The 72089-nt window shown below is 36.7% G+C and overlaps 2 protein-coding genes across 3 annotated transcripts; both read right to left on the bottom strand.

The window, feature by feature from the left end:
* Positions 1-21270: 21270 nt before the first annotated feature.
* On the bottom strand, positions 21271-59811 carry LOC111145114 (ubiquitin conjugating enzyme E2 D1). Of its 2 annotated transcripts, none has more exons than XM_022499766.1 (7): positions 59548-59643; positions 31126-31189; positions 31001-31032; positions 28182-28259; positions 27015-27120; positions 24050-24143; positions 21271-23292 (listed from the first exon to the last, which is right to left on the bottom strand). In XM_022499766.1, the coding sequence occupies exons 1-7, from the start codon at positions 59641-59643 to the stop codon at positions 23247-23249; spliced, it is 516 nt and encodes a 171-aa protein (XP_022355474.1). In that variant the 3' UTR covers positions 21271-23246. The 2 variants fall into 2 exon arrangements, with proteins under 2 accessions (XP_022355474.1, XP_022355475.1); XM_022499767.1 differs by lacking the exon at positions 59548-59643 and adding an exon at positions 59712-59811 and having other exon boundaries at positions 21278-23292.
* A 3271-nt stretch (positions 59812-63082) lies between these two features.
* Positions 63083-65310, bottom strand: LOC111144767 (serine/threonine-protein phosphatase PP1-gamma catalytic subunit-like). The gene is given in 5 exon segments (XM_022499208.1): positions 63083-63318; positions 63321-63634; positions 63636-63853; positions 63985-64107; positions 65257-65310. Coding segments are annotated over 5 exon segments (945 nt in total).
* Between the last annotated feature and the right edge of the window lie 6779 nt (positions 65311-72089).

The following is a 72089-nucleotide window of genomic DNA, read 5'->3' as shown; positions in this document are numbered from 1 at the left end:
AACCATACTGCAATTTTTTGCAGTCCTGTACTGTGGAGAGACAGAGAAAAGGGGGAGCTTTAAAAAAGTGGATCTGCGGTCCTTTTTCTCCGTGGAGTACGTGTTAATTTGGTTGTGGTGAAAGGCTGAGAATTCAGGTTGGATCTCTGGCAAAGGGCAACTGCTTACAACAGAAAAACCAATTGTACTTTTGGTGGTTTCCAGCAGATCTGGAAGTCTTCAAAAATACGATTATTTCCCCTCTCAAAATGTCTGCCAAATTCTGCAGCTCTAAGAAGCAAAATGCTGAAACTGGGAATCAAAAATATTGAAAAGCAGAGTGGAATTTGCCGCAGTCTCTGCTCTGAAGAAACAAAGACAGTCCTAGAACATTTTGCACTCCAAACAAAAGTAAGTTAGACATAGATTGAATTAGATAAAACTGCAAACCAGCCTCAACTAAGTGCAGACCTCGACTGCCTCAAGATGATCATCTTCACATGCTACTTGTCTGGCAGAGGAATGGGTGAGCCCTTTTTCATACACTGTACATCACTTATATAAGATAACATCATCTAGAGTCTCTAACAGTTTTTATACACAATTTCTGGATTTTGATAAAAGCACAGCTACAGGTGATTCAGTTAATTGAAATTAGCAGACAGACTTTAAAATAACTGTGATTAAGGACTTAAAAATAGGGGAAAACATGGAGAAAATAATTTAGGGACTCAATAGAAAATTGAAATATATTAAAAAAAGATAGTTCTAGAACTGAAAAATAAAATCTGAAATTAGTTACAATATTTGAAATTGAGTAGGTGGGTTTAAGAACAGATTACACACTCAGAACATAGGATTAGTGAACTGGAAAAAAAGATGAATACAAAATTTCCAAACTAAAGCACAAAAGAAAACACAGAAGACACGCTGGGGAACATGTGAGTTATAGTAAAAAATTCTAATATACTTTATACTGGAGTCTTATAGGGGAGAAATAAAAACAGGTAGAGGCAATATTTGATGAATATTTGAGATTTTTCCAAAACTGATGAAATGTATCAACCTACAATTCAAGAAGTTCTATAAACCTCAAGCAAGACAAAGCTACTCTTTGTAACGCTGTAGCAAACCTGCTAAAGATTAAAAAAAATAATAATAATCTTAAAAGCTGTCATAGAAAAAAGACATCTTATTTTTCAAGAAGCAACAGTAAAACTAACAGTTCATTTATCAATAGAACTGTGGAATCAAAAGACAATGGAATATCTTTAAGAGCTGAAAGAAAATAATAAGATAGAATTCTATTCCCAGTAAAAATATCCTATAAAAATGATAGCAAAATAAAAACATTTCAGGAAAAAAGTTGTATTTGTCACAAGCATATTTGCATTTAAAGAAATACTAGGGATGCCTGGGTGGCTCAGTTGGTTGAGTGTCTGAATCTCGATTTTGGCTCAGGTCATGATTTCTGGGTGGTGGGATGAAAACCTTCATGAGGTTCTGTGCTTAGTGAAGAATCTGCTTGAGATTCTTTCCTTATCCTTCTGTCCCTCCCCCTGTTTGCACTCTCTCTTTCTCTCTCTCAAATAAATATCTTTTTTAAAATGAGCAATATCAAAAGGAGTTCTTTGGTCAGAAGGTAAATGATCTTAGATGGAAACATGAAAATGTAAGAAGCAATGAAGAGCACTGGAAAAAGTAACTATGGAGGCAAGTATACTGGCAATGACATAAAAATAAGAATATTAATGTCTTGTGGAATTTTACTTATATAAAGAATTGAAATACACGAGAATAATAATGCAAAAGATGGGAAATGGGTAACACAGTTCAAGTAATGTAAGGTTTTTACATTACTAGGAAAATGGTAAAAATAATAATATATATTCAACTTTAGTAAGACAAAGATTCATCTCTTAATTCAGGGTAATCTCAAACTTGAAAGAATAAAAAACAATCTACAAAGTTATCAGAGGGAAAAACAGGACTATTACAAAAATTGATTAATCCAAAGAAGGCAAGATAAGAGGAAGAAAAGAAAACATGTTTAAGAAAAGTCCCAGGACCGTAGAAATCCAACTACATCAGTAATTCCATTAAGTGTAAAGTTAAAAGCTAAAACTGTCATATTGGATAAAAACCAAATCAAATGAAACCCAATATATATTAAGTACAGGAGACATACATTTTTAAAAAGATACAGAAAGGTCCAAAGTGAAAAAACAGAAAAAGATATACACTGTAAATATTAGTGAAAAGGAAATCTATCTTAATATTAGATAAAGTAGACTTGAAGTCAAAAGCATTACTCTACTAGTAAGAAATCACAATTTTATGTGTGTATATGTTGTGTGTATATATCCAATAATTTGATTTTGAAATCTTTAAAAAAAAATAAACCAATAAATAGACAATCCCATAATCATAAAGGGGAAACTTTAACATATTACCCTTAATGTCTATGAGAACAAGCAAATACACACTGAATACAATTAATAAACTTGACCTAATTAACACATAAACACTGTATCTAATAACAACAAATGCATGTTCTTTTCAAATATAAATGGAATCTTTATCAAAATTTACAAGCTTCAAAAACTTCTGAAAATTAAAATCATTCTGACTATGTTTTCTGACCATGGAGAAATTAAATAGAAATCAATTGCAAAAGCATAACTAAAAAAAAAATCCAGGGGCGCCTGGGTGGCTCAGTGGGTTAAAGCCTCTGCCTTCGGCTCAGGTCATGATCCCAGGGACCTGGGATCGAGCCCCGCATCGGGCTCTCTGCTCGGCAGGGAGCCTGCTTCCTCCTCTCTCTCTGCCTGCCTCTCTGCCTACTTGTGATCTCTGTCAAATAAATAAATAAAATCTTTAAAAAAAAAATAAAATAAAATAAAAAAATTTAAAAAAATCCAACTGCTGAGAAATTAAATAATACATTTCTATAACTCAAGACTAAATGGAAAAATCAAAACGACTTTGAAAATATTTTTAATTTAATGATAAATGAAGATACAATATTTCAAAATTGGTAGGATGAAGCTTAAGTGGGACTTAGGAGGAGATTTTATATATATATATGTATATATATATATATAGAGAGAGAGAGAGTCTTAAATGCATATATTATGAAAGAAGAAAGGTTAAAATCTGATTCCATCTCAAGAACCTAAAATAATTTAAAAATCAAACTAAAGGAAGAAAAAGAAAATAGTAAACATAAATGAAATGGAGAACAAATGTCTAAGAGAAATATTTTAAAGTCAAATGTGAATTCCTTGGAAGATTAAAAAACTGGTAATCCTCTAACAATAATCATTAGGAAAAGAAGAATTATAAAATTTAAGAGATATGACTATGAAAAAGAATACCATGGGGGCAACTAGTTGGCTCAGTTGGTTAAGCCCTTGCCTTTGGCTTGGGTCTTGATCCCAGGATACTGGGATTGAGCTCTGAGTCAGGCTTCCTACTCAGCAGGAAGTCTGCTTGTTCCTCTCCCTTTGCCCCTCCCGCACTCGTTCTCTCTCTCTCTCTCTTAAATAAATAAAAATCTTAAAAAAATAGAGGATACCGTGAACGACTCCATGCCAACTAGATTGAAAATTTAGATAAAATGCAGAAATTCCTTGAAAACCACAACTTAATAAAACCTAGAGTAACAAATAGAATGTGTCTATTAAATAGTAAAGATAATGAATGTTATTAAAATCTTCCCACAGATGAAAGTCTATGCACAGATGGCTTCTAAATATTCTCCAAAATATTTGAGGAAGTAGTAGCACAAATCTTACATGAATTCTTCAAGAGGAATAAAGAAGGAATACTGCCCAAATCTTTTTTGGAGGCTAGCAAAATTTACAATAGCAAATTTGACAAATATATTCAAAAAGTAAATTATGGCCATAAATATAGATGCAAAATCCTCAACAAAATATTAGTAAATAGAAGTCAGTGATTTTTTTCTTCAATATTTATTTAAATTCCAGTTAGTTAACATACACTATAATATTAGTTTCAAGTGTATAATTTAGTGATTCATCACTTACACATAACAATCAGTGCTCATCACTACAAGTGCCCTCTTTAAACTATTACCCATCTAACCCATCCCCACTGCCCACCTCTCCTCCAGAACCCTCAGGCTTTTCCTGGTTGCAAGACTGTTTCCTGGCTTACCAATCTCTGTTTTTAACTCCATATGTTCATTTCTTTTGTTAAATATCATGTATGAGTTAAATTGTATGGTATTTGCCTTTCTCTAACTGACTTATTTCACTCAGCATTATACATTTTACCTCCACTATATCATTGCAAATGGCAAGATTTCATTATTTTTTTATGGCTGACTAAAATTCTGTTCTATATATATATTATATATGTGTGTGTGTGTGTGTGTGTGTGTGTGTGTGTGTATCTCACCTCTTTTTTTTATCCATTCCTCAGTCAATGGACATTTGGCCTCTCCATAATTTGACTATTACTAATAATGTTACTATAAATATCAGGGTGCATGTATCCAATCGAATCCTTTGGATAAATACCTGGTGGTACAATTGCTGGATTGTAGGTAGTTCTGTTTTTAACTTTTTGAGGAATCTCCACAGTTTCCCAAAGTGGCTGCACCAGTTTGCATTCCCATCAACACTATAAAAGGGTTCCCCTTTCTCCACATCCTTAACAACACCTGTTGTTTTCTGTGTTATAAGTTTTAGCCATTCTGACTGGTATGAGGTGATAGCTCATTGTGGTTTTGATTTGTATTTCCCTTATGGTGAGTGACGTTGAGCATCTTTTCAAATACCAGTTGAAAATTTGTATGTCTTCTTTGGAAAAATGTCTATTCATAGCTTCTGCCCATTTCTTAAATGGATTAGAGGTTTCTTGGGTGTTGAGTTTGATAAGTTCCTTATAGATTCTGGATACTAACCTTTTATCAGATAAGTCATTTGCACATATCTTTTCCCATTCTGAAGGTTGCCTTTTAGTTTTGATTGTTTCCTTCACTGTGCAGAAACTTTTCATCTTGATGAAGTCCCAATCATTTATTTTTTTGTTGTTGTTTCCCTTGCCTCAGGAGACACATCTAGTAAGAAGTTGCTATGGCCAATGTCAACAAGCTTATTGACTGTGTTTTCCTCCAGGATTTTGATGGTTTCCTGCCTCACATTTAGGTCTTTCATCCATTTGAATTTATTTTCAGTGTATGGTGTGAGAAAGTGGTCCAGTTTCATTGTTCTGCATATTTCTCTCCAGTTTCCCTAGCACCATTTGCTGAAGAGACTGTCTTTTCTCAATTAGATAGTCTTTCCTGCTTTGTCAAAGATTAGTTGAACATTTAGTTATGGGTTCATTTATGGGTTTTCTCTTCTGTTCCACTGACCTATATTTTTGTTTATGTGCCAGTATCAGACTGTTTTAATTGCTATGGCTTTGTAATGTAACTTGAAGTCCAGAAATGTGATGCCTCCAGCTTTGTTTTTCACGATTGCTTTGGCTATCCAGGGAATTTTGTGGTTCCATACAAATTTTAGGATTTTTTGTTCTACCTCTGTGAAAAACACTATTGGTATTTGGGCAGGGATTGCATTGAATGTGGAAATTGCTTTGGGTGGTATAGACATTTTAACAATATTTGTTTTTCTAATCCATGAGCATGGAATGTTTTTTCATTTCTTTTGTCCTCTTCAATTTCTTTTACCAGTGTTTTATAGTTTTTAGAGTACAGATCTTTGACTTCTTTGGTTAGGCTTATTCCTAGGGATCTTACAGTTTTTGGAGCAGTTGAAAATGGGATCGAGTCCTTGATTTCTCTTTCTGCTGCTTCATTATTGGTGTATAGAAATGCAACAGATGTCTGGACATTGATTTTGTATCCTGCAACATTATTGAATTTGTGTATCAGTTCTAGCAATGTTTTCTTGGATTCTTTTGGATTTTCTACATAAAGTATCATGTCATCAGCAAATACTGAAAGTTTTCCTTCTTCCTTGCCTGTTTGGATGTTTTTATTTATTTTTGTTGTCTGCTTGCCGAGGCTAGGACTTCCAGTACTATGTTAAATAAGAGTGTTGAGAGTAGATATCCCTGTCCTGTTTCTGACCGAAATACTGAAGAAAGCTCTCAGTATTTCCCTATTGAGGATGATATTAGCTGTGGGTTTTTTGCATATGGCTTTTATTGTGTTGAGGTATGTTCCCTGTAAATCTTCTTTGTTGAGGATTTTTATCATAAATGGATGTTATTCTTTGTCAAATGCTTTTCCAGCATCCATTGAGAGGATCCTATGGTTCTTATCCTTTCTTTTATTTTTTTTAATTTTTTAATTTTTTTTAAAGATTTTATTTATTTATTTGACAGAGACAGAGAGATCACAAGTAGTCAGAGAGGCAGGCAGAGAGAGAGGAGGAAGCAGGCCCCCTGCTGAGCAGAGAGCCCGATGCGGGGCTCGATCCCAGGACCCTGAGATCATGACCTGAGCTGAAGGCAGAGGCTTTAACCCACTGAGCCACCCAGGTGCCCCTTATCCTTTCTTTTATTAATGTGGTATATCACACTGATTAATTTGCAAATATTGAATCACCTTGCAGCCCAGGAATGCAACCCACTTGGTTGTGGTGAATGATTCTTTTAATGATTTGCTAGTATTTTGTTGAGAATTTTTGTATCCATGTTCCTCAGGGATGTTGGACTATTGTTCTTTTTTTAGTAGAGTCTTTGTTTCATTTTTGGAATCAGAGGAAAGTTGGCCTCATAGAAAGAGTTTGAAAGTTTTCTTTCAATTTCTATTTTTTGAAATAGTTTGAGAAGATTTGGTATTAAATCTTCTTTATATGTTTGATAGAATTCCCCTGTGAAGTCCTCTGGACCTGGACTTTTGATTGTTGGGAGAAAAAAAATTTATTTTTATTTATTCTTTATTAGATAGAAAGAGAGTGGAGGGTAAGAGAGAGAGAGGAAGAGGGAGAGAAGCAGATTCCCTGCTGAGCACAGAGCCCAAGACGGGGCTCAATCCCATGACCCCAAGATTATGACCTGAGCCAAAATCAAGAGTCAGACACTTAACCAACTGAGCCACACAGCGGCTTTTGGGACACTTTTGATTATTGATTCAGTTTCTTTGCTGGTTATTTCTTTGCTGTAAAAGTTCTCTATTTCTTCCTGTTTCAGTTTGGTAGTTTATATGTTTCTGGAAATTTATCCATTTCTCCCAGATTGTCCAATTTGTTGGCATACAATTTTTCATAGTATTCTCTTATCATTGTATTTCTTGCAGTTTTGGCTATCATTTTCCTCCTCTAATTTGTGATTTTATCTATTTAGGTCTTTTCTCTTTTCTTTTTGATAAGTGTGGCTAAAGGTCAATCAATTTTATTAATTTTTTCAAAGAATCATCTCCTGGTTTCATTGATCTGTTCTAAAATTTTTTAAGTCTCTATATCATTTATTTCTGCTCTACTCTTTATTATTTCCCTTCTTCTGCTGGCTTTTGGATTCACTTATTGTTTTTTTCTAGCTCTTGTAGGCACAAGGTTAAGTTTTTTTACTTAAGATTTTTTTCTTGCTTCTTGAGTTCGGCCTGTATTGCTATATATTTCCTTCTTATGACCACTTTTGCTGCATCCCAAAGGTTTTGGACCATCATGTCTTCATTTTCTTTGGTGCACATGTATTTTTTTAATTTCTTCTTTGACTTCCTGGCTAGCCAATCTTTAGTAGCATGTTATTTAACCTCCATGTATTTGTGGTCTTTCCAAATTTTTTCTTATGGTTTAGTTCAAGTTTCTATCATTGTGGTCAGAAAATACACTTGGTATGATCTCAATCTTTTGGTACTTGTTGAGGCCTGATTTGTGATCTGGTACATGATCTATTCTGGAGAATGTCCCATATGCACCTCAAAAGAATGTGTATTCTGTTGCTTTATGATGAAATGTTTTTAATTTATCTGTTAAATCCATCTGTTTCAGTATGTCATTCAAAACCATTTCTTCCTTATTGATTTTCTGCTTAGAAGATCTGTCGATTGTTGAAAGTAGAGTGTTAAAGTCCCCTACTATTATTGTGTTATTATCAATGAGTTCCTTTATGTTTGTTGATTCTTTTATATGTTTGGGTGTTCCCAAGTTAGGAGCCTCAATATTTACAATTGTTAAATCTTGTTCCATTGTCCTCTTTATGATGATATCATGTCTTTCTTCATCTCTCATTACAGTCTTTGGTTTAAAATCTAGTTTGTCTGATACAAGTACTGCTACTTTGACTTTCTTTTGATGTCCATTAGCATCATAGATGGTTCTCCATACCCTCATTTTCAATCTGCAGATGTCTTCAGGTCTAAAACAAGTCTCTTGTAGGCAGCATATAGATGCATCTTGTTTTTAACCAATCCTATGTGTTTTGATTTGAGCAGTTAGTCCATTTACATTTAAGGTAATTATGGATAGATGGATAGATGTATTTATTGCCATTTTATTGCTTGTTTTTCCATTGTTTCTGGAGATTTTCTCCAGAAAAATAGTGTTTGTGACTTTTGGTCTTTCCTTCCCATCCAAAGAGTCCCCTTTAATATCTCTTGCAGGACTGGCTTATTGGTCATGAACGCCTTCAGTTTTGTTTTGTTTTAAAGATTTTACTTATTTAATTAAGAGAGAGTGAAAGAGAGAGCATGAGATGGGGGTGTGGGCAGAGAGGGAAAAGCAGACCCCATGGAGCAGGGATCCTGACACGGGGCTCAATCCCAGGACCCTGGGATCATGACCTGAGGTGAAGGGAGATGCTTAACCAACTGAGCCACCCAGACACTTCATGTCTGGGAACTCTTTATCTCTATTTGTATTGTGCATGATAGCCTTGCTGGGTAGGATATTCATGACTGCAGATTTTGCCCATTCAGCGTGAATATATCTATATATTCAGTATATATTCAATACATATAAGAATATATATATATATAGCCCCCTCTCCTCTGGCTTGCCTACTTTCTGTGAATAGATCTGCAATTAGCCTTATGGTCTTCCCTTGCAAGTTAGGGACTCCCTTTGTCTTGCTACTTTTAGGATTTTTTTCTTTATCACTATATTTTGCAAATTTAACTGCAATATGTCTTGGTGTCAGCCTGCTTTTATTGATTTTGTTGGGAGTTCTTTGTGCCTCCTGGATTTGAATATGTTTTCTTCCCCAGGTTAGTGAAGTTTTCAACTATTATTTCTTCAAATAAACCTTCTGCATCCTTTTCTCTCTTTTCTCCTTCTGGGACTCCTATGATACTAATGTTTTTACATTTGATGGAGTCAGAGTCCCCTTTGTCTCTTCTCATGATCCATCATTCTCCTTTCTCTCTTGTTCAGCTTTGTTATTTTCCATAATTCTATATTCTATATCACTTACTCGCTCCTCTCTGCTTCTTCCATGTTTGTGGTCATTACATCCAGTCTATTTCAAATCTCAGTTTTTGCATTTTTCGTTTCTCCTTGATTGTTGTTTAACTCTTTTATCTTTGTGGTAAGGGTCTCCTGATGTCTTCTGGGCTTTTCTCAAGCCCAGCAAGTATCCTTCTTTAAATTCTCTATCAGGCATATTACTTATATCTGTTTTGGTTAGATCTCTGGCCAAGACCTTTTCTTGTTCTATCTTTTGGAATTAATTCCTCTATTTCAGCATTTTGTATAGGTCTCTGTCTTCTTCTGTCTGTTAGAAAATCCTGTTATGTTTCCTGCTTCTGAATGTAATGGCTTTATGAAGAAGAGGTCATATAGTGTCCAGACCCTGGTGCATCAGGGAATGTCTCTGGTGTGTGCTTGGTGCACTCAGTTGTGCACTACCATCAGGTCAGTCATCTGCAGAAATTCTCTTTGCCTGCAGTGGGCAGTGTTGGGTTCTTGGCTAGAGTGTGGTGAGTTTTAACTAGGTGTGCTCTGGTTTGCTTATTAAATAAGACCTGATGCTACTTTCACTAGAACTGAAGTCTTGCAGAGGTCTATGGTTAGTAGATGAAGTTCATAGAAGGGTTTGTGCTGGTTTTCTGGAGAAGAGGTCCAGTGCTGGTCCTTAGATACACTTAGATACACTTGCCTGAGAAAAGCAGTATCAGGAGAGCACAGGGGGGCAGGAGTTGGTGTAAGCAGATTAGGCAACCATTGTTGATGCTATACTGTTTATTGAAGCTGGTTTATACTGATGGTCAGGGGAGGGAAACGGCATCAGCTAACTCCTTTATCCCAGAGGAAGGACCTCATGCTTGCTGTCTCAGGGAAGAGCAAGTAATTTCCCCTTGGGCATGTCCTAAGTATTTTCAGTCACAATTTTCACATTATCTCTTGGTTATTTGTTTGCCTGGATTAGCAGAGTGCACTTTGGGCTCTATCCCAGCAAAGACTTCTTTGAAAACTTCAGGCTTTAGGGACCTGGTGTGGCAGAGGGACCTGTACTAGTCTTTTGGGGGAGGGTCTCACTGCACTTGGACTGATGCAGGTTTGACCAATTGAAGGCAGTGGCACCAGAGTACAGGATCATGGTATTTGAAGCAAAGCAGGCTGAACAGCCAGCATCTGGGTTAGCAACCCTCAGCAGTTGTCTCTGCACCTATGCTGAGGGGGCAGGGGAGAGAAATGGTGCCTGATGGCTCTTTTGTCCCAGGAGAAGCATTTCTTTCTCTCTTTCTTTCTTTTTTTCTTTCTTCCTTCCTTCCTTTTTTTCACTTAAAGATTTTATTTATTTATTTGTCAGAGAGAGAGAGCATAAGCAGGGGGAGCCACAGGCAGAAGGAAAAACAGGCTCCCCGTTGAGGAAGGAGCTCAATGTGGGACTCGATCCCAGGACGCTGGGATCATGATCTGAGCTGAAGGCAGACGCTTAACTGACTGAGCCACCCAGGCATCCCAGGAGAAGCATTTCTGTGAATACCACTTCACAGATCCACTCCAAGAAGAGTGAACATTCCCTCTGCACCATAGGGTATCCTTAGATCATGCCATCTGCCCTGGGGTTGTTTGCACACCTTCTCTTCAGAAACAGGGCAGCACCCTCAGGGCTCTATCTCAGCTAAGCCTACTGACCTCTGAAACTCCAGTCTTTTGAGTCCCACTGGTAGCAAAAACTCATGAAAATCAGCCAGTCATTTTCCCAGCCAATGACTTTGGGGAAGTGCTCTCTCTGTGCATATCCCTGTGCACTCCACTCTCTCTCTCTCTCACCTTTCTCCTTGACCAGGGCTCCCTCACCTCTGCAGAACCCTCAATCCATTTCTACTCCAAATCATATCTCTGCACTTCTTACCTTTCTCCATGTGGCCTCTTCTTTTTCTCTAGTTGTGAAGTTTGTTCTGTCAGTCCTCAGGTCAATATCTTGGGTATTCAGAATGATTTGATACTTATCTAGTTGTTTGAGGATGAGTCAAGCCTAGCATCCTTCTCCTATGCCACAATCTTAGCTCTCCCTGAGAAGTTAGTGATTGTGAAAGAGGATAGTGCATCTGAAAGGGGGTTTAGTCCAGAAATATAGATAATTTAACACTTGAATATCAGTTAATGTAATTCATACTCCATTAATGGAAAAAAAGGATTAAAACACAATAATAATCTTGACTGATGTAGAAAAAGTATTCAATGAAATTTAACATGTAATGCAACAGTGAAAAAAATGCTCAACCAATTAGGAATAGAAGGAAATGTGATAATAAACAAACACCATACTTAAGATTGAAATAATGAAAGCATTCCCTCAGAAATCAAGAAAGGATGGTTGCTATCACTATTTTTATTCAGCATGATACTGGAGGTCATAGCTAATGCAACAAGGAAAGAAAAGGAAATAATAGGCATATATTTACTGGAAATGAGGAAGTTATCATTATTCACAGTTTACATGATTATGATTATAGAAGACCTTAAAACTCTACAAGCCATTAAAAAGTCAATTCAGCAAAGCTGCAGGATACAAGGCAAATATTATAAATTGATTTCTATACAGTAAGAACAGAAAATGAGATGAAAAAACTTTTTTTTTTAATTCGAGAGAGAAACAGAGTCAGAGAGCATGAGAGGAGACAGAGGGAGAAGCAGACTCCCCATGGAGCTGGGAACCCGATGTGGGACTCGATCCCAGGACTCTGGGATCATGACCTGAGCTGAAGGCAGTCGCTCAACCAACTGAGCCACCCAGGTGCCCAAAACTTTTTAATACATTAAAAAAATTAGATACTTAGGAATAAATCCAATGCAAAATATGCAAGACCTCTACACAGAACACTATGAAACAGTATATATCTACTGATATATCTATCTATATCTATCTATCTATCATCTATCTATGAAATGGAGGAAATCATGAATGAATTCATAAGATGAATTTGGTGGTGACCCCAAATTTTCTCATGGAAAGGTGGGAGTCTATGTCCCCTTCCCTTTGAAACAGCTTATGACTGCTTCAACCAGTAAACTACAAGAAGTGACACTTTGTAACTTAAGGTGAGATCATAAAAGGTCGTGGAGCTTTCTCCATCTTAGAATACTTGTCCCCAGATGCTCTCTCTTAGAACTGAGCTACCACGTTGTGAGAAGCTCAAGTCATATAGACTTTTAATAAGTGCAGAAAAAATGGAAAAGCTGGTCCTGAGATGCATTTGGAATCACAAGGGACAAAACAAGATCAAAACAAGATCACAAACTAATGAATCTGGAAGACCCATACTTCCTGATTTCAGAAGTTACTACAAAGCTACAGTGATCAATATAGTATGGTATTAACATAAAACATGTAGATCAATAGAACATAGAGCCCAGAAATAAGCCTCTATGTTGAGCTGATTTTCAAGGATACCATGACCATTCCAAGGGAAAAGAATCATCTTTTCAACAAGTGATGTGGCCTAATCTTTAGAAGGGCTTGCTTACAAGTTTGGTCCTCAGTGGGCATCTAAAAACTTGGCTTTTGAAATTTTCTCTATTTGATATGGTTGTATTGGCTGTGCTAGCTTGATCAGACTGTTTTAAAGACCATGTGATTTATGGTGAACACTTGCTTTTCTTCTTGGAAATTAGAATTTTGGTGGGCAAAATGGACCTATATGATTTAGCACCCAATAAAAACCCTGGGCTTTTTAAATAGGCTTCCCTGGGCAGAAATACTGTGCCCATGTTAATGCATTTCACTGTTGGAGGGAGTACGCTCTGTGTAGCCCCATCAAGGACAGCACAGGAAGCTTGCATATGGGTTCTTCTAGACTCTAGACTAATTCCTGTAGTTTTTTCCTCTTTCTGATCCAGCTATGTATCTTTGCTGTGTCACTATAATAAGTCTTACGTATGTGTATGACCATATGCTTAGTCTTATAAATCATCTTCATACACTGAATATGTGGGTGGTTGTGGGCTGTTAAAACAAGTGGTTCAGGGGGCACCTGGGTATCTCAGTGGATTGAACATCCAACTCTTGGTTTTGGCTCAGATCATGATCTCAGGGTCATGGGATCAAGCCCCACATTGGGCTCCATGATCAGCACAGTCTGCTTGAGGTTCTCTCCTTGTCCCTCCCCCCCTCCCCATTCACACTCTGTCTTTCTAAAAGAAAATAAAATCTTACAAAAAATAAGGGAGGGGGGCCAAGATGGCAGAGGAGTAGAGGACCCTATTTCAACTAGTCCCCTGAATTGAGCTGGATATCTGCCAGACCACTCTGAACATCCATGAAATCAGTCTGAAATGTAAGAAGATATATCAGGATCTATACCAACAGAATATCTCCAGTGGCTTGTTTCAAGGTATGAAGTGGGGAGCAATGATTCTGGAGCAGATATCAGAAGATAAACAGAAAGGGGAGGGAGCCACCATAAGCACTGGCCCCAGGAAGGTGAAATAACACAGGAGTGCAAAAGTGTCCCCCTCTGGGGACCAGGCACAGACTTGTACACCTGTAGCCATGGGGAAAGGGCTTTAAGGCAGCCCCTGGACTGGAACCTGGAGCTGCAGGGGCATGCATGTGAACTGGGGGCAGCTGGCAGTTTTAGAAGCACAAAAGGCAGAGATGTGCCTGAATCTGGAAGCAAGAGTTGGGAGTGCTCCTGTGGGGTGCACAACTGTGGTTCTTAGCAGCACAGACAAAAACAGAGTCAGTCTGGCCTGGAGGGCTTTCTGGAAAACAGACTGCAATCTCTCTGTTCTAAGACAGGATTGGATACCATCACTTCTGCTCTGACTCTCAAAAGAGACACAGAAAGCCACCAGGGAAAACCACCAGAGAACAAAATCCTCCCCCACCCCCCAGTTTTCACTGGGCCCATCCTGCCCCCCAACAGGGGGAAGGGCAATTCTGTCCAGACAGTGTTGCCTGAGTAATAGCACAGCAGGACACTCCCCCAGAAGACAAGCTGAAAGAACAAGAGGCCAACAACCCTAAGGTCCCTATAAAACAGGTGCATCTTGCTTGGGTTGTGGTCAATAGTTTGGACTTTGTACATTCCTTCAACCACCTCTCAGCAGAATGACCAGGAGGAGGAACTCCCAACACAGGAAAAATTCAGAGACTGTGACCTCTGCCACAGAACTAATGGGTATGGATATAAGCAAGATGTCAGAAAGATTTCAGGGTAACACTTATGCAGACAATAGCTAGGATGGAGAAAACCATTAATGGCAACATAATTCTCTAAGGGTAGAAATGAGAGTTGATCTGGCAGAACTTAAAAATGCTGTCAGTGAGATCCAATCTAATCTATATACTCTAACAGCTAGGGTAAATGAGGCAGAAGATTAAATTAGTGATCTAGAAGACAAAATGATAGAAAAGAAGGATCAGGAGGAGGCCTGGAGCAACAGCTCAGAATCCATGAAAACAGAATTAGTGAAATAAATGACACCATGAAACATTCCAATGTCAGAATTATTGGGATCCTTGGGTCGGAGGGGGGCTAGAGAGAGAGGACTAGAAGATATAGTTGAACAAATCCTAGCTGAGAATTTCCCTAACCTGGGGAATGAAACAAGCACTCATGTCCTAGAGGCAGAGAGTACACCCCCAAGATCAAGGAGGGGAGAACGACCACAAGCATGTGATAGTGAAACTCAGAAATCTTAAAACCAGGGAAAACATCTTAAGGGCAGCTAGGGGGAAGAGATTCCTTATGTACAGAGGGAGGAACATCAGAAAAATGTCAGACTTGTGCACAGGAAACTAGCAAGACAAAAGAACATGCAGCCAAGAATACTTTATCCAGCAAGGCTGTCATTTAGAATAGATGCAGAGATAAAGAGCTTCCAAGACAGGCAAAAACTGAAAGAATATGTGGCCACTAAGTTGGCACCTGCAAGAAATACTAAAGGGGGTTCTATAAAAAAAGAAAGACCCCAAGAGAGATATAGAACAGAAATTTACAGAGACAATCTATAGAAACAAGGACCTCACAGGCAACAATGATGCCAATAAGAACATATTTTTGAGCTACCCTATGACCCTGTAGTTGCACTACTAGGTATTTACCCCAAAGGTACAGATGTAGTGAAAAGAAGGGCCATCTCTACCCCAATGTTCATAGTGGCAATGTCTACAATTGCCAAACTGTGGAAAGAGCCAAGATACCCTTCAACAGATGAATGGATAAAGAAAATATGGTACATATATACAATGTAATATTATGCCTCCAACAGAAAGGATGAATGCCCAACTTTTGTATCAGCATGGATGGGACTGGAGGAGATTATGCTGAGTGAAATAAGTCAAGCAGAGAAAGTCAATTATCATATGGTCACACTTACTTTTGGAACATAAGGAATAACACAGAGGACATTAGGAGAAGGAAAGGAAATGTGAATTGGGGTAAATCGGAGGGGGAGATGAAGCATGAGAGACTGTGGACACTGAGAAGCAAACTGAAGGTTTTGGAGGGGCGGGGGTTGGGGGGATGGGTGATTCTGATGATGGGTATTAAGGAGTGCATGTATTGCATGGAGCGGTGGTTGTGGTGCATAAACAATGAGTCTTGAAACACAGAAAAAAAATAAAATAAAATCTTAAAAAAATGAAATTCAAACACTTGGAAGCTAAAGACCATCCTGCTCAAGAATGTATGGCTCAACCAGGAAATCAAAGAAGAACTTAAACAATTCATGGAAAACAATGAGAATGAAAACACATCAGTCCAAAATCTATGGGATACAACAAAGGCAGTCCTAAGGGGCCATACGTAGCCATCCAAACCTCACTGGAAAAAAAAAAAGAAAAAGAAAAGAAAGAAAGAAAATTGCTGAATACACAAACTCTCTTTTTACCTTAAAGAACTGGAGAATCAACAACAAATTAGCCAACTCCATGCACAAGAAGGGAAATAATTAAGATTAGAGCAGAGATCAATGAGATAGAAACTAGAGATACAGTAGATCACATCAATGAAACTAGAAGGTGGTTTTCTGAAAGAATCAATAAGATTGATAAACCATTGGCCAAACTAATCCAAAAGAAAAGAGAGAGGACCCAAATGAATAAAATTATGAAGGGGAGAGGTCACAACTAACACCAAGGAAATAGAAACAATAATCAGAAATTATTATCAAGTTATATGCCAATAACTTAAGGAACCTAGAAAAAATGGATGCATTCCTAGAAACCTATAAATTTCCAAGACTGAAATAGGAAGAAATTGACAACCTGAATAGACCAATAACTAATAAGATTGAAGCAGTGATCAAAAATCTCCCAAAAACCAAGAGTCCAGGACCTGACGGATTCTCTGAGGAATTCAACCAAACATTCAAAGAAATAATATCTACTCTTCTGAAATAGTTTCAAAAAATAGAAACAGAAGGAAAACTTCCAGACTCTTTCTATGAGGCCAGAATTACCCTGATCCCCAAACCGGGCAAAAAGGAGAATTTCAGACCAATATCTCTGATGAATATGGATGCCATGATTCTCAACAAAATCCTAGCCAACAGGATCCAACAGTACATTAAAAAGATTACCACCTCAACAAGGTGGCATTTATCCCTGGGATGCAAGGTGGTTCAACATCTGCAAATAAATCGTTATTGATTCTTTTAGTAAGAGAAGAGAGAACCACATGGTCCTCTCAATTGATGCAGAAAAAGCATTTGATAAAATACAGGATCCTTTCTTAATTAAAACTTCAGATTATAGGGATAGAGGGAACATTCCTCAATTCCATAATATCCATCCATGAAAACTCATAACGAATATCATTCTCAATGGGGAAAAGCTGACAGCCTTTCATTTAAGATCAGGAACATGACAAGGATGCCCACTCTCACCACTATTGTTCGACATAGTACTAGAAGTCCTAGCAACAGCAAATCAGACAACAACAACAACAACAACAACAAAAATAAAAGGTATTCAAATTGGCAAAAAAGAAGTCAAACTCCCTCTCTTTGCAGATGACATGATACTTAATGTGGAAAACCCAAGACTCTAGCCCCAAATTACTAGAACTCATACGGCAATTCAGTAATGTGGAAGGAGACAAAAATCAATGCACAGAAATCAGTGGCTTTCTTATACACTAAAAACGAAACTGCAGAATGAGAAATTAGAGAATCAATTCCCTTTACAATAGCACCAAAAACTATAAGATACTTCGAAATAAACCTAACCAAAGTGGTAAAGGATCTATACTCTAGGAACTACAGAACACTCATGAAGGAAATTGAAGACACAAAAAGATAGAAAAAACATTCCATGCTCATGGGTCAGAAGAATAAATATTGTTAAAAAGTCTATGCTGCCCAGAGCAATCTATACTTTCAACACCATCCCAATCAAAATGCCATTGGCATTTTTCAAAGTGCTGGAACAAACAATCCTAAAATTTGCATGGAACCAGGAAAGACCCTGAATCACCAAGGAAATGTTGAAAAAGAACAACAAAACTGGGGGCATCACGTTGCCTGATTTCAAGGTTTATTACAGAGCAGTGATCACCAAGACAGCATGTTACTGACACAGAAACAGACACCACAGACCAGTGGTAACAGAGCAGAGAACCCATATATGGACCCTCAATGCTATGGTCAAATAATCTTCAACAAAGCAGGGGAAAATATCCAAGAGAAAAAAGTCTCTTCAATAAATTGTGCAATGAAAACTGGACAGCTACATACAGAAGAATGAAACTCAACCATTCTCTTACACCATAAAGATAAACTCTAAATGGATGAAAGACCTCAATGTGAGACATGAATCCATCAAAATCCTAGAGGAGAACATAGGCAGTAACCTCAACCACAGCAACTTCTTTCAAGACACGTCTCCAAAGGCAATGGAAACAAAAGCAAAAATGAACTTTTGGGACTTCATCAAGATCAAAATCTTCTGCACAGCAAAGGAAACAGTCAACAAAACAAAGAGGCAACACACGGAATGGGAGAAGATATTCGCAAATGACACTACAGACAAAGGGCTGATAGACAAGATCTACAAAGAACTTCTCAAACTCAACACCCAAAAAACAAATAATTAAGTCAAAACATGAGCAGAAGACATGAACAGACACTTCTCCAATGAAGACATACAAATGACACATGAAAAAGACACATGAAAAAATTTTCATCATCACCAGCCATGAGGGAGATTCAAATCAAAATCACAATGAGATAGCACCTTATACCAGTTACAATGGCAGAAAACAAGGCAAGAAACAACAAATGTTGGAGAGGATGTGGAGAAAGGGGAATGCTCTTATAGTGTTGATAGGATGCAAGTTGGTGTAGCCACTTTGGAAAAGAGTGTTGAGGTTCCTCAAAAACTTAAAAATAGAGCTACCTTATGACCTGGCGATTGCACTACTGGGTATTTAACCCAAAGATACAGATGTAGTGAAAAGAAGGGCCATATGCGTCCCAAAGTTGGTAGCAGCAATGTCCACAATAGCCAAACTGGAAAGAGCAGAGATGCCCTTTAACAGACAAATGGATAAAGATGTGGTCCATGTATACAATAGAATATTACTCAGTCATCAGAAAGGATGAATACCCAACTTTTGCATCAATGTGGGCGAGACTCAAGGAGATCATGCTGAGTGAAAAAGTCAAGCAGAGAAAGTCAATTATCATATGGTTTCACTTACTTATGGAACATAAGGAATAGCATGGAGGATATTAGGAGAAGGAAGGGAAAAGGGAAGAGGGGAATCAGAGAGGAAGATGAACCATGAAAGACTGTGGACTCGAGAAATAAACTGAGGGTTTTAGAGGAGGAGGGGATAGGGGAGCCCAGTGATGGGTATTAAGGAGGGCATGGATTGCATGGAGCACTGGGTGTTATACGTAAACAATGAATCTTGGAACACTACATCAAAACTAATGATGTCCTCAATGGCAACTAACATAACACAACAAAAAATTAAAAAATTAAAAAATTAGTATGTTAGAAGTGCCAACACAAGTGGTGTCGCAACTGTACCCCACAATATGTATATTAAGAGTTTACAATACTCTATTTCATAGTGATCTTTGGAAGTAAAGAGATCTTCACAGAAACAAATTATATGGGGAAAGCATAGCTCAGATCTTACATATTTGTCAGCATAATAAAAGCAACTTATGTCCTCCTGAGGTAAGAAAGATGCATCCCTTCTTCTATAGTAGAAAGCAAAAGAGTGCTAAAGTAAGCTTTTAAAGAACTATATCTTATTATACAAAAATCCTTCTAAATGCTAATATTTTAGGTGAATATTCCCTCCTTCTATTCGTTCAATTTATGAACAATTTAAAACCACCTTCTTCTATGTAACAGGACAATGCAATATAATACAAATAAGAGATGTAATGTTGTCATGAACATACTTTTACATTATAGATTATTTCTACAACCAAAAAATACCAGCTGTCCACAAATTTTTAATTGGCGCTATTACTGAAAAAACTCCTGGTGAAAGCATGCCAACTATTTAAGAAGAGTTTACCGACATCATTCAGTACAGGGGAAAAAAAAAAAAAAAAAAAAAAGAAGTAGGAATGACTAATTATCCACACATAGCAATTTTTACAAGTGAAATTAGATGAATCTTTTCTTATCTGTAGAACAGTAAGAGAAGCATATTTAAAAAATGAGAACTTCCACAAATGACGTGCATTATACTTTAGGGCTAATGAATTGCATTTAAGCCCCTGTTTAAAGGGAATAAAATTGAAAGTCCTAGTTTACAGCTGATGAGTAATAAAACTGAACTTCTGAAGTTCAGGTTTGTTATTATTTTATTGATGACAATCACTTAAATGATTTAAACTGAAAAGATAAGCAGTACTGTTGTATTTCCACAGACCAAATCCAACAATTTGAATACACTGAAGCTCTATTTATATGGCCTTGGCTAAAGCATTGATCACATTTTCCATGGCTGGTCCTTGTAACAGGACTGATGATTCTACAGCAGAACTCAAAACATTGACTGAACTGGACTTTGAGTCCAGTTCAAATTGACTACCAACAAATAAACAGGATACAAATAGTTTCATTACCAAGAATCTCTTTTAATCTGAGAGGAAAATTAATTCCCCCAAAACACAGAACTGTGAAAGCAAGATCCTGCAAAACATCAATGGCTGAATCACGTACAAACTGATCATGGAATAAAGTAATAAAAGAAATGGAAAACTACATGTGGTATTTTTATCAAATTTTTTTGAAAAGTTACGCTTTTGAATATTAAGTCTTAGGTTGCCCTTGTGCTCTGTATTTCTCATGTGATCCCTTATGATCCTTTACAACTGATAAGTAGTTGATCTACAAAGTACATTTTAAATTTTAAATTTTCCCTAAACAGTTTAAGGATTAAGGGGATGAGAGGGACAACTTAAATCAAAAATGAATAATTATAAATGCTTTACAGAGGCAAGTAGGAAGTCTGTACTTCAGGAATCAAATGCAAATATGGGAGATGAGGGGGAGGCTGCCCTTACAACTTGTAGTTCTGACTTACTGTATGTGACATTTACAAGTGCCCAGAATTCAACTTGAATATCGTTTTTAACTGTCTTGAAATACCCAAGACTTCAAGAAGTACTATCCAAAACTCCAAAAGACTACCTGTTTTTCTCATTCCAAGGGTCCCTAAATCAATGGTTACTTTATGGAGGAAGGCCCCTGACTTCGGACTTGCAGTTCTAAAAGGTAAGTGATATATCCTTCTCAGAATTAAGCAAAAATGACAGAGCTAAAATGGTGACTTGGCCCATCATTATGTCACCACAGAATTCTTAAGGTTTTTATTTAATATGAGAACTTGTGCTCACTCCTCTGGAGTCTGGTCACACAATTCAGGTGTAAGCAAAGGCAAACAAGAATTAGGTGAGTTTCAAAACTTTTAATAAAGGAAAAAAAAGACACTTCCAAAAATAAATGTCACACAAATCAAAGTTTTTTAAAAAGTGAAAGATATTCAAGAAACAAAATCCTTTACTATCAAAATATACTAAATATTTAAATCTAATGAACTTGAGTGTTCAAATTCTGGGTGAATGTAGCTTATAATCATATACCTAGTAAAGCAGTGTTTTTCATGATATGTTTGTTTCAAGACATTACTTAATATAGTTACTTTTTAAACCTATATTTTCTTAAACATCCATCTCACAATTCATTTAAATATTTTTACACTCATTTATAAAAACACATGTTCTAACAATGGGTTATTTTGTGCTTTAATAATAATGATCCATGGTAAAATGCTTAAGTGATTTAAATGCTTTACTAATGACTACATCCATCACAGATTCTTGCACACTTACACAGCTACTGCAATAATCCAAAGAGCTACAACTCTTCTTAAAAATGACACTCACTCAAAGTTTGGTAAGCATGCTAAATAATTAGAAATGTATTTTTTTTCCAAGTTAGAACGTTAGAACTTTCTAGCTTTCTTTAAAATCTGCAAAGATAACCTGCTTATTTAAGCCACTTTTAACTGGAAATTTATAAAAACAGAGGAAAGCATCATTTTAGAATTTTCTTTATAACATCTATAGTAAAAAATGGATGTCTTCTTTCAAACTGTGATGGCACTAAACTGCTATTTTAAAAATTCTAGATTTTAAAATGTTAAGAAATTACAATGTCCATTCTACCTAGAGGGGCATTTTAATAATTAAACTATTTTTCAGGTCAATACTTTCTTCAGTGTGGGTGACACTGCCTTATATTCATCACAGTACCTTAGTAAATGATTCACTTAAAATGTGATCCAAGACAAACCCCAACTTACTCTAAATTCTCTTCTATAACAAGGGTCCAATGTGTTCCATCCTCTAGACTAATAATATGGTAAACAAATACAAATCTAAAGCAATAAAATTTATATAATTAATGGCAATGAATATCAAATACAATAGACCTCATTTGCACAATTTGGAATTAATTTGCATGCAAAATTTTATAGTTTTGATCCTTACTTATAGATAATTTATTTCTTTAAGTAATCAAGACAAATAGTAGAAAAAGCATTTTATTTATATGGAAAAAGCTACATTAATATCTGTAAAAGGTGTCAATATAACATTGCCTATACAGAAGAAAAACTCAAATGTGAGTAGCAACAAATAAAAGTTACACATCTTCCTACTTAGCAGTGCAATTAATTCACATTGCAATAAAGTTAAGTCAAGTATAACAAAATCAAAACAAGTGTTTCTCCATAATCAAGATACTGAGAATTACAGTGTAAAGATCCTTTCAGGTTTAAGAAATCTGGAATCAATCTACTGATTACCCTAAGACAAGGGAGACAGACAGTTAATTCATTTAATTACCAGCTGTTGGGTTTTTTCAATACTGTTCACAGGAAAAAGGTAATGCGTTGACATACATGTAAATAGAATATATTTAGTCTATACAGTAAAAAAATACAAATTATAAAGTGAGCTAACAAAGAATGAATCTGAATACAGATTTATAAAACTGATGACATCTTAGACAACACATACAGCATTTCTCATGTAAAAACAATTAGTTTCAGCAAAAAATAATTTGGTTGCTTTTCAGATGCATTGCAGATCTTGTAAGCTGAAGATGCAGATGTCCAAGTATCTTAAAAACCATAATAAGTCTTTCTCAATGCATACAAAATGACAAATGCTCTCATCACAGTCTGAAGGGTATTTTTGGAAGTTTGTTTTGTCTTGCTTCAGAAATACATGTAAAATGGGTAAAAATCAAAGGATTTCATGATACAATGAAACAGTAAACAGTGCTCAATTTACTGCTAATGTTGAAAAAAACCTAGATTTTACAGTACTCTGGTATATATGAAATTTTTTTTGACTTTACATTGCATATTTCTGAGTCCATTCTCTTGCATGTCTGTTGTATCTGTAGGTATACAAAAGGGATATAATAAAAACAGACAAAATGAATCTTTTAGAAGAACTATTTATATAAAACTGTACGCTCTACCTTTTTACACTTAATTGCAATAATTATTCATACGCCAATTACTGAGTCAATGTGACTTAGGCTCATATATTAAATAAAATAGAAAACAACAAGTGATTTTTTAACTGATGGATTTCTCTACAACCAATACAGAAACATGCCTAAATTATAAACAACAAAATAAGAAATCAATTTCTAACAGAAGTCTATAAAAGCCAACCCTGAATGGGCATCACCTATAAAATGCAAATGAATCAATGGTTCCAGCAAGATGAAACAGCTTGAAAATTGGGTCAGTTTGGAGGGGGTTAGGGATAACTTCTCTTCCTGGGAGAAAAATATTCAAGGCTTTCCAATTATCAAATTCTTTAATTTTAAATTTACTACCCAGAACTATATATATGGTTCTCTCCTATCAAAAAACAGACATATTACACAAATGCAGAACATGTACTATTAAATAGTAAAGGACTAAACACTGTATGGGAAGGAATAATATCTCTTGTAAAAAGACTAATAAAGATAGGCAAACTTAGTACAAGTTTGTAAAAAGTTTGTAAAAAGACTAATAAAGATAGACAAACTTAGTACAATTAACACAATTAAATGTACTTAAATATATTGATAATACTTATGTTTTGGCAGACCACACAGAAATACACCCAGGCAGAAACTTATATAAGTAAACACTTACTTTTCTTTGTCTGATTTATAGATTTGTGCAATATCTGGTACTAAGGGGTCATCTGGATTAGGATCACAAAGTAGAGAACATATGGACAATAAAACTAGATTGAAAAAAGAACATCACATCAGATAATGATCTTTCTGCTTTATAACAATTACATATATGAAAACACTTTTACTGAATATAGACAATGAACTTATAAAGAAAACAAAATCAAATGAGCATGTTAAATTACTTTTTAGACTAACTTTGCTAAGGAACAAATATTTCTAATTTTTAATTAGAAATTACAAAATTAGCATACAATGTATATAATACAAAATCACTATAACTTTTGAAGTTTTAAATTTTATTTGAATTTCAACTTATTTAAAAAATGTACACTTATAAAGTAACTAAACATTTAATCTGAAGAGTTCTCTATAAAAATAATTTTAGGTAACACATACATATGCCAAATATGGTACCTAATCAAAACATTTTTAGAACAGCATCCTAACTTTAGGTATTTTTTTTTAAGATTTTATTTATTGATATGAGGAGAAGAGCACACGAGCAGGGGAGCAGCAGGCAGAGGGAGAGGCAGGCTCCCTGCTGAGCAAGGAGCCCAATGAGGGACTCAAACTTAGGACCCTGCCTAGGATCATGATCTGAACCGAAGGCAGATACTTAACCAACTGAGCCACCCAGGCATCCCTAGGTATTTTTTAAAGATACTTTTGTACTTTAATAAGGAAACCATCCATTTTTTATTTTATTTTAATGCAGAAAATCTATGTTCTAATCAATTCAAAGTACAGCAAACAAATTGCAGTTAACAGTCCAAACCATTTTGGACTCATTGTTTATGCACTTTTTTTATTTTGGCTTAGTGCTACAGTTTGCCTACAAAGAAGAAATATTTGTCAGGTTTTTTTCAATCAATCTTTTATTCCATGTACATTATTTGTATCACACTCATTTAAAAATAATGTGAACAATTATCAATACATAACTTGTATGTTTTAAAATATTAGTGAAAATTATAAAAGTAGTTGTTTCTTCCCACATCAAAATACTAATTCATATAGCTACATTCTCAAAAACAATTTAAGTATCTGAAAAAGTAAGGAACAAGGACTCTGGTTCCTGATTTGTCTGTTATGATTGCATGCCATGACTTCTGAGGGTATACGAGGAATCTTTGGAAGAACATTTCAAGATGTTCTACTATGTTCCTTTATCTTTTCCTACTCTTACAAATCCACAAGCAAAATTTATAAAGCAGAGTTAATTTCTTAAATAACACAGAAAGGGAGTTGCTAAGGGCTAATGAAAAAAATTAGTATTTTATTCATCTTCCTTATCTTCCATCTGCCTACTGAAATTTTAAGCCTTTTATATTAAACTATTAGGGTAGATTATCTAGGCTCACATCTCCAGAGTTTCCAGACTAAACTCACAATAGAAAGCAAAATAAGACATTTAAAATATAAAAAAGTAGAAAATGTACAAATAAGCAAAGTATAAGCTACCTTATAAAATAAGGCAAGAGGGAAGTTCCTCATTTCCCACTCCTGCTGCCAAGAGCAATGTGCCCTGATTTCACTACAATGTACACAAATCAAATGTTTTAAGATAAAGAAAAAGGTAATAATAGTTAACATTCAGTCGAATGTCTTCTATGTGCCAGATGCATAGTGACCTTACACGGTAATACTCCTATAATCCTCATTTTACATATGAGGACAGTGAGGCTACTTGAAATTCTTCTTCAAGGGCAGTTTCCAGAAGCCAAGAATACTAATTAATATTTATAAAAAGCTACCGATGTTAGAAAATTAGTGCTCAATATCTGGCAGTCTGCCATTTCTTTTGTATGTATAAGTACTTAACCACTTACACCAAATGAATTACATTTCCATTTCCATTCCAGGAAAGAGTATATTAATTTGAATAATCCTGTGACACAAAAACTTTCTTGCATCTAGTACATAACAGTTATACTATGTGATTTTTAAAAAGACACTAGAATCAACATGAACATTTTATACAAACATTTTAGGTCAGAAAAACTGCCATTCATAATAACTAGCTGATGTGAAGGGCTACTACTTACCTAATATTTGAAATATTATCGCTGTGGACCCTGCTTCCTAAAAACCTAATCACTTTTAAAAATAAGTTAAACATGAAGAGAGCATTTATTAAAAAGATTTTTTTAAATAAGCACAGGTTCATTCCTCCCCTGAATCCTTCAAGAGAAATAATTTTCTTAAATTTTATAAAAAGGGAAAACTACCAAATTACTTCAGGGGCAGGAGCTTCTAACTCAAAACAGTTTTTTCTAATGGTTGGGTTCTCTTCTGCTGGAGAAACAAGACATGAATTAAGAGGGCTAGCACAGCAGAAACTATTGGCTAGGTACTAGAAGGTCTACATATACATCTGATAATTTAGCAAGAAAAAAGTATGTATCTGTTAAAGCTGAGAATCCACATGGATTATGTTATCAGTCATAAATAATGCTATTGGTTATTAAAAGTTTAGACTAACATCCTAATAAATATACTGCATTATTCTAAAGTGTGAAATGTGTCTTCTTAGATGAAGTAAGAGATGTAAAGCTTTACTCATTACATTAACAATTCTATTTAATAAACGGCACAACTGATCCTAAAATCTTATTTTCACTCTGTCTCTCTCTTTAAAGCCAAAACTAAAGGGGTAAAATGTCAGTAGGCTCAACCAAATTTCTAGTTCTAACATATTTAAATTTGTCTCATTTTATTATTAAGATTTGACCATTAACCACATCACGCTAACTGACAAAAGCAAAAGAGTAATAGAAGAGCTATGAAAGCAAAGCAAAATCAAAGCAGGAGAAAACAGTAAATTTTTTTTTTTTTTAAACTTTAGTCCCTAGATAGTTCTGCTATATTTTTCTTGTCTTACTGTTATCAATAGTTATAAATCTGGTAAATAAAATTACCTTTTGATACAGTCAGAGCTGGTGACCATTGTGACCTCAGGATATCAAGACAAATACTTCCATTACTGTTTATGTTTGGATGGTAAATTTTTGTTGTGAAAGCAATCTATAAATAAAACAAAACAAGAATGTGACAACCCACAAACTATGAACAAAACAGAACCAATCTGCTCTGGGGTAAAATGTCCTCAATTTTACATGACCTTAGAGGAGAAATTCAACAAATTGAGCATCTACTTTGTGCACATAGTTTTAGCTCCTGGGAGTATGAAAGCAAATAGTCAGTTTCCCCTTGGCCCCCTGGAACTGAGAAGTATTTTGGAATATAACAAATAAATCTATATTAGCTGATATGACTGCCTGAGTAGTACCTGGAGTAATTAACCATGGGTTTCATCATCCCTCAAAGTAATCCATTTCTTAATTTGATTATCATTGATACCTACAAATGACAATGAATCTAAAAATAGAGTGCTGACCCTGTTCCAGAAGAAAGTTGAGGGTCCTCAGCCTGTTATCTATCCTAAGGGATCTGCTAAGAATTCTAATCTTCCACAAGAGTTGTTGTTACATTGTTTCATATATATAATGTTAGTCAGGTATTTTTAAAAAATCTAAAATAATTATTCGGAGTGGAAGTATTTGTTAATAAACTTCTCCCTCCTTGATGTCACCATCATTTATTTCCTCTTCAGATCCAGTCTAAATTTAATGTAATAAGGAAATGTTTTTATTTTTCTTACCACACTTAATAAAGGGACTGTGTCACATTTATTTTTGTATTCCCCAATGTTAACAGAACACTGGAGGTACTCAATAAATTTTTGTTGAATAACAACTTAAGAACTGAGAAATAGGGTCAACTTTCAAAGATAATCCCCTGAATACAAAAGTGTGATTCTTGACCATAAAAAAACTTCCCAAACTACATATATCTAAGGAGGAGGGGAAAAAAAGGTAAGGAAGCTAATTTGTCATATAATAGATACTGCCTTTTGTTTTACAGATATAGTCCAATATTTGAATAAGCTTATTTTAAATTCAGCGATTTTACAGAATAGTTTGAACATGCTAAGTTACCCATAGTCTGTGACATCATGTACATAACTTGGGGTAGAGAGTAAAATCTCTGACAAGGAGTCAAATCAACCATAAAAATGAAAATACCTTTGGTGGCTTAAAAGGATAGTCTGTCGGAAAATGTACAGTGAGAAAGAAGACTCCACCTTGATAGGCGCTATCAGGCTGAAATTACAAATATTTGCATTAGTGATTACTATATTTATTTAGTGATTACTGTATTTATTTAGTAACCTAAGATGATTTCCCCCCAAATTGATTTGGGGGAGAAAAAAAAAAGCCATCATTCTGTCCTAAGTTCAAATCATTTACCTTGAAAACAGGTTTCCCTTTGCAGGTATGAAGGAAGAATCTTCAATAATCATGATGACATCAAAGTTAAACACAAAAATAGGACACACACAGTGGTGTGACTTACCTAAACAGATCTTTTTATGAGTCTAGAGAGTTTTATAAATTAGTATACACACACAATTGCTTTGAGAAAAGAAGAATTTTCCACAGCAGTAATCAGTATGGGAAACAGGGTTTGGGCTAGTATTTATTTACCTTCTTATTTATAAAACTTAAGATCTGATGGTCGTATTTTTTTTTTAAGATTTATTTATTTTAGAGAGAGTGCAAGCAGGGGGAGGGGCAGAGGGGGAAAGACAATCCTGAACAGACTCCTCACTGAGCAGGGAAACTGACATGGGAATTGATCCCATGATCCTGAGATCAGACCTGAGCGGAAATCAATAGTCAGCATGCTTAACTGACTGAGCTACGAAGGGGCACCAATGGTCGTCCTTTAAGGGGCAAGAATAGAAATGAAATAAAAAGACCAAGTTATAAAAAGGAAAGGCTACATGACACACAATTCAGACCTCCAATCTTCACTTAGTAACAGTTTACAATAGAATGTGGAAAACACAAAAAAGCTCAAAATAAAACTAGATAAATTCAATAGTCATTGAATCAAATTAGGAACCAACTTTATAGGAAGAATTTAAATTTGGCCATATTTCTTTATGGCAGTTAGAAAATACCTTTAATATTACAAGCAAGAAAAAAATGATAAAGAATAAAGGTAAAATCTATTTTAATTCCTTTATATATATTCCTTCATATATATATACACACACACATATATATTCCTATATATATGTGTGTATACACACACACACACACACACACACACACGTATATTCATATATCTACTTACATATATATAATTTATTTATTTGAGAAAGAGGGCATGAGCAGGGGGAGGAGCAGAGGGACAAGCATAACATAGGACTAAATCCCAGGACCCTGAGATCATGACCTAAGCCAAAGTCAAATGCTTAACCAACTGAGCCACCCAGGTGCCCCTCCTTAATATTTAATTAAATTTTTCATGTTATCATGTTATATTACCACTTTGGTAATAACAGCAAAACTATCATTACTTCCTCAAGTGTCTGCATATACATTAGAGGACTATACTGTATAATTATTCTAACTATACACAGTTTAATTCTAGTTCTTCAAAAGTTAAAGGGAATGTAGAAAATGTAAATGAATTCAAATGATATTAGAGAGTGGCATGTTTGCATTACCAAAATAAAGGGGTTATGAGTAACATAATTGTAACCATTTGCTACATGTGATTCATCTAAGGAATATCTGTGAAGGGCTATAATTCAAATGGTAAGGGTGGGCCTTTAAATAATAGTATTTTGGGGCACCTGGGTGGCTCAGTGGGTTAAAGCCTCTGCCTTCGGTTCAGGTCATGATCCCAGGGTCCTTGGATCGAGCCCTGCATTGGGCTCTCTGCTCAGCGGGGAGCCTGCCTCCCTTCCTCTCTCTCTGCCTGCCTCTCTGCCTACCTGTGTTCTCTGTCTGTCAAATAAATAAATAAATAAAATCTTTAATAAATAATAGTATTTTGAAGGTTCTTAGTAAGCAATGAAAAACAAATAATTAGATTCTTCAAGTTGTTCTTTATATATATTGCATTTTACCCTTAGAAAAAACTAACTTAACATAACAGTTTAGTAATTTGAGACATTTCCCCAAGACTTCTGCTCTGAAAATTCAGTATTTGTTTTTAAATGTGAAACACAAGTAATATGATTAAAACCTCTATGCCTTACTAGATAAAATTCTTTCAGGGGAGGGAAAGAATGATGTTCATGTAAACAATTACTAGTATGTATATTCTCACCCAGAAAGTAGTCAATGCCCATTCCTATGCGATCAGATTTTTGTGCACAAAAAGAAAAGTCTGTTTCAAGTCCTAACTGCCTCTAGGTACAGAAAGAAATAATCTTAACAAGGGTAGTAAGTGTTAAGTAAAGCCAGTCATAAAATAGGTAATTCTGAGTTCAGTATAATACAACCAAACTAAAAATAACACATTCAGAAGTTGGCAAAGACAGATCTGTTGCAATTCTCTTACCAGTTCCCTCTCACACACAGGAACAGTGAAGAGTTACTGCAAACTGGTGCTTGTTATTGCAGGTATTCCACTGCTGAGTTAATTAGAGTCATTTCTACCCTACTAAAATTATTTTTTTTTTCTTTTACAAAAATTGTTGATGTGAGGTAATTATACTGGGTTCTGAACAACTGACTTTTGTGCTTAAAAACAGATAAAGCAAATGTATAACATATAGCCTGGGTGCAAATGGTGGGCGATCCATGACTATGTGTAATGACCAGGGATTTGTCAAAGGGAAACATCAAAGTGATCCAAACAAGTGATTTGCTACCAGTGCTGCAGAAAATCATCAAAAATCCTTTCACTGTATTTTGCTTCCTGAGTGTTCAGACTCAGAGTACATGAAAACTCAACCTTAGCCACAAACATCTCATCAAAGGTGAAATGGTAAGAATGAGGTATGGCTGAGGGAATTAATTTCATATATATGAATCATACTTACAGGTCCCATAATAGTTGCTTGCCAGTGGAACACTGAAACAAACAAAGGAGTTTTGGAGTCATTAACAAACGTTCAAACCTGTATTATTAATGGTAGCAAAATCCTAGCAAGACAGCAAAGCTTACAGTCATCCCCCACGGGTCCAGCGGAACAATGAGCAGGTGGGTCTCGTTGTAGATCACTTAATTCCTGAAGCAAAGCAAAAATACTTAAGGTTAATTGTTTTTCTAGTGAAACAAGCATAATAATCTATGAAGACACCAACTATTTACTTTAAAATTAAATTTGAGGCAGGTCTATTCAAAATATGAAAACAGAAAATGTAGTTACTGATTGGTAGAAGAGCATGGCAAGTACTAAATTCTTTCATGAAATATCACCAAACCTTGAATAAATTAAATGGATTAAAATACTGTTTTTCTCTAACATCCCTAAGACAAAAATATTGAATCATTATCTACTGTACACAAGGTAATTTATATAACTGCTAGGTATATATAAGAACTACTAGAAGAATGTTATATTAATACCATATGAATAGATGAACATCTTCAAAGGTTTACAATCTAATTTGGGAGGGATGGCTTCCAAAGAAATGGATATTGAGAGAACAACCTACCTGAAGGTTAAATGGAAAGAAAGGAGAGAAGTCAGGCCATATTTGGAAGCCTAGCACATTGATTCATATGCTTTCTTCTGTTCTCAAGGAAGCAAAGGAAGGACCATGGAAATGACAGTTTAGAGTTGGCTGGTCCTCGGCTGGCATTCTAGTTCTACCATAATCAGCATTACAAGCCTTGGGGAAATCACTCGACTTCCTTATCTTCACCCCAAATATGAAAGGTATAAATTCAATATAAAAGATCATACAATAGGACTGAGGTAACTAGTTTGGAAGATCAGAACATGTCTTTGAGGCAGTGGCAATTAAGAAGAAAAGTAAAGGATGAGTGGGAGTTCATTTTGGGAGAAATGAGTGACACTACAAGGTAGAGCAGCCTAAGATGAGGCTGAGAAAGTGGGCAGAGGCTAGGCAGACAACTGAGAACAATACATACCATACTAAGAACTGTGGGTTTTTAAGAAGTTGTGTGATCTGATTTAAAAGATTGTTGACTGATCTTTGTATTGAATAGACTAGAGATGAGAAAGAGTAGAAGCTATTAGTTACTATAGGTGAAAAAATGAGGGCTTGGAGTGGAGACGCAGCAATGAGATAAAAGTGGACAGAAATATTTTAAAGGGCTTACCTCTCACAGGATTTGAGGATGAGTTACGTGTCCAGTTAAGGAGAGAGGTCACAGATATGTATCATGAAGATCAGTGGCAGCTAACATTTACTCCTTGTTTTAATGTCCCAACAACTCTCAGAGATAGGTGTTATTATGCTCCCCATTTTACAGATGAAGACAGACACATGTCTCAGTGTCCTCACATAACTAGTATAAGGTGGAAGTGGGATTCACACCCTGGCGGTCAAACCGGTAGCTTTTCAGCTTCACAAATGTACAAACGTAGATTCCATTTACTGACATGGGGGAATACTGAAAGACAAGTTTATTCAGAAAGTAGACATATTGAATTGGTAATGCCTGTGGTTTCGAAGGAAAATGTAGTTCAACATGCAGGTCTGGAGCTTAAAAGAGGACTAGACTAGAAACTGGAAAATCACTGTATATACCTGGTATTTAAAACTGTTGGGATGATATAAACCTTTTCATGGGAACACATGTAAATATTGTGTATCATCAAATCTAAGATGCCATCGACCATAAATCACATCCTTATTTTTTGTACCAATAATTAAGGAGAAATGTTGACAACTAATTTTAAGACAACATCAATTATAAGATGCATCCAGATTTTAGAAATGTTAAAATGAAAAATATGTGCACCTGAGAATCATGCAATATGGTAATTACAACAATGAGTTCAGTGTTCTAACAGACAGATAAGGAATAGGATGTGGCAGGGAAAGCTTTCCTAAGAAAGTGATATATAAGCTAAAAATGGAGCCAAGTACAAACTCTGGTCTCCTTCTTCCAAGTCTTCTCCGGTATATATCTTGGTCCGTTCATTTGTTTTCGTTGCTATTATCTTTACAGCTAGTGCTGTACTCTTCTTCCTGATAATAATTAACTAACAGAGCAGCTTCTTTGGTCCAAGTATAATTAAAAAATAAAGAGGAATATTTCAGTCCTTGACTTAGTGATAATGGTTAATGTGATAATGGTACCATTACTCCACTGCCACATGATCTTGGGCAAAACATTGTTTTGTTTTGTTTTTTAACTCTCCAAACCTTCATTTAATGTAAAGTGGCATTACCACTTCTATCCATAGTTTCTATAACAAGAGAAATGATACATGTGAAATGTACAGCAATCTCTGACATATAGTAAGCATTCAAGTAAATGTTAATATGGAGTGGATAACAACCACCTAATTCTCTAGTAGCAGAATGCAATTATTTAACTAGTTTAAATGACTGGGGGAGGAGTTCCCAAGTCACATACCCATCTGAAGTGACTGTGCTTTATTTAATAGTTTTCTAAACTGGGCTTTTAGGAGGTTGCTTCTGAAAATATTAATCATGTTGAGTTTTCTAAACATTAGTATAAATGGGTAAATGGGACGACTTTGCCCTTATTTTAACTAGAAAACTAGTTATTTTGAAAATCAATTTCTGTAGTTAAAAAACTGGAATTTATTTGCATGTATATATTTTACAGAGCTACTACATATGTGAATAAGTCATACCTATGCATAAATACACATTTATTTTGTATACTAACAAAAAACCCCAAATTATAATTTGTAATGGCCTTAAATCATGTTCAAATTTCAAATGTTAGACTGTTTTCAAATCTCTTAAAATAATATAGAAAAGTCAAGGTTTTCTTGTTCGTATGTTTTTGTGCCCTGATTCTTCCTCCTCTGTTAGGAGCAGTTAGAGCTCAGAATGAGAAACAAAAACCTCACAACTGAACTGCAAAGGTCAGGTTCTTAAGTTGTCTATTTAAAGCTCACTTATTATAGGAAAGTGGCAGCTGACAGTACCTCAAACATTCTTCAGAGTGAGACTGGTCATTACTTACTAATAATGATACTAATGCTTAGGTGAAGAGACTTAAACATCATAGACTCTTTAGGATTCTAAATGCCTACTGTTCTATCCCTTTCTCAGACCCTGTTATATTTGGAAATACGTGGCTGAAACTATGGTACATTGGTATAGACAGAATGACCAACAGAAAACAAAAGGCTCAAAATATACCCTCCCTCACCCACAAAAATACAGACCTTAAATCTGAAAAAAGAAAAATGAGGAATTCTGAGATGTGCTAAGAGTGTGAAAATATGTAACAACAAAAGTACAACCAAACAAACCAAATCCCCACTCTTTTCTTCTTAGCCTATTCAGCAGCCAGTATACTTTAATTTTTTTTATTTGAACCTTTTATTTAAATTATATCCATTTAAATGATCTTGGAACACTGCATTAAAAACTAATGATATATTTTATGATGACTAACATAACATGATAAAAAAAATTATGTTCATTTAGCCAACATATAGTACATCATTGGTTTTTGATGTAGTGTTCAACAATTCACCAGTTGCATATAACACCCAGTGCTCATTATCACACGTGCCCTCCTTAATGCCCATCATCAGGTTACCACATCCCACAACTCCCCTCCCTTCTGCAACCCTCAGTGTGTCTCCCGGAGTCCAGAATTTCTCATAGTTTGTCTCCCTCCCTGATTTCTTCCCATTCAGTTTTCCCTCCCTTTCTCTGTGGTCCTCCATACTATTCCTTATGTTCCACATAAGACTGAAATCAAATGATATGTCTCTACTTGACATATTTCACATAGAATAATACTGTCCAATTCCATGTTGATGCAAATGATGGGTATTCAACCTTTCTGATGAGGCTGAGTAATACTCCATTGTATATATGAACTACATCTTATTTATCCATGCCATCCGTTGAAGAACATCATGGCTCCTTCCACTGTTTGGCTATTGTGGACACTGTGGCTACAAACACTGGGGTGCAGGTGCCCCTTCTTTTCACGCCATCTGTATCTTTAGAGTAAATACCCAGTAGTGCAATTACTGGATCATAGAGCAGTTCTATTTTTAACATCTGAGGAACCTCCCTACTGTTTTCGAAAGTGGCTGCACCAATTTGCATTCCCACCAACAGTGTAAGAAGATTTTTTTTTTCTCCACATCCTTGCCAACATTTCTTAATCCGTCTTGTTAATTTTGGCCATTCTAACTGGTCAAAGGTGGTATCTCATTGTGGTTTTGATTTGTATTTCCCTGATGGCAAGTGATGTGGAGCATTTTTCATGTGTCTATTGGCCATTTGTATGTCTTCTCTGGAAAAGTGTCTGTTCATGTCTTCTGCCCATTTCTTGACTGAATTATTTGTTTTTTGGGTCTTGAGTTTAGAAGTTCTTTACAGATCTTAGACACCAGCCCTTTATCTGTAATGTCATTTGCAAATATCTTCTCCCATTCCGTGAGATCCTCTTTAGTTTGCTGACTATTGCCTTTGCCATGAAAAAGCCTTTTATCTTGATGAAGTCTCAAATATTCATTTTTGCTTTCGCTTCCCTTGCCGTTAGAGATGTGTCTTGAAAGAAGTCACTGTAGGGACACGTAGGTGGCTTAGTTGGTTAAGCGTCTGCCTTCAGCTAAGGTCATGATCATAAGTCTTGGGATAGAGTCTTGCACTGGGCTCCTTCCTCAGCCTGGGGCCTGCTTCTCCCTCTACCTGCTCTGCATGATGCCCTCCCTACTTAAATGTTCTCTCTAAAAAAATAAATTTTAAAAAGGCCTAAAAAAAAAGGACAGAAGTCGCTGTGGCCAAGGTCAAAGAGGTTACTGCTTGTGTTTTCCTCTGGGATTTTAATGAATTCCTGTCTCACATTTAGGTCTTTCATGCATTCTGGGTTTATCTTTCTGTATGGTGTAAGAGAATGGTTCAGTTTTATTCTTCTGCATGTGGCTGTCCAATTTTTCCAGCACCATTTATTGAAGAGACTGTCTTTCTTCACTGGATATTCTTTCCTGCTTTGTCAAAGATGAGCTGACAGTTGAGGGTCCATTTCTGGGTTCCCTATTCTGTCCCACAGATCTCTGTGTCTGTTTTTGTGCCAATACAATGCTAACCTGATGATCACAGCTTTGTAATATACCTTGAAGCCATGCATTCTGGTGCCCTCAGTTTTTGTTTTCTTTTTCAACATTCCTCTGGGGATTCAGGATCTTTTCTGGTTCCATATACATTTTAGGATTGTTTGCTCTGGCTCTGTGGAAATGTCGATGGAATTTTTTTTTTTAAAGATTTTATTTATTTCACAGACAGAGATCACAAGTAGGCAGAGAGGCAGGCAGAGAGAGAAGGGGAAGCAGGCTCCCCACTGAGCAGAGAGCCCGACGCGGGGCTCGATCCCAGGACACTGGAATCATGACCTGAGCCGAAAGCAGAGGCCTCAACCCACTGAGCCACCCAGGCGCCCCTGTCGATGGAATTTTGATAGGGATTGCACTGAATGTGTAGATTGCTCTGGACAGCATAAACATTATAACAATGTTTATTCTTCCAATCCATAAGCATGGGATGCTTTTCCATCTCTTTGTGTCTTCCTCAGTTTCTTTTCAACTTGACTTCTTCTTTGTTGATTTGAATGTCCTTTATTTCTTTTTGTTGTCTGATTGCTGAGGCTAGGATTTCTAGTATTACGCTGAACAAAAGTGGTAAGAGTGGGCATCCCGGCTGTGTTCCTGACCTGAAGGGAAAACTTACCGTTTTTCCCACTGAGAACATTTGTTGTGGGCTGTTCATAGATGCCTTTATGGTTTTGAGGTATGTTCCCTCTATCTCTGTATTCTGAAAGAGTTTTAATCAGGAAAAGATACTGTATTTTGTCAAATGCTTTTTTGCATCAATTGAGAGGATCAGAGGGTTCCTGTCTCTTCTTTTGCTAATGTGCTCTATCATGTTGATTGATTTGTGAATGTTGAACCACCTTGGATCCCGGGAATAAATCTCACCTGGTCCTGGTGAATAATCCTTTGAAGGTACTGTTGAATCCTATTGGCCAGGATCTTGTTGAGTATCTTGGTGTCCATGTTCATCAGGGATATTGGTCAGTAATTTTCCTTTTTGATGGGGTCTTTGTCTGGCTTGGGGATCAGGGTAATGCTGGCCTCATAGAACGAGTTTGGAAGTTTTCCTTCCATTTCTATTTATTGGAACACCTTCAGTAGAATAAGTGTGATTTCTTCTTTGAATGTTTGGCAGAATTCCCCTGGGAAACCACCTGGCCCTGGACTCTTGATCTTTGGCAGGTTTTGACGACTGTTTCAATTTCCTTGCTGGTTATTGGTCTGTTCAGATTGTCTATTTCTTCCTGTTTCAGTCTTGGTAGTTTATGAGTAACCAGGAATGCATCCATTTCTTCCAGATTGTCTAGTTTGTTGACATATAGCTGCTGGTAACAAGTTCTAATAATTGTCTCTATTTCCTTGGCTTTAGTCCTGATTTCTCCCCTTTCATCATGATTTTATTAATTTGAATCCCTTCTCTTTTCTTTTAGATAAGTCTGGCATAGGTTTATCGATCGTATTAATTCTTTCAAAGAACCAGCTTCTAAGACATTGATCCATTGTACTGTTCTTCCGGTTTCTATTTCATTGAATTCTGCTCTAATCTCTATTATTTCTCTTCTGCTGCTTGGTTTAGGCTTTATTTGCTGTTCTTTCTCCAGGTCCCTTCTGTGTAAGGTTAGCTTGTGCATTTGGGATTGCTCTAATTTTCTGAGAGCAGCTTGGACTGCTATATACTTCTCTCTTAGGACCGCCTTTGCAGTATCCCATAAGTTTAAATCGATGTGTTTTCATTGTCATAGGCTTGTATGAATTGTTTAGTTCTTCTTTAATGCCCTGGTTGACCCATTCGTTCTTTAGCAGGATGTTCTTTCACCTCCAAGTGTTTGGGTTCCTTCCAAATTTCTTCTTGTGATGAGTTCCAGTTTCAAATCATAATGGTCTGAAAATATGCAGAGAATGATCCAAATCCTTTGGTATCAGTTGCAACCTGATTTGTGACCCTGTATGCAATCTATTCTGGAGAAAGTTGCATGTGCACTTGAGAAGAATGAGTATTCTGTTGTTTTAGGATGGAATGTTATACTGTATATATCTGTGAAGTCCATCTGGTCCAGTGCATCATTCAAAGCCCTTGTTTCTTGTTGATCTTTTGCTTAGATGATATGCCCATTGCTGTGAGTGGAGTGTTGAAGTCCCCTATTAATGTATTGTTTTCCATATATTTCCTTTTTTTTGGTTATTAATTGGTTTATATAATTGCCTGCTTGCACACTGGGAGCATAGATACTTATATATCAGATTTTTCTCATTAGATAGGCCCCTTAAGTATGATATAGTTAGTGTCCCTCTACATCTCTTACTACAGTCTTTGGGTTAAAATCTAATTTGTCTGATATGAGGATTGCTACCCCCGCTTTCTTTTCAGGCCCACTAGCATGATAAATGGTTCTCCATCCCCTCACCTTCAATCTGGAGGTGTCTTTAGGTTAAAATTGAGTTTCTTGTAGACAGCATATGAGTGGGCCCTGTTTTCTTATCAAAATATGAAACCCTCTGTCTTTTGATAGGAGCATTCAGCCTGTTTACATTGAGAGAGGCTATTGAAAAATATGAATTTAGTGCCATTGTATTGCCTATAAAGTACCTGTTTCTATAGGTTTCTCTGTTAATTTCTGGTCTATCTTACTCTTGGGGTCTTTCTTTGTTTACAGTATTCCCCCTTAATATTTCCTGTAGGGCTGGCTTGGTGATCACATATTCTTTCAGTTCCTGCCTGTCCTGGAAGCTCCTTATCTCTCCATCCATTCTGAATGACAGCCTTGCTGGATAAAGTATTCTTGGCTGCATGTTCTTCTCATTTAGTACCCTGAATATGTCTTGCCAGCCCTTTCTGGCTTGCCAGGTCTCTGTGGATAGGTCTGATGTTATTATGACATTCCTCCCTCTGTACATAAGAGATCTCACCCCCTTTGCTGCTCTTAAAGTAGCTTCATTGGCTCTAAGATTTGCAAGCTTCACTAATATGTCAGGGTGTTGAACTATTTTTATTTTTAGGGGTCCTCTCAGCATCTTGGTCAGGAATGTTTGTTTCCTTCCCCAGATTAGGGGAGTTCTTAGCTATAATTTGCTCAAATATGTTCTAGTCCTCTCTCTCTCTTTCTCTCTCTCTCTCTCCACTCCCTTGGGGATCCCAATAATTCTGACATTGGAACATTTCATGGCTTCGTTGATCTAAGTCTATTTTCATAGGCCACTAGCTGCCTATTCCTATCTTCCTCAGCTTTCTTCCTTTCTATCACCTTAAATTCTAGATAACTGATTCACTCTTCTGTCTCATTTACCCTGGTTATTAGAATACCCAGTTTAGACTGCATCTCATTCATAGCATTTTTTAAATTCAGCCTGATTAGATCCCATTTCTGCTCTTAGAGATTCTATATTGTCACTAATGCTTTTTATCAACCCTAGCTATTGACTTCATGATTGCTATCCTGAATTCTATCTCTTACATCTTGCTTATATCCATATCTATTAGTTCTATGGCAGAGGACATTGTCTCTTGTTCTTTTCTTTGTTGAGAGTTCCTCCTCCTAGTCATTCTATTGAGGGATGGTTGAGTGAATGAATAGAGTCTACAATATCAACCACAACCCATGCAAAAAATCCTAAGTAGTGGAAAGCTACCACAGATATGCAACCAAAGCCAAGATGATCCAAAAAAATTAAAAGGGTGGGATAGGAAGGGTGACAGATTATAATTTCTCAGGATGGACAAAGCAAGGTGGTCTCCCTGTTCCTGATGGATTTTTGGATTCTGTGTTAGAAGACACTATATCCGAAAACTGCAAAGAAATCAGAACTCATATACCAAGATAAAATGAATAGAGTGAAAATGGGCTTGTATGGGGCATAAATCTATAAAATGTAGATGTGAAAAAGTTAAAAAGTGACTTAAAAACAAGTTGGCAAATAAGAATCTATTTGAAATGGGAACAGGATTTAAAAAAAAAAAAAAAAAGACAAGAAAAGGAAGAAAAAGAAAAGAAACAGAGGAATGTAAAATTTTAGCCTGAAGTATAAATGAGTCATGAAGGAACACCTGGAGCTCCCTATATTATTTTCCTCTAGAGGTGGAGTTTTACAGTCCTGTGGGAAATAATCTATGATTCACCTGTTCTTCCTGTCTTCTGGAGGAGGGACCTGCTGCTCAGCTTCTCAGGTGTCTTTGCTTGGGGGGAGTTGCCCCACCCCTTGTCAGTGGGATGGCCTTAATGTGAGCTGGTTGGTTGTGTGGCTTTTGTTTCACGGTGGCTTTCCACTTCTCTTTAGAGGGTCAGAGCAAATATGGCCATGCAGGAATCGCTGGTCCAGAGCCACAGGTTTGTGGTCCCCTTTCTTCAATAAATCCTCAGGTCAAACCATTTCCACTTCTTTGTCTACCAAACTCCACAGATTCATACTATTTGTGCCTGATTCATCTTTCCGGGGGGAGATACAGGGACCCCTGAGCCTCTCTGTGCTTTGTGACTTTGCAATTGCTAGGAGCCATAAGCTCACACGTGTACCCTCTTCTGCAGCTCCCAGGTCATTCTGGGAAGTGTCCCTTCAGTGGTCACACTACCCCAAAAGCTGATGCCCAATCATGGATGCAGCCTCTTTATAAGCCAAACTGCTGAATCCCACAGCTCCTGCCCATTGCCCCTTTCCCAGAGGAGTTATGGATACCCGTGAGCGTCTCTGCAAAATGTGATTTTGTAATTGCAGTGGCCTTGGTCCCGTGTGTGCACCCTCTTCTACAGCTCCCAGGTCATGGTGGGTGCTACCCCAGTGTTCTTTCATGAGCCACACTGCCCTGAAATCTATTGCTGTGTCCTGGATGCAAGCTGTTTTTATATCTCCCTTAGAATGTTAAACAGCCCACACCTTCTAGTCCTTTTCAGGGTGGTCCAGAGATCTCCCTACAGGCTTGGCTCACGGTTTATGTGACCAGAGCTGAGAGTCCCTTCTGGGCTCACTGACCATAACCAGTCTACCCATTCAACTGCTTGGGCATTCTATCGATTCAGGCTCCCCCATTCTTTCTTAGTCTCCTGGAATCCTGATACCACAATGATCCACCTAAAATTCTGCCCTGTTCATCCCCTGTGCCCTTTTCTGAAAGGGGTGTCTCTCACTAGAGCAGATTTCCAAGGGTCCTGACTTTTTGCTCTGGTGTTATATCACTTTCTGGTGATTGGCTTATGGAGGCTCCCTACCCCCTTCATTTATCTTCTGATATTTTCCCTGAAGATTCAAGGTTCCGCACCTCCTACCTTGCAAAAAGTAGTTGTTTTTCTGCTTGTAGAGATCCAGATAAATCTTCTTACACCTCAGGTTAAGTTCATGTGTATTCAGAATGGTTTGACAGATATCCAGCTAAATTCGAGGGACCAAATGAAACGAGGTCCCCCACTCTGTCACCACCTTGCCCACCTCCACCCCAGCTAGTATACTTTTAGATAAGACACAAGAAACCAAGAACTACTTATAATTCTTTAAATTCAACTTAGTTTACTCCAAGTTTCTCAGAAACAGTCTTATAATCTGATTCACAGTTTCTCTGTTTTAACTGGCATTCTTATTTCCATATTTCCATATGGAAATTTCCATAGCCACATATGGAGTATTAAAAATAATTTAGTGATTCCTATGTTATTTCAAGGATTAGTAATCTCTTCCTTTGCTCTTCTCTCCACTGTCTTTATAAGAATTAACACTGAATTATACAAATTGCTCAAGTCTGTAAGATACTCACATAAGAGCCAAAACTTAACTCCACAATTCTTGCTGCTCACGGAAGCCCCTCTAAAGTACAGTTTATGACCTGACCCTGGCTCTCACTCCTTGAACACTTCGTCCTACTCCACCAACTCCCCTGAAATCTAGGATGCACTCTATATGTAGCCTCCCAATAACTGTTTCATTAGCTCCCCACATAGGCCTCTTCATGGCCATGCTTTTACCTCACACTGATTAAAAGTAAAAAAAAAAAAAAAAAAAAAAAAAAAAAAATCCAAAAACAAAGCATTTGAAACCATTTATTTTTAATTAAGAGGTATATATGAGTGTGTGTTTGTGTTACAAAAGCAAAACAAAACAAAGCAATGTTTTGTAAAGAAAAAAAAAAAAACAGAGAGCAATGTGTAAACACCCATAAGACCATTACCGAAACCAAACCACTGTTGACCTGTTAGAATACTTCATCCATAGCTTTAGTGGAAAATAAACATGTCATTTACTATTGGAGGGACTTTTAACTTAAGACACATCCTTTTGGGAGCACCAGGCGGCTCAGTCGTTAAGTGTCTGCCTTTGGCTCAGGTCATGCAAGCCCTACATCAGGCTTCCTGCTCGGCAAGAAGCCCTCCCTCTCCCACTCCCCCTGCTGTGTTCCCTCTCTGTGTCTCTGTCAAATAAATAAAATCTTAAAAAAAAAAAAAAAAGACACATCCTTTTGAAGGGCAATTTGGTAACAACTGTGAAAGTGGAAAATTCATATAGCCTCTGACCCAGTAATTCCACCCCATAGTAATAATTGTCCAAATCCCAAAGATACATATATTAGGATATTCAGTGAGGCATTTTGTGTGACTATGAAAAACCAAGAAAAACCTAAAATTCTATCAATATGAGAATGGTTTCATGATACAGCCACATTATGAACCACTGTGCAGCCATTAAAAAGAATGAGCTAGATCTGTATATGCTACATTAAAAAATGTTGTGTGCCTATAATACAGTTTTTGAGTGAAAAATACAAGTTACAGAAGGATAAGCCCATTAGATCCCATAACATATATACATACATGCATAAAAAATAAATAAAAGAATACACACCAAACTATTAGCTACTATTTCTGGGTATGGGTTGTCATTTTTCCTTTATGTCTTCTATATTGCTTCAACTTTTTTTTTTTTTTAAGATTTTGTTTATTTAATTGAGGGGGAGAGAGAGAGAGAGAGAGAGAGAGCACAACAGAGGGAGCAGCAGAGGGAGAGGGAGAAGTAGGTTCCCCACTGAGCAAGAAGGCTGATGCAGGACTTGATCCCAGGACCCTGGGATCTTGATCTGAGCCAAAGGTAGCTGCTTAACTGACTGAGCCACCCAGATGTCTCTTGTTTCAACTTTTTAATAATACTTCTGTAACTTTTTAAATAAAAATTAGTGATTTTTTTTACACTCAGTTTCTTAGGCATTTTTTAAAAATTAAAGGACATTGGTATTTTCCACTACACCTATAATAAGCATCTTCTCTTTTCAATAAATAATTTTTATAAGACAAGGAAAGATGGAGGAAATGTCACAGATTAAGAATACATATACTGGGAGACCTGGGTGGCTCAGTGAGTTAAAGCCTCTGCCTTCGGCTCAGGTCATGATCCCAGGGTCCTGGGATCGAGCCCCGCATCCTGCTCTCTGCTCAGTGGGGAGCCTGCTTCCTCCTCTCTCTCTCTGCCTGCCTCTCTGCCTACTTGTGATCTGTCTGTCAAATAAATAAATAAATATCTTAAAAAAAAAAAAAGGATACATATACTAAGGAGACATACCAATTAAATTCAATGTAGGATCCCAGACTGGATCTTCAAAACAAGAAAAGGACAGTAGAAAAACTGGTAAAACCCAAATAAGGTCTGTAGTTTAGTTCATAGTATTGTACTTTATGCTACTTTCTTCGTTTTGGTTATGTAAGTTGTAAATATTAAGGAAAATTATGTGAAGAATACATGTGAATTTTATTATTTTTTATAACATTTCTGTAAGACTAAATGTATTTCAACATAATACTGTAAACTTTTTTTATATATTCCAAAATCTAATCTGCTTTCTTTTTCAAGCTTGCTTCTTTTCCTGTGTTTCCTACATCTATTAATAGAATATTAGTCTACCAGCCACCAGGTTCAAAATTTCAGCATTTTTTGGACTCCTTTCTTTCTCTTTTCCTTCATTTATAGTCAGATGAAAATACAACATACTCTCAATACCTGTTATACTGCTTCCTACAGTTATCTCAAAAACCAGTTATAGTACAACTTGAATTGTTTCCCAAAACTCTATGCATTGTTTGTAGAATAATCTTAGAAGCGCAGCTCTATTTCAATCTTCTGTTAGAAAATTTCAGTGGCTGCCTACTGCTTATTAAAATCAAACTCAACCAATGAAGGCTTTCCATTATCTGGTCCAAGCCTACATGTTGAATTGGGTTCCCATTCACAAATTCCAGTAATATTCCAAAGAACTCCCTTGCATTTCCAGAACACCTTCAAGAGGTCTATGACATCAAAATTGATTTTGCAATAAAACTATGATGCTATTTGTCTTTTTCATTCTCAGTATCTAATTGAGTATACAGTGGAGTTTTCCAGTTATATGACATGTGATATTGTAACAGACTGAATTCCTCAGCAGATGTGAAAATTCAACTATTATCTATAAGCCTGACTATAATGAGATCTGAACATTTATAAAGCAATGTCAGGGCACCTGGGTGGCTGAGTGGGTTAAGCCTTTGCCTTCGGCTTAGGTCATGATCTCAGGGTCCTGGTATTGAGCCCTTCACTGGGCTCTCTGATTGGCGGGGAGCCTGCTTCTCCTTCTCTCTCTCTGCCTGCCTCTTTGCCTACTTGTAATTTCTGTAAAATTAATTAATTAATTAGTTAATTAATTATTTTTTTAAAAAAACAATGCCACTTCTCTGTTGTTTTGGAGAAGTTATTTTTAATAAAAATGTTATTTGTATTAATATGTAATAGCTTTGTTATTTCTAAATTACTATATCTAAATTTGTTTTAGATCATATCGTAAATATTATTAGACATAACCATACAAACAAAAAGCTCTTTGAAGCCCTCAATATTTTTTTCTTTCTTTCTTTTTTTTTTTTTTTGAAAAAGAGAGCACACAAGCAGAGGGAAGGGCAGAGGGAAAGAGAGAGAATCCCAGGCAGGCTCCATGTGCAACACAAGGCTCCACCCCATAAACCCAAGACCACAATCTAAGCCAAAATCAAGAGGCAGATACCTAATGGGCTGAGCCACCTAGGCACCTCCCTCAATACTTTTAATACAAAGAGGTCCTAAGACACAAAATTTGAAAACCATATAGTCAGGTTTCAACTGATTACCTGGATGTTACATGGCTAAGTCTCCTGGCCTTCATAACTTTCTTTCTTCTAAAATAACCTTTTTTTCTAGTTCCCTATGCCCAAATTATACCCATTCTCCTTAACATTGGGCTTCTCGACAGCCACTTTAAAAACATAAGTTTTAGAGTCAGACTTGGATCAGACCTGGCCTTGCACTAACCCTTACTATCTGTGTGACTTTGGGCAACTTAACCTCTTTGAGTCTCAAGTACCTCATATGGGGACATCACTGGTAATCCTGAAGAACTATGCAGACCACTGAATAAAAACACAAAAGTACAGGGGTACCTGGATGGCTCAGTCAGTTAAGTGTTGGACTCAGGTGATCTCAGGGTCTGAGATGGAGCCCTGCCATGGGATCCACACTCAGTGCGGAGTCTGCTTGAGATCCTCTCCCTTTGCCCCTCCCCCCACTTGCTTGTTCATTCCCTCTAAAAAATAAATAAAGTCTCAAAAAAAAAAAAACACAGAAGTACCTAGCTTAATACCTAACATGTATAAAAGATGCTCCCCCTCTCACTCACTGTGCTGTGTTCTCTCTCTCACCATGTCTCTCTCTGTCAAATAAATAAATAAAATCTTAAAAAAAAAAAAAAAAGAAAGAAAGAAAGAAACGTTAAATTTCAGGATGCCTGGGTGGCTCAGTCTGTTAAGCAGCTGCCTTTGGCTCAGGTCATGATCCCAGAGTCCTGGGATCAAGTCCTGCATCAGGCTCCTTGCCCAGCAGGGAGCCTGCTTCTCCCTCTGCCTGCCATTCCCTCTGCTTGTGTGTGCTCTCTCTCTGACAAATGAATAAATAAAATCTTTAAAAAAGCGGGGAGGGAGGGGCATCTGGGTGGCTTGGTTGGTTAAACAACTGCCTTTGGCTCAGGTCATGATCCTGGAGTTGCAGGATCGAGTCCTGAATCCGGCTCCCAGATCAATGGGGAGTCTGCTTCTCCCTCTGACCTTCTCCCCTCTCATGCTCTCTCTGTCTCTCTCAAATAAATAAAATCTTAAAAAAATAAATAAATAAATGCTAATCTTTCCTCACTTTCCTCTTCTACCAGAATGTTTTTTTTAAATCCAGGACTTTATGCATTTTATTCATGGATTCCTCCACAATACTCAGAACAATACCTTTTGTATAAGGTGTGTGATATCATCTGAGTTAACCAATAAAATTTAAGAAATAATATGATCAGCAGGGAACAGACATCTCAAATTTCAATCTTTTTAGGAAAACAAATCATTAGATTTGACAACAGAATCAAAATCAATTACTCCCTTATGCATATATGTAGACTGCATTTAATAAAATATAATAACAGGTGTTGAACGAATAATGCAGTTTACTTAAAAACACAGGGCTAGCCTTTTAAGTAATATATAATCTTACCTAAAAATGAATCTCAAGAGAATATTAATCATTAAAATATTAAAAACTCATGCTACTGCCACAACTATTTTCAACTTATAGAATGTATGATTTTTTTTTTTTTTTAAAGATTTTATTTATTTATTTGACAGACAGAGATTACAAGTAGGCAGAGAAGCAGGCAGAGAGAGAGGAGGAAGCAGGCTCCCTGACGAGCAGGGAGCCTGATGCGGGGCTTGATCCCAGAACCCTGGGATCATGACCTGAGCCAAAGGCAGAGGCTTTAACCCACTGAGCCACCCAGGTGCCCCAGAATGTATGATATTCTAACAAAGTAGCCAAAGCCACACAAAATCCTTGTTACAAATTTTGGTTTTGGTTTTTCCGGTTTAGAAGACCTCAAAACTCTAAATATTCCACCCTTATACCTTACTTAGGATGCTGCTGACCTACTGTCAGGATATACAGCTTTTGGTTGCTTTCCCAAGAGGAGTTAGGAGTTTGTGCTGAGTTGATCAGTCTCAAAGTAAAGTTGTCTTCCAACCATTGGCAATCCTTGGTGACAGAGCTGCCCAGAAACAGGGCTGCAGTTGGGGACATGGATAATTTTTTATTTTTGTTTTTTGTCCCATGATCAATTTAACCAGTGGGCTAATCATAGCAGAAGTTTATTAAACATCTCCATATCCTACTTAATAGGGATCACAACTCTGTTTTTATTTTTTTTTAAAGATTTGTTTATTTGAGAGAGAAAGAGCATGGGGGGGGGGGTGGAGCAGAGGGAGAAACAGGCACCCCACTGAGCAGAAAGCCCAATGTGGGGCTAGATCCTCGGACCAGGAGATCATGACCTGAGCTGAAAGGCAGACACTTAATCAACTGAGCCCCTCAGGTGCCCCATGACTCAGTTTTTATACTTTCATCCCAAATCTACCCTCCCAATGTTTTAAAGAATTAATGGTATCAGATTATGATGCTTATAATCCTCCTAAATCATTGGACATATTTGTTGATGATTATACTAACCCATGAAATTCAAGAAGAACTGGTTTGTGGAGAAAAAGAACTTCATAAGATACAGTTTAAAAAGTATAGGAAAGCAGTCCTCTGGATTCTTAGAAACTTAAAAGTAGTAGTATCTCCAAGAAAATATATGTAAGAGTAGCTTTACACTTTAAGGGTCACCTTCTGAATGTGTTTATTCAAGTTCAGAACACTCTAAGAAGTTCTAGAAAATTTCTCCTAAGACAGAAGTGTGATCTACTAAGGAACTGTTATAAAATATCTTGACTGACACAAACTACGTTCTAAATCAAAAATAAACACAGATATGAAACATTAATAAATAAGGTTGTAAGATCTGGTAAATTCTGAAAAGCCACATATATTGCTTCAGAGATTACTTCCTACTCCATCCCTTTAAACCTGTGTCACCCTACAATACTGTACTCAAAATATATATAACCCTTATTTGCAAAAAGAGTGGATTGCTGGAGCACAGAAAAGTTATTAATTTTTGTTGTTGTTGTTGTCGTTTCTTTTTCTTTTGTATGTACTAGTTATTACAAGTAGCAGTTGGGGCTGCTGCGTTTTGCCACACAGGAAGTGAGCCAAAACCAAGGGGTGTCTTTCACACACTTCAATGGGGTGGTGCCTCACTAGGGCTCTACAAAGCTTCACTGCAGACAGTTATACTTGAAAGAAATGGGTAACATATCCTTCAAACCCAACTTAGGATATTATCACTGTTTTTGATAAACAAATAGCCTTTTGATGTAGAAGTAAAAGTGATGGTATTTAACATCTGAGTGGGATCATAAGCACTTACTTTATCAAATAGAGTTGCAAATGGAAAGAAAACAATGGCAAACTTAGTACTCAAAAATTAAAAGTGAAGTCAGTGGCATTCTAATGGAGGGAAAGAAAATTTTTCTCAGTAGATGGTCATCTGGGTACCATATGGGAAAAAAATAAACCCTGACCTCCCCTACCTCAAACTTTATTCAAAAATAAATTCTGAATAGATCTTAGTTTTAAATATGAAAGATAAAATAACACTTCTATGTATTTTTTAAAGATTTTATTTTTAAGTAATCTCTACACCCAACATGGAGTTCAAACTCAAACCCTGAGACCAAGAGTCCATGCTTCACTTACTGAGCCAGGTGTCTCAGTGTTTTTAAAAGAAGACATAAAATGTCTTCATGACCTTGGAGGAGGCAGAAATTTCTTAAACAGGATGCAAAGAGCACTACCCATAAGAGAAAAAAAATGAAAAAATTTGGACTTGACTAAAATCAAGAACATTTGTTCATTAAAGATACGCTAAAAGTGTTAAAAGGCAACTAATAGGAGAAAATACTTACAGTACATATATCTGGCAAAAGACCCACATCTAGAATATGTAAAAACTTTACCTATAGATCAATTTTTAAAAGGCAGACTTGGATAAGGCAAAAGAAGCTGCAAGAAAGAAAGACTATCCAAATGGCCAATATACATATGAGAAGGGGCTCTTGGCTTCATTAGGCATCAAGGAAATGCAATGCCACTACAAATCCAAAAGAATGGTTAAAATGAAAAAGCCAGAAAAAAAGTATAAGGGTTGGCAAAGATCTGAGGCAACTAGAACTCTCATGCTGCTGGTGGATGAAGGAAAGTTTGACATTCACTACCAAAGGTGAACACTGGAATACTCAATGACCCAGCAAGTTTACTGCCAGGAATATACCTAAGAGAAATATGTAGAAATCCTATAATGTAACAGATGCCTATCAAACAATGAGACTAGTTATAAATCCATATACAAAAATAACTCATTATAGTAAACACACTGTGTTTATGTGTAAATGTATATTTCATTTCCAATAACTTTTAAAAGCTAAAATTGAAATACATAGTTGATCCAATACCCTTTTCCTCCTTTGAGACAAAGTAAGCTTAAAACAAACCAACCCTATACTTAAACACAGATCAGGCAATAAATATCATCCAACTGGTTTAAAGTATGCCCCAGACAAAAGCATTCTGTGTCAGTGAAACAATTTTCTATTCCAGTGTAATTAACACTCAAATTAAAGAAAGAAAACTAATGAGGATATCTAAATTTTAAAATGAAAGTATAAGATATAGTAATGAAAGATTACAAGATACTGTCCCTATGTTATGACTAAAACTATAGAAGCATTATAAGTCCACAAAAATGTGTACTTAATGGATTTACATAGCCTTACATGGCTAAGCAGCTCTATTCTAGTTCAGACTTCTATAACCAAATAGACACAAAGGAAAGTACTAAGAGGTCTGAAACTGAATTTTAAATTGGCACAGATGGTACATTTATAACACCCCCACAATATGCTGAGTGTTCTCCATAAAACCAACCTAGACACAAGTCCCTGCCTCTAGGGAACTTAAAATCTAAAAGTAGATGAGGCAGCCTAATTCAAAGAAAGTAAACAAATAAAAGGAAACAAAGAAGGGAATGTAGAAGAGAAGCCCAAATTAATCTCTCAGCTCCCAGAAGGGTAACAGTCCAATCTGAACAGTAGAGAATGAACAGTCAGAGCTGCCTTCTTTACCATGAAAGCTAATATGACACTATGCACTAAATATTCTCTAAAAAATTATGCCGATCAGACTGAAAAAGCATTGTTGTTCTCTAGCTTCAACATTCAGAAGGTCTAAATCTCTGTAATAGATAGAATATATATCCCACTGGATGTGTGTAAAGGACATTAAATAGCCTGTGCACAGGGACTAATATACAATCAAAAATCTAAATTACTGAATCCAGAACATATGAAAGCATTTCAAAAATCCTGGCTCAAAAGGCTATTAACTCATGTGACACAACCATCTTTACCTAAAAACTCCTAAAACAAGACAGTGATTCTTACCGGATTGCATTTCTGATGTTGTCTCTAAAGGGATATATGAGCTATATTTGGTTTGTCTGTAAATAAATATTTCATGGACTTACAGTTCAGACTCTGATCTCCTTATCCAGTTGACTAGAGCTATTTCAACAAAGAGATATCAAACAATTGTCAGAAAGGTCTCCAAATACAGAACCTCTTTAAGCTCTTGAATTAAAAAACAGCTTTATTTTTAACCATGTAGATTCTTCCTAGAACACTTCAAAATGCTAATGATATCCAATTAATTAAGTTATAAGAACCAAACGCACTTCGACAAACTGGCCCTAGCTGCTTCACTCTTTGGATCTGATATCTCTGGTAAAGGCTATTAAAATAATAATAATAATAATGCCAAATTCTACACAAAAGGAAGAAGATGAATAAAGCAATGACACTACTGATTTTGCTGCATTCAAGTAGTATTTAATGCATCAGAGCTATAGACATCACAATTTAGAATAAACATTTGAGGTAAAGATTAGGTGCATTATCTACCAAATGCCTCAGATCTGCAACTACTTTTCCCCAGTGGTTTCAACAGCAGCCATAATGACTTTCAATTTCCCAAAATACTATCGTCCTCTAGTTTAAAACATGGCTTCCTCTTAAAGAGAAGACTCCCAGCCACTTCCTTTATATATATTTCCATCATAGTAAGTACATAAATAAAAATGTATCTTTGACAAATCCAAGGCATCCAGTAAATCCAGTAAAAATTGTATTTCAATCTACTTTATGAAGTGTTATGATAAAAATATACTTTTTCCAGTAATTCAAACTCTAAACCAATGTTCTCTGTACTGGTCATAACTTTAAAGTCCCCAAATGCTATCTTGTCCATAGTTTTCTTTTAGATAGAAAACTCCTAAGCACCTCCCCCCCCCCCCCCCCCCATTCAGCACCCCCCCCAACACACACTGACTTGCTTTATCTCATCTTAAACATTTCCGTAAGATTTTCCTTGAACCCTTCAAAGGGTTCCTGCTATATTCTCATAGTACCCTATACTCCCCTTCTAAGGACATTCAACAGATTTGAATTACAAATGGTAAACAATCTTATATTCTATGAGGGCAAGAATGCACACCTAAGAATATGATTAAGAATGTTACTTCCTTACTCAAAAAACTTCAATGGCTTCCCCAAACTTCTGCATTAAGGACATATTTCTCAGTATGGGTCTTCAAGACCCTCCACAGTATGAACTTTAACGTCTACTATTCCCCCAAATGCTTCACAAAAGCAGAATTATCTGTTCCTTCCAGAACAGGATAAGTACTTTCTGGTGCCTTCATTTCTGTAGCTTCCTTTATGAACCCTGTCTTTGAAAATGCTACCCATTCTTCCAAACTTACATCCAATTCCATCTCCTCCATAGAATTTTTCCTGATCTCCCCTAAATAAATTTTGCCTCTCCTACTTTGACTCTCTTTTCAGTTATGTTATATTTTCCTTATGGTACTTTCCTAAGTCTACCTAATCTTTAATGGCACTTTTCTTACTCTTAATAGTTTTAAATTTCCTAGATAATGCTGGGTATATGTCACTTTTCCATATTTCTCCTTATTTCACTTTGTATATGCCTTACATACAGAAGGTGCTCCATAAATGCATTCACTAGAATCCAAAAAATCTACTACATATAAGGTAGCAATATGGCAATTTTCTAAATATGTGGCTAAAACAATCTTTAAAGTATAAAGAAGCCTGTGAAACAGATGGAAGCTAAATGGAATTAGAAAAGCTTATAATGATACTGATACAAAAACAGAAATGTATCTTATTTGTATCACAAATAACTGCTTTTTAATCAAAGAATAAGACATATTAAAAGACTCATTTATCTTACACATTAAGATGCCAACATTTATTTCAATTCTGACATCTCAAAGTAAATAGAATTTTAATTCAAGTTTCATACAGCAGCAGAGTACCGTGCCATGCTTAATATTTGTTTTTGTGACCATTTCTACTGTTAGTTGAACAAAACAAACAGCAAATAACATTCTTTAGGTGTGCCTAAAGTTATAAATCAGAAAGGACCATAGAAATTATCTAGTTCAATGCATAACATTTCTAGATAAAGAAAATAAAGACTATGAGATTTCTTGGCCAAAGCTATAACAAGGGGTCTGACCATCTGACTTCCACTCCAGCACTCTCCCCACTCAAAACAATATTCACCTCAAGGCTGTAGTAACTACAGCCCATTATTCTCAATCAACATTGGAGCCAACAATGCTCCAGTACTTGAATTAAGTCCATTTGCACAGTTTTAGCCATGTTCGAGAGAAACAAAAGTGTGACGAGTGAGGGAATGAAAAGGGTTCTTTTTATCTTTTCCCAGGGGCTTATATTTTATAAAAGGTTAGAAATAAATACCACTCCATAAGCTTTGAGGAGGAGTGTGTGTGTTCAAAGATACTGAGAAGCAAGAAAAACATGATAAGAAGTTACATACAACTTTTCAAAATACATAATAGAATTTGATACATAACAGAACATACAACACAGAGCATTTTCAATGCTACATTATGAAAAGTTACTTCATAATGTTTTTTTACTTCAGAGTAAGTACATCATAAAGTACATTACTTGTACGTAAGGTACACGTAATCATAAAGTACATTTAATTCAGTCATCAAGAAAGATGATGCTTCAGGAAAAATAAAGACAAAATGAAATGATAAAAGCTAGCAGCCAATTTCTTAAAACCTACTTAAATACCTTTCAATATTTACCAAATATTTGTTATTAAACATCACTTCTTATACTTCTATCCCAAATGACTGGTATATAGCAGGTACTTAATAAGTATCTGCATAATAAATCAAAAATCTTTGTATCACCCAGCACTATTCTTCAATATTGTGGTTGTACATCAGTGACGATAAAATGCTACAACTTTTAGTAAAAAACAATGAGCACTGAAGTTTATATCAAAAAGATTTCTAAGACTACAACATTTGACATTGTGTATGTGTGTATATGTGTATGTGTTTTTGTGTATATATACTCATCTGCTTTCTCTATACATACATACACATATGTGTATACATATAAATGTGTGGCATGTATTTTTGATAATATTGATTTTATCTAAGGAGCTCATGCTATGATTTCCAAACTTTCCTTACAGCAACTCATAACAAGAAAAACATGATACATACATCACAACCTAGTACACGTATACACAAGCACAGGGACACAAATATATAATTAAAAGTTTCATGAAACAATTATCACCCTACTACACCTAAAGCATTAATATTTTGTATTACATTTTTTTTTAATGCTGTTTGTGACCCACTAAACTGGTTTCATCACCCCTGTTCTGGAAATTCATAAAAGTGCAAGAAGACACTGGGAAGGTGTAAGACTTAGTCTGGCATTCATTCCTTAGAAATAACCTAGGCTTTATGAACATCAACCAGAAACTGGCATAACTTAAGGCTAGAAATTATTAAACATCTTCATTCAAAAGTTATGTTGAGCACTAGAATGGCATCATTATTATGTAAGTAAAAAATACAGACCACATTTTGGGCCATAAAACAAGTCCCAAAAACTTAAAAGGAGTCAAATAACAAGTTCTTTGTTCACAATGGAATTAACTTAGAAATCAATAATAAAAAGTTATCTGTAAATCACAAATATTGGGAGAATAAATAAAACTTGCTAAATAATTCAAGGGTTGAAGAATCAAAAGGGAAATTAGGAAATATTTTTAACTCACTGAAAATACAACAAATCAAAATTTGGGGTAAGCATAAACACAAGCCAGAGTTTTACTGGTTTACAGAAGAACATTGAGCTCAGGCCATCAGGTCTCTTTGGTTCCCTCTAAGGAAATCCAAATTCTGCTCACATAAGGAGGGTAGTCACCTGGACTGAGAATCAACAGATTTGCACTACTAAGGAAGTCTGAGGTAAACAAAGCAATATCCTAACCTCATCTCTGCTGGAAAGGTTTTCATAAATCTGAAAGGATTTTCAATGTGGTATCACTGAAGGAGAAGAGCCACCAAAAAAAAAAAAAACCAGAATAATATGAATAGAGAGAAGTGGAGGAAACATCCAGAAAGAGGATGGGTAGCACTAAACTGTAAACTTCAGGATGGTAGTTTCCTCCCCAAACTAAGGACAACTCTTGGAACATACTGCCTAATGTGGTAATTGAACCTTCACAGATTCATCCCAGAACCAATTAAAAGCAGAAAAACCTCAGGCCATCTGACCAAGACAAGCTAGAAACAGAACAAGTTTTGCCTTCAGATAGATGTTCTGAGGTGATCTGAGGATCCTTCCAAATGCCTAAAAATCTGGATTATATACTAGAGCATCATTTAGTCCGGCATTTTAGGGTTAAGAGGAGAGAGGACAAATATCTCAATATCTGTTTTTAATTAACATAGTATCAGTTCCTCTACTGTTAAAAAGAAGTGAAGAAGGGAAGAGAGCCAATACATTACAGACAACCATTAATTCAGCTTAGTGGAGAGTATGAGGCTTATTATTTTTACTAGTGTCACTCATTAAATATGTTTTCGATATGTATTTCAGGGAACTAAAGCAAGTGAGGATGCAATCCCACATCCGGCTAAGCTGGTTTTTATAATATGTGTTTGGCTTCTAAAATAGGCATAAACAGCCTTTATTTAGATCTATGCTATTTACTTCCAACAGAGAAGGAACCTCAGAACTTTTTAATAGGTTATCTTCTTTTTTTACACCTCTGTTGTGATGATGAAGGAAAAATACATGATACCTAGGGCAAAAGAAGATTGAGCTTAATTACAAAGATTTAAAAGAAAAATTCACATGGTGGCTTTTTAGAAAAAGAACACTGTCTTCCTTTCATCTCAAGGCAAACCACTTTATCATGGAGCATAAACACTGTGCTCTTCTTTTAAACATTTTTTGTGGAACTTACATCCTTTTTTACTGAAAGAATCTGGAATCTTAGATTGAATCTTGTAATCTGCAAGTATTCCTAACGTATTTGTGCAATCTGAACAGTCGACTGCTATTCACAGCCACTTGAGGAACTAAGTCGCTGTATCAGTTCATAAATAGTTTTCTCAAGTGAAATGATACTTTCGACAGAACATTTATAAACTACAATTTTTCTAAATTCTTTTGGAGAAGAAAAATTTTAAGTGATGGAACAAAAATAAACAAAGTTATATTATTCATTTACCATGTTTACTGATCCAGTGTACATTACTTCAGAGCGGAGATTTATAATGCACAATCAACACACAGAGTGATGCATGATTAAATATGCCAAAGTCTTAATGATAATACCACTTTACATGTGGATAGAACAGTCCAGTTTGCAAAGCACTTGCATCCATACACTCATTTAACTCTATGTGTCTATCAATTTAAATATAATAGATATGAGTCCATTTGGTTAAGAAAATCCATGTACTAAAATGGTTAAGAGCATGGAATCAGAAGACCTCTGTCTGGTTTCAAATCCTAGCACTACCACTTATTAGATACGAGATTCAGGTATATTACTCAACATTTCTGTGACTCAGTTTCATCATCTGTAAGATAGGGATAACAATCATATCTACTTCTTGGGCCCACTAAAGACTGAATCAATCAATATATGTCAAACACTCAGAACTGAATCTATCACAGAGTAACCTTTATATATTATGTATGCTGGTTGTACTTAATACTGTATCATTGTATGGATAGGGAAATAAGCTAATAAGTAATAGGGCCAGAAATAAAAACCAAATCTTCCTCTATTTGATGCTCTATTCACAGAGGGCTGGGATTTTTTTTAAGTATCCTAAAGGTTTTCTAAACTGATATAAAGTGTTTAATGTGGAATTGTACAAATCAAAAAACTCAGCAGCTCAAAACATTTATAAAGTTGTACTATAATCTATTTATATATACATTTTAAGTTAAAGGGCTTATTAAAAAAGAAAATATTCCATTTTGAGGACAGAACTGTACACTAAGGAGTAGTTACCTGTGTTGCTATATTTGTAAAACAAAACTCTTTTCCTTCATTTTTCCAAAGACCAAAAAGGCAATAAAGCCTATGTTACTTTGATGATCATTACTTCAATTTATCACATTTAAAAAGTCTAGAAGGAAACATACTAAGATGACAATAATGACTATATTAGGATCTCCTTTTTTTTTTCTTGGTTTTCAAAACATTCAGTATTATGATATAACATTCATAATCTTAAAAGTGATTTCCAAAAAAGGTTTATCAAGGATTAAAAGTAGCATTGACAAAAGAAACACTTAGAAATAATTCTAGAAAATAATAGATGCCCAGCTGAAAAACCATCCTCTTTTTTCAAACATATTTTAGGTGTCTTTCCTCAGATTTTATTCTAAATTTTTCCCTTTAGTGATTTAGGTGACTGATAACATCTTCCACTATATCTAAAAATAGGGCATGGGTGTGTAAATTTATGAGCTGAAATGCAAAACTGGCACTGGATGTCTAAATAAGAGTATGAAATCATTCAGCATACTCTAATATAAAAATATATTTTAAGCATTGATATCTACATGCTTTGCATATACATACAATTTTAATTCAACCATCTTTAATCTTTTCATATGAAGTGAAAAAATGTGAAGTCATGAACTTTTTTTAACATTCTCAAATATGCCAAGTCACTTCTTCAGAGATTAACTTGGACAAAGCACTCCTTCACTCCTGGTCTCAGGTTCCTTCTTTGAATAATAATAGACCAGAACATCAGTGGTTCTCAACCTTCTTTCCACCCCAGCCCATCTGGGGGATTCCATATCTTTCCATTTGCAGCAGTGGGGACAGTCTGAAAATGTCCCACAAAAACTTCTGATACACTACCCTCGATCCTGGCTCTAGCCTCTGCCCTCCACTCAACTCCAAACTGAAGTTTTCAGAGGTTCTGCACAGCTTTAAGGTCTGCCACTTTGGGTACAGAAAAAGTGTACCCAATGACCTGGAAGGTATCTGACCGTGTTACCTCAATACAGCTAAAAAGAAAGGCCGAGAGTTAATATGTATCTTCTTTTGTTAGAACATGCAAGATTCAAGTAAGGATTTATATAAGGATGATATCAAAGATGGCTCTGTAACTGTTCATAAGGTAAACAGCACACACACTTTACTTGGACTGGCTTCTAATCAAGGAGGTGTAAACAGTAAGAAAAGTGTAGAATCAAACAAAATAACAGCCCTTAAAGTACGAGGGAATGATATGAACATGTGATTATTGGAAAGGAGATTTGTGCAAGCCAACTTTCCTGATAACAGGAAAGGAAAGCCAAAGACTGGCACAGAGATGGGATGTTATGTGACCACCCCCCCCAATTTATTCTCAAAATATCAATTTGTTACAGGCCTATCATCAATTCTATGTGATTTTTTTTTAACCAAACAACTCAGTTATAAACAAATAGTAACTAATAGCTAAAAAAAATATGATTTGGGTGTATTCCATATTATAAATATTCAGCATGGTGACTGACAATTGCCCAGTAAAGTATTTACAAATAATGTCCATTTTCTTTGACTGTCTACTTACTGTGGACAAATTCTACATTATTTAAAATCTATTGTATATGCAAAGTCTTGTGAAGAATTCTCACAAGTAGGAAATAAGGAAATGGAATTTAAAACTTCCTTGGAACAGATGTATTGTTTCATTCAAATGTAAGCCAATATTACATATTATTAATAAGCATACCAGTCATGACAAAGACGCTGGTTAGGGCTTCGAAATTAGGGTAATTTTGAATGTGTAACTGCATTACCTTCAGGTCAGAAAACATGAATCAATAAATGCAGTTACCTTTCTGTTTTATAGAGAAGACCCTCAAATGGCACACACACAAAAACGGTATCCTACACATTCAGCATCTGAACAACAAAAAAGGCTGGACCTGAAAGTTGCTGTCCTCTGTACCAGAAGATGCCACCAGTTGTGACTGAGAATACAATGTATATATCTCCATCACTTCATGTCTTAAAAAGTTAATAAAATTTTTCTGTAGCATTGATTTCTTCTAAAATTATTTACACGGCATGCTGTTGGCTTAACTTACTGAAACACTCCCCATTTAAAAATAAATTCTCCACGTTCTCCATATACTATAAAACCTTCTTAAAACCTGTGTCAGTGAACAGACCCATAACCCAATAAGAAATAAAAGTGAACAGAAAAAAAAAAAAGGCCCAACCCCAATTTTGTAAGATATTCACATCTGAAACAGTAGCAATAAATACAGTATTATGCAAGAGAAGGCAATTCCTTACAGAGTTGGGATGGATAAATATTTGTTGAATGAATATATACATTTCTTTTTCATTCTATACTCATGTGTCAAAGCATCAAACAACTTATATTGTGGCAGTTTTTGTTGTGTCTCGAACTTTACATGTAAGTTTATCATGGTGGGAGGGGGGAACCTGTTTGGCTTGACTCACGATGAATCACAGCCAGGAGGTCATCTTGTTGTGTATCAGCAACTATGTTTTCACTACAGCTATGTGACCTGAAGTGGCAGCAGAAGAGGTACCAAAATAGAAGAGGCAAGAGGCTTCTCCTGGCGTCTGGGCCCCAAATGGGCTTTTCCAGCCCGTTCAGGGATCTGAGCAGGAGCCAACCGCAGAGGAGAAACGGAACAAACCCACAGCATCGAGGAGACAGCCTGCAGGCCCACCACACCTTCCTTGCCCTCGCAGGGAGCCCGGGAAAGCAAGAACAGAAAAGAACGGGTGTGGAGAAAACAGCATGACAGGGACCAAAACTAGACCGGTGTAAGGCAAAATCCAGCGGTGACCTTAAAGCACAGATTTTGCGAAGGTCTGGAGCCACAGAAGGATCTCCACCCAGGGACTCCCGGTGCAGCTCCGGCGCTAGCGCGCAGCGGGGCCCCGGTTTCCAAGCTATCCGGGACTTGTCCCTGCTCCCACCTCACCTGTCCAGTGCCCGCTGGCCCCACCGGCATCTCTGGCCCCCTGATCCACCCGCACCCTCCCATCCCGTGCCCTCCCGGCGCGTCTTTCGGGACCATCGCCGGGGTCAGTGTGGGCAGGGAGCCGAAGCGCGCCCCGTCGCCCCAGGCCTGGCCCGGGCACTCACTTTCTGAATCCTCTTCAGCGCCATGGGTCAGGGAGGGCGGCGGGGACACCGGCCGGCTGGCGGCAGCTACGGGGCGCGGGGGCGTAGGGTCTCGCGGGCTCGACTCGCTGGCTGCTGTGCTGGTTCAGCCCGGGTTCCCCGGCTTGCTGCTCGCTGCTCGCTGGCTCGCTCCGGGCGCCAGTGCCTGCTCAGTGTGCGCCCGAGCGCGAGTGTGCGCGAGTGTGCGGGCGGGGACGCCGGCAAGACTCTTTTGTTTCCGCTTTTGCTTCTGGGAAGGAGTCTGCGCCCTCCCCGCCCGCGCCCCGCCCCGCCTGGCACACTGGGAAGTGTAGTTCCAGCCCTGTCCTCTGCTGTCTTCCCTGGACAACGTCGGGTTACTCAGTGCTGACTTCTACCCAAGCCTGGACTTAGAACTGCGCAGTCTTGAGTTGGTCTCTGCAGTTTGATTTTGATCAATTTATGAACCTAAAGTTCCCAATCTGTAAAATAGGAATAACAAATTAGCTCGTAAAGCACTTACAGGAATTTCCAATACAGAGATCTGCTATTTTTACTTTTGTAGAGTGATCTCTCTTCTCAAACATACATAAATTGCCCAAATTTCTCACACATGCACAAACGTAACCGTAATGACTCCTTACTTACCTCCTTAACTCCTATTTCAAAAAGCACCTCTATCCATGGCTACTCTCCCATGTCTCCTTCTCCTTGGAACTCCAAATTCTGAGATTCACCATCATTATTGGCTCTTCTCTTCCTTCCACAGTACCTACAATCTACTCCCCACAATTCTCATGAATTTAAAATCTACTCCCCTCAATTCTTGTGAATTTGTGTGTTCGTTAAAATTTGGCTTCTACTTTCAGAACAAACAAAATCGATTTTCACCAAGGTCAGGCTTGAGCTTCTAATTACCAAATCCAATTCACTCCTCATTCTTCCTAATGTTTTTGAATCATTTGATGACTGGCCATCCTTTTGCTTTTCAAAGCACTCAGGGACACTATCTTCCATGGTAACTTTCCTGGTAGCTGGGTCTTAAACTTCTCTGACTTTTCTTTTTCTGTCACTAGCTCCTCTTCTCAAGAGATAGAGTGCCCCAGAATTCCAAGCCTTGATCTCATCATCGATTTCTTCCTAGAAGATAAACCTCTTGGCTTCCCAAAACTGGGAGACTTCCCAGGGCGATTGGAGGAGCATGTGCTTTGTAGACTGATCTGTCTGACCACTTCCTACTGTTTGACCACGGCTAAGACACTTTAAACTAAGCCTCAGTTCCTTCACCTGTCAATAGAGATAATAATTCCTGGATATATCAAAATTAATTGGTATTAAAATATATAGTGCCAAACACAGTACCTAACATGTCAGAAGTTTTCTATAAAAATTACTTCCCTTTGGAAAAACAAATATTGTTTAAATGCCTATACTACCCAAAGCAATCTATACATTTAATTCAATCCCTATCAAAATACCACCAGCATTTTTCAGAAAACTAGGACAATCCTAAGATTTGTATGGAACCACAAAAGACCCCGAATAAACAAAGCGATGATGAAGCAGCAAAGTTGGAGGCATCAATTCCACCTTCAAGTTGTATTACAAAGCTGTGGTAGTCAAAACAGTATGGTACTGGGGCTCCTGGGTTACTCAGTGGTTAAGTGTCTGACTTCAGCTCTGATCATGATCTCAGGGTCCTGGGATTGAGCTCCGCATTGGGCTCCCTGCTCAGTGGGAAGCATGCTTCTCCCTCTCCCACTCCCCCTGCTTGTGTTCCCTCTCTCACTGTCTGTCTCTTTCTGTCAAATAAATAAATACAATCTTTAAAAAAAAAAAAGCACTATGGTACTGGCACAAAAACACAGACACATAGATCAATAGAACAGAATAGATAATTAGAAATAAATCCACAATTTTATGGTCAATTAATCTTCAACAAAGCAGGAAAGAATATCCAATGGAAAAAAGACAGTTTTTTTAGCAAATGGTGCTGGGAAAACTGGACAGCCACATGCAAAAGAATGAAACTGGACCACTTCTCTACATCATACACAAAAATAAATTCAACATGAATTAAATTCAAAACGGATTAAACCTAAATGTGAGAGAGGAAACCATCAATATCCTAGAGGAGAACACAGGCGGCAACTACTTTGACATCAGTTGCAGCAACTCTTTATTAGATATGTCTCCAGAAAGGGAAACAAAAGCAAAAATAAACTACTGAGACTATATCTAAGTATAAAGCTTCTGCATAGTGAAGAAAACAGTAAACAAAACTAAAGGTCAACCTACTGAATGGGAGAAGATATTTGCAAATGACATACCCAATAAAGGGTTAGTATCTAAGATATATAAAGAACTTATAAAACTCAACACCCCAAAAATAAATAATCCAGTTAAGAAATGAGCAGAAGACATAAACAGACATTTTTCCAAAGAAGACATCCAGAGGGTCAACAAACACATGAAAAGATGCTCATCACTTGGTGGTGTATGTAAATGATGAATCACTAAATTTCATTCGTGAAATCAATATTATGTTATATGTTAAATAACTGGAATTTAAATAAAAATTGGGAAAAAAGGAAAAAAAAGATGCTCATCATCAAGTTATCAGGGAAATGCAAATCAAAACTACAGTTGAGATATCACCTCACACCTGTCAGAATGACTAAAATCAACACTACAAGAAACAACAGATGTTGGTGAGGATGTGGAGAAAAAGGAACCCTCTTACACTATTTTTTTTTAAATAATGGCTTTGTCATTTTGAGTATATGGGAGAGGAAAGTATAGTTAAATATACATCATACCAGTGATGTTGGCAATGTTGAGTTAACCCTAAGGTTGATAGCTGTAAAAACTAGTTTGTACATGACAAGACAATGAGAGGAAAAAAATCCCTTTTGAAACAAAATTTTTAAAAAAGTGTTCATAGTGGTTTACAACAGTATGTATTTTATGACAGTGACATGTACAGATTGAGCACCCTAGGGCTCTCGTTATATCCTAAAGAAAACAAGCATTTACGTCATCCATGGGTTGAACTGAATTTTAAAAAGATCAATTGTATACTTATCCCTTATACAGGATAAACTGTTCTGAGGTGTACAGCTTTATCACCATCATTAAAGTTGCTTGTAAAGGACTACAGAATTTAAAAAAAAAAAACATTTTTATTTCTTGGGAGTGGAGAGTCTTTAATTTACTGTTATAACCAACAAATGCCATTCATTAATTCAAAAAATGGAAGAGGGACCTCACAAATACACTATTTGAGCAAGCTGACCAATACACATTACAGTTTTCAAAATGAAGGTCATATACTCTATGTTACAAGTCCCAACTAGACAGTGTCAAAATGACAACTATTTCTTCGCTTGCTTTGTGATCATACCCCTTGGAGGTATTACAGGTCTCATGGCATTCAGCTTCTTTTTCTTTGCAGGCTTTAAAATCTGAAAAGAACACATTAGAGTTTTGTCCACACTCATCATGGCACCTGCATTGTCAAACTCTCCACAATGATTGGGTGCAGATAACAGAGTGACCAAGTGCCTCTTTGCCAAAAATTCATATTCATCTTCAACCACCTGGTAGGCTCCAAATCATGCTTATGGAAAAATTTTGCAACCACTTCTGCACCAAATGTGAAGGATACTCCTCTGTCATTTTCACCCCAGCCTAAGACATCTTTATCAGGGTCAGACCACAAAAGATCACAAAAAAGACCTTGATCCGATACATTAGTTGATTGTGTAATTCCCTGAATCTGCTCCATAGATTGAAGATCTGGTGATAAACCTCCATGAGAGCAGAATATCTTCTTATCCATGATGGCTGCTATCAGTAAACAGTTAAAGCAGTCTGTGAAAGTTTCCCATAGTTTAATGTTATATCTTCTTTTACATTCATCATAATCCATAAATTCTATTGATGCTGGCACATTCATGGTTTCCTCTGAGAAGAAAAAAATAATTCTCAGGATATTTGATTTCATAAGCCTGTAAGAGACAGTCTCCAAGGACTGCTTTTCCCTTCTCGATGTAGTCCCCAAGAAATAGGTTGTTACTTTCTGGTGGGAAGCCACCATTCTCAAAAAGTTGAAGTAAATCATAGTATTGCCCATGGATATCACCACATATTTTGTATTGTACTTCAAGTTCTAGTAGGATGCGCTGACTGAGAAAGATCTCTTGGGACTTTAGCACAGTCCTCAGGTTTCATTCTCCTGTAGCTGGACATTCTTACCAGGCTTGGACCCTCTCCCTTCCAGCAATCCTTGGATGATGCTGTCCATGTTGAGTTTATCTATATCTGCTACTGTCTTCCCACTCTCAGTGGACCCTCCCTCAGCAGCACCACTACTTGCTCCAGCTGGGACTCCCACCAACTACTCCCACAATAGGAGCACAGAGGCAGTGGCAGCAGCAGTGGCAGAAGCCACAGTGACGGCGCGGCGGGGGGGGGGGGGTGTGTGTGGGGAGTTGGCTAACCCCCTTGCTCCCTGCTTCCTTCTTCTTTCCCTACTGGAACCATGAGAAGCACCCTCTTGCACTATTGATGGACATGCAAACTGGTACAGCCACTGTGGGAAACAGTATGGAGGTCCACCAAAAAAAGAACTCAAAAAAATAGAACTACCTTATTGCCCAGCAATCGCATTACTGAGTATTTATCCAAAGAATACAAAAACACTAATTCAAAGGGATACATGTGTCCATTGACTGATGAGTAGATAAAAAAAAGAGGTGGTATATATATACAGTGGAATATTATTCTGCTATAAAGGAATGAATTTTGCCATTTGCAATGACATGGATGGAGCTAGAGTGTATATGCTAAGGGAAATAAGTCAGCCAGAGAGAAACAAATTCCACATGGTTTCACTCATGTGGAATTTAAGAAAAAAACAAACAAAAGGAAAAAATGAGAGAGAGAAAATCAAAAAACAGACTCTTAATTATAGAGAACAAACTAATGGTTACCAGAGGGGAGGTGGGTAGGGGGAAGGGTTAAATAGGAGGTGGGGATTGTGTTGATGAACACGGGGTGATGTATGGACATACTAAATCACTATATTGTATAACCAAAACTAAGATAACACTGTATATTAACTAACTGGAATTAAAATAAGTTAAGATAGAAAAGAAAATTACTTCCTTGTTTTTATCTGTATGATAATGATCTCTTTCCAGCCCCCACTGTCAGTCCAGTTTCAGCCTTATATTTCCAAAAGCATATTGAATATGTCCACCTTTCTTCCCTGTGACCAGGGATCAGAGTCTGTTTACTACAAGGTCAGGGTGGAGGAAACCTTTTCTGGAAGCCCAAAACAATAGCTACTATAGCATTCTAAAGGCTTACAAAGAGTAAGGAACAAAAATCCACTCATTTAACTTAAAAGAAAATGCCCAAAGGAATAGGATAGTGGAAGAATGATAGAAATAATTTATGGGATGTGAACATTAAATTGGAAGTCCCCCAACCATCCTCCACAGGCAAAAACCCTAAGACAGTTCTGGAGCCCGATTACTCTTACTTTCCCTTCCCTGAGGTTTCCCTTCTCTCGCCCGTTGGCCCATGCCATGTGCATTTTTCCAGCTCCTTCTTTGCTTCTCTCATACGTGGCTTGAGCTCGCACTTTTTTTGAAACTCACTTTTGACACTCTTCCAGCAACTGTTGTGCTGCTAAATGTTCACGTACTTTTGGTTCTCCCTATTTCATCTCCCTAAGGAAGACTCTCATTGACGTAAATCATCTTTTTACTCTAGGCTATAAATTGTCAGCTGGTGAACAAAGTATAGGTTGACTAACAATGAGCTATGGAAAGTTTGAAGTATTTTTGGACAAAAAGCATTCTGAAGCACACCAGCAAGATAGATGTATTTGGGCTATTTTGATGCATCATTTTTGTGCTCTAGAAAGTGGGACCCAACACCCACATTACTCTTCTTTTTTTATAAGGCAAATATGAGAGTGTCCTTGGAAATAAGGGAGAAACAGTCTGGAATTGGGTACTAGCTGCTTTGGGAAGTTTCTTTCCCAAAATGACAGCATTTGCATACCTATCATCAGCGAAAGTACTCTTGTCACCCTTTCTACTCCTTCCCCAATTTGGAACCACCATTCTGATTTCTGTCACCATAGATTAGTTTTGTCTGTTGTTCAATGTCATGTGCATAGAAAAATACAATAATACTCTTTTGTGTTTGAGTTTTTAAGGCTTAAGTAACATTTTCCAAATTCTCTTATTTTGTTATATACATTCGTAGTTCATTCTTTTTAATTGCTGGACAGTGTTCATGGTATGAATATACTAAATTATTTTTTCTCCTGTCTCAAGTTGATGAACATTTGGGTTGTTTCCAGCTGGGGTTTATTACAAATAAAGCTGTTATGAATATTTTTGTACATCTTGTTTTATAAAGAATTGTTTACATTTCTCTAAGATAAAACCTTAGAATTAGAATTACTGGGTTATGGAATAGTATATGTGTAATATAAGAAACTACCAAAAAGTTTTCCCAAGTGGTTGTATAATTTCCAATTTTCACTTTTGATCTCTCTTTGACATTTCCATGGGTCATTCAGAATTATAGTGTTTAATTTTTAAATATTTAGGGCTTTTCTAGGCATCATATTGTTATTAATTTCTAACTTACTATGTCAGAGAACATACTCTATAAGTTCAGTCATTTGAAATTGATTCTTATTTCATGCACTAAGCATGTGGTTGGTCTTGAAAAAAATTCCATATGCACTTGAAAAAAATGTGACTTTTATAAATATTGGGTATAGATTTCATGAACAATCATTCAGGTCAAATCTTTGTCCTTAGTAATTTTCATCCAGTTGTTCTACCAATTACTCAGAAGAATGATAAAAATCTCCAACTGACTAACTATAGATTTGTCTATTTCTCCCCTCAGTTCTTTCAAATTTTGCTTCATGTATTTTGAAGCTCCAGTGTCAGATTCATGCACATCTATGATTATTATGTCTACTAATAACTGACCATTTTTAACTTTCTAAGTTTTCATTTGGGATTGTATATGCTGTCTTAAAGTCTAATTGTGTGATATTAATACAGTCACACAATCTTTTATTTATTGTTTCTTTATTAAGTTCAATTAGCCAACAAATAGTACATCATCAGTTTTCCACGTAATGCTCAATGATTCATTAGTTGCATCTAACACCCAGTTCTCATCAGGATCACATTCCATCCTTAATGCCCATTACCCAGTTACACCATTACCACAGCCCCTCCCTTCCGCAACTCTCAATTTGCTTCTTGGAGTCCAGAGTCTCTCATGGTTTGTCTCCCTTTCTGATTTCTTTCCATTCAGTTTTCCCTCCCTTCCCCTATGGACCTCTGCACTATTCCTTATATTCCACATAGGAGTGAAACCATATGATAACAGTCTTTCTCTGATTGACTTATTTCACTCAGCATAATACCCTCTGATTCCATCCATGTCAATACAAATGATGGGTGTTCATCCTTTCTCATAGCTGAGTAATATTCCATTGGATATATGTACCTCATCTTCTTTATCCATTCATCTATTGAAGGGCATTTCAGCTCCTTCCACAGTTTGGCTATTGTGGACATTGCTGATATGAACATTGAGGTGCATATGTCCCTTCTCTTCACCACATCTGTATCTTTAGGGTAAATACCTAATAGTGCAACTGCTGGGTCATAGGGTAGCCCTATTTGTAACATCTTGAGGAACCTCCATACTGTTTTCCAGAGTGGCTGGAGCAGCTTACATTCCCATCAACAGTGTAAGAGGGTTCCATTTTCTCCACATCCTTGCCAACATTTGTTGATTTCTGTCTTGTTAATTTTGGCCATTCTAACTGATGTAAGGTGGTATTTCATTGTGGTCTTGATTTGCATCTCCTGATGGCAATATGGATCATTTTTTTATGTGTTTGTTAACCATTTGCATGTCTTCTTTGAAGAAGAGTCTATTCATGTCATCTGCCATTTCTTGACCTGATTATTTTTTTGTGGAGGGTTGAGTTAGAGAAGTTCTTTAGACATCTTGGGTACCAGCCCTTTATCTGTTATATCATTTGCAAATATCTTCTCCCATTTCATAGGTTGCCTTTTAGTTTTGTTGACTGTTTTCCTTCCTGTGCAGAATCTTGTTCTCCTATGAAGTCCCAGTAGATCATTTTTGCTTTTGTTAATCTTGTCTTAGGGATGTGTCTGGGAAGAAGTTACTGTAGCCAAGGTCAAAGAGGTTACTGCTTGTGCTTTCCTCTAGGATTTTGATGGATTCCTGTCTCACATTTAGGTCTATCATCCATTCTGGGCTTATCTTTGTGTATGTTTCATTCTTCTGCATGTGGCTGTCCAATTTTTCCAGCACCATTTATTGAAGAGACTGTCTTTCTTCCACTGGATATTCTTTCCTGCTTTGTCAAATATGAGTTGACCATGGATTTGAGGGTCCATTTCTGGGTTCCCTATTCTGTCCCACTGATTTCTGTGTCTGTTTTTTGTGCCAATACAATGCTATCTTGATGATCACGGCTTTGTAATATACCTTGAAACAATGCATTCTGATGCCCTCAGGTTTTTTTTTTAATTTTTTAAATTTATTTTTATAAACATATAATGTATTATTAGCCCCAGGGGTACAGGTCTGTGAATCGCCAGGTTTATATACTTCACAGCACTCACCATAGCACATACCCACCCCAGTGTCCATAACCCAACCCCCCTCTGCCCGGCCACCCTCAGTTTGTTTTGTGACAGTAAGAGTGTCTTATGGTTTGTATCCCTCCTGATCCCATCTTGTTTCATTTATTCTTTCCCTACCCCTCAAGCCCGCAACGTTGCATCTCCACTTCCTCATATCAGGGAGATCATATGATAGTTGTCTTTCTCTGATTGACTTATTTCGCTCAGCATAATACCCTCTAGTTCCATCCACGTCGTTGCAAATGGCAAGATTTCATTTCTTTTGATGTGATGCCCTCAGTTTTTGTTTTCTTTTTCAATATTCCCCTGGGGATTTGGGATCTTTTTTGGTTCCATATAAATTTTAGGATTGTTTCTTCTGGCTCTGTGAAAATGTTGATGGAATTTTGATAGGGATTGCACTGAATGTGTAAATTGCTCTGGACAGCATAAATATTATAACAATGTTTATTCTTCCAATCCATAAGCATGGGATGCTTTTCCATCTCTTTGTGTCTTCCTCTATTTCTTTCGTAAGTGTTCTGTGGTTTCTGAAGTGTAGATCTTTTACCTTTTTGGTTAGGTTTATTCCTCGGTATCTTATGGGTTTGGGTGCTATTGTAAAAGGGATTGATTCCTTCATTTCTTTCTCTTCAGTCACATTGTTAGTGTATAGAAAAGTAACTGATTTCTGTGCATTGAGTTTGTATCTTACCAAGTTGTTGAATTGCTGTATGAGTTCTAGCAATTTTGGGGTGAAGTCTTTTGGGTTTCCACATAAAGTATCATGTCATCTTGGCGAAGAGAGAGAACTTGACTTCTTCTTTGCTGATTTGAATGTCCTTTATTTCTTTTTGTTGTCTGATTGCTGAGGCTAGGATTTCTAGTATTACGTTGAACAAAAATGGTAAGAGTGGGCATCCCGGCTGTGTTCCTGACCCGAAGGGAAAACTTTCCGTTTTTCCCACTGAGAACATTTGTTGTGGGCTGTTCATAGATGCCTTTTATGGTTTTGAGGTATGTTCCCTCTATCTCTGTATTCTGAAAGAGTTTTAATCAGGAAAAGATACTGTATTTTGTCAAATGCTTTTTTGCATCAATTGAGAGGATCAGAGGGTTCCTGTCTCTTCTTTTGCTAATGTGCTCTATCATGTTGATTGATTTGTGAATGTTGAACCACCTTGGATCCCGGGAATAAATCTCACCTGGTCCTGGTGAATAATCCTTTGAAGGTACTGTTGAATCCTATTGGCCAGGATCTTGTTGAGTATCTTGGTGTCCATGTTCATCAGGGATATTGGTCAGTAATTTTCCTTTTTGATGGGGTCTTTGTCTGGCTTGGGGATCAGGGTAATGCTGGCCTCATAGAACGAGTTTGGAAGTTTTCCTTCCATTTCTATTTATTGGAACACCTTCAGTAGAATAAGTGTGATTTCTTCTTTGAATGTTTGGCAGAATTCCCCTGGGAAACCACCTGGCCCTGGACTCTTGATCTTTGGCAGGTTTTGACGACTGTTTCAATTTCCTTGCTGGTTATTGGTCTGTTCAGATTGTCTATTTCTTCCTGTTTCAGTCTTGGTAGTTTATGAGTAACCAGGAATGCATCCATTTCTTCCAGATTGTCTAGTTTGTTGACATATAGCTGCTGGTAACAAGTTCTAATAATTGTCTCTATTTCCTTGGCTTTAGTCCTGATTTCTCCCCTTTCATCATGATTTTATTAATTTGAATCCCTTCTCTTTTCTTTTAGATAAGTCTGGCATAGGTTTATCGATCGTATTAATTCTTTCAAAGAACCAGCTTCTAAGACATTGATCCATTGTACTGTTCTTCCGGTTTCTATTTCATTGAATTCTGCTCTAATCTCTATTATTTCTCTTCTGCTGCTTGGTTTAGGCTTTATTTGCTGTTCTTTCTCCAGGTCCCTTCTGTGTAAGGTTAGCTTGTGCATTTGGGATTGTTCTAATTTTCTGAGAGCAGCTTGGACTGCTATATACTTCTCTCTTAGGACCGCCTTTGCAGTATCCCATAAGTTTAAATCGATGTGTTTTCATTGTCATAGGCTTGTATGAATTGTTTAGTTCTTCTTTAATGCCCTGGTTGACCCATTCGTTCTTTAGCAGGATGTTCTTTCACCTCCAAGTGTTTGGGTTCCTTCCAAATTTCTTCTTGTGATGAGTTCCAGTTTCAAATCTTAATGGTCTGAAAATATGCAGAGAATGATCCAAATCCTTTGGTTTCGGTTGAGACCTGATTTGTGACCCTGTATGCGATCTATTCTGGAGAAAGTTGCTGTGCATTTGAGAAGTATGAGTATTCTGTTGTTTTAGAATGGAATGCTATACTGTATATATCTGTGATGTCCATCTGGTCCAGTGCATCATTCAAAGCCCTTCTTTATTGTTGATCTTTTGCTTAGATGATATGTCCATTGATGTGAGTGGGTTGTTGAAGTCCCTTACTATTAATGTATTATTATCCATAAGTTTCTTTATTTTGGTTATTAATTGGTTTATGTAATTGCCTGCTTGCATGTTGGGAGCATAGATATTTATAATTCTCAGATTTTTCTCATTAGATAGACTTTTAAGTGTGATATAATGTCCCTCACATCTCTTACTACAGTCTTTGGGTTAAAATCTAATTTGTCTGATATGAGGATTGCTACCCCAGCTTTCTTTCAGGCCGACTAACATGATAAATGGTTCTCCATCACCTCACCTTCAATCTGGAGGTATCTTTAGTTTCAAATTGAGTTTTTTAAGACAGCATATGGATGGGTCTTTTTTTTTTATGCAATCTGATCACCTGTGTCTTTTGATACCTTTACATTCAGAGTAGCTATTGAAAGACATGAATTTAGTGCCATTGTATTGTGTGCAAAGTCCTTGTTCCTACAGATTGTCTCTGTTACTTTCTAGTCCATGTTGCTCTTGGAGTCTCTCTTCACTTACAATATCCCCCTTAACATTTCTTGCAGGGCTGGCTTGGTGGTCATGTGTTCTTTCAGTTTATGTCTGTCCTGGAAATTCTTTATTTTTCTTTCCATTTTGAATGACAGCCTTGCTGAATGAAGTATTCTTTGCTTTATGTTCTTCTTGCTTAGTACCCTGAATATATCTTGCCACAGGTTTCTGTGGATAAGTCTGATGTTATTCTGATGTTCCTCCATCTGTATTTAAAGAATCTCCTCTCCCCTGCTGCTCTCATAATAGTTTCTTTGGCTCTAAGATTTGCAAGCTTCACTATTATATGTTGGAGTGTTTATCTGTTTTTACTGATTTTGAGAGAGGTCCTCTTTGCCTCTTGGACATGAATGCTTGTTTCCTTCTGCAGATTAAGGAAGTTCATCCATGATTTGCTCAAATATACCTTCTATCTCTCTTTCTCTTTTTCCACCCCACTCTTGGACCCCAATGATTCTGACATTGGTTCTTTTCAATGCATCATTAAATTCTTGAATCCTTTCTCCATGGGCTTGAAGTTGTTTTTCTCTCTCTCTTCAGTTTCCTTCTTTTTCATCAGCCTGTCTTACAGATCACCTTTTTTGTCTTCTGTCTCATTGACCCTAGGTGTTAGAGGATCCAATTTAGACTGCATCTCATCATTTCATTTTTAAGTTCAGCCTGATTAGATCTCATTTCCGCCCTTAGAGATTCTGTATTGTCATTTA

This window comes from Enhydra lutris, unplaced genomic scaffold (genome assembly GCF_002288905.1).
Source record: "Enhydra lutris kenyoni isolate GAN:26980312 unplaced genomic scaffold, ASM228890v2 scaffoldscaffold12, whole genome shotgun sequence".
Classification (NCBI taxonomy): domain Eukaryota; kingdom Metazoa; phylum Chordata; class Mammalia; order Carnivora; family Mustelidae; genus Enhydra; species Enhydra lutris.
Note: the sequence above shows the minus strand (reverse complement) of the source record. Positions and strands in the feature narration are given on the sequence as shown.

Bases quoted from the DNA above. Each gene is read 5' to 3' on its own strand.
- LOC111145114 (XM_022499766.1), bottom strand. From the start codon at position 59,643: ATGGTCCCGAAAGACGCGCCGGGAGGGCACGGGATGGGAGGGTGCGGG. The intron at 28,260-31,000 runs GTAAGTATGATT...TTGTAATTTCAG, and splicing joins AAGCAACTATTATGGGACCT to CCTGATAGCGCCTATCAAGG. The intron at 27,121-28,181 runs GTATTTTCATTT...TTTTATTTATAG, and splicing joins ATCCTTTTAAGCCACCAAAG to ATTGCTTTCACAACAAAAAT.